The following is a 72,089-nucleotide window of genomic DNA, read 5'->3' as shown; positions in this document are numbered from 1 at the left end:
GAAAACCAAATTAGGTCCACTTCCATGTCTACTGATTTCTTTTTAAGAAATTAATATGATGCTGGTAGGTTATACTGTAGCTTTGGAGTAGTATTGATCTTGATTTTCCATTCTGTAGCTTTCTTATTATTGTGTTTTCCAGCTGAGAATTTGTATAAATATGCTGCTATTCTTTCCATTTCCAAAGCGACCTTCAGAAAACTCATATCCCCTTTTTATTTTCATTCCCAAAAGGAGGATTCATAATTACTATATCAAATAACTCGGACATTCTGTTAGATAACGGGCACACCTACACTGCACCATGTCAGCATGTGTTAACACAAACTCTGACTCCCCTGTTGAAGATTTCCAGTGCATCTTCATCTATGTCACATCCAGCACTCAACCTGCAGCTCATGGCCTAGTCAGATACTGTTCTGGAAGTAGGGTGGGCTTTTTGAATCCGCCCACTTGTTGCAGGCAGTGCTCTGGTTCCTTAAGCCTTAGGTTTCTCTTTCATTCTTTCTCTCTTTTCTGTCTTTCTTTCTGTATGGGTTCACAGAGTTTAGGGCACTGGACCTCGGGAGGCTGGAAGCACCATCCTCTGTGTGTCATCTTCTTTAAATTTAAGTTTTTGTTTTTATCAGAGTAATATCCACCATTTAAAACATCATATAATTATCTGTCAAGTAATCTGTCAGTTCATTTTTTTCATGAAGACATCCTTTGTTAAGCCCCCATTCACCATCATCCTGAGAATTCCTTTCACCTTTCTCAAATATGGATCTTCTGATTCCTGTATCCAATGTCTTCTCATTCTCTACCTTCATTTCAGTGGAATGCTTCCTTCAGAAACTCCTAAAAAGGCATGCTTGGGAGGTACATGAAAGGCTTGTGTTAATTGTCTTCATTCTCACCTCATACTTAATATTTTGGCTGGGTATAGAAATCTAAATGGGAAGGAATTTTTTCTCATAATTTTTATTCTTGCTTCCATGTTCCCACTGACAAACTGGATGCTCTGATTCTTAGCCCTTTGTATGTGAACTGTCTGTTTTTATTCCCCCACTGGAAACATTTATGTTGTGAAATTTCATCATGATATGCGTTGGTGAGGGTCTTTTGTTGTTTAAGGACCTGGGTACCCTGTGGGCCCTTTTGATCTGGAGGCTCGGATTCCTCAGTTCTTGGAATTTCTTGTATTATTTCTTCAATAATTTTTTCACATACTTTTTCACTTTTCTTTCTCTCTGGAATATCTGTTGTTTGAATGTTGAATCTTTTCCTCCCATTTTTTCATCTTTTTGTCAATTTCTTCTTGGCAGATTTCCTCAAATCTGGGACATTTCTTCAATTTTCATTTCTATCATTTAAAAAAATTTCTAAGAACATTTTCTTATTCTCTTAATGTGGATTTTTATTATTTCTCATGTCTCTTTCATGAGTGTAATATTTTTCTAATATCTATGAAAATTAACTATGATGTATTGTTTTCTTCCTTTGCATTGCTCCTGTTTCTTCCAAATTCCCCCTTTTCTCACCTTTCATTGAGTCTCTGTAATTCAGTCAAGTTAGAAACTTTTCTTAATTCTCTGATAATCCCTGACTGTCTATTCACATTTAAGACTGAGGCACTAAAACACTGGAAGCTCTCTATGCATCAGTGGAGCTCGTTGACCAGTAGGGGGCTGGTGCTTCACTGGGGGAGATCCACATGTGTGTCGGGTAATTTCCTGAGGGATAAATCCCCAGTAGCCTGAGGAGTAGCATTATGGCTGCCTCTGTTCTGAGAGCTGAGTGGAAGAAGAAGAAGCCTGAATAAATCTCACATTTACCATGTAGTCTTTCACTTAAGCTTCTTGTATTCAGTATGAACCAAAAGTTCAGAACCTCTCTAGTTCAACCTCTTCAAGAGTAAATCTCACCTATCCTGATAGAATGGTGAATACTTGCTTTCAAAGAATGGGGAAAGAGATCTAACTATTCCTTATGGAAAATGCAGCCAAGCCTCCTGTGTTGACTTCCTCCTACACTACCACTTTTAGAGGAACTGGGCACCACGAACTCCTGGATATAACCAAGATTCTGTATTCTAAATTGTATTGCCTTTGGGTCACTTCCTTCACTGCAGGCTTCATCAATTAGGCTAAGTAAATTACCACTTGTCCACCCTTTTCAAGCTCTAGAAATCTGCTGATACCTCATGTATGCCCCTGTTGCCCTCAGCCTTATGGATTTATGCCTTTTTGATTTCTTTACTCTCACGTCGGTGAGATTTCATGTGTTTTATTTGCCACGTTTAAATGGAAGTCCATGACACAGGTTTTAAGGGCACACTTAAAAGGAAATAAAGATGTAAAATACTGTTACATACATCAGCAATAATTGTAGTGAGAGAATTACTATGCAGTACGGACCTCATATTGCCTGTGTAAACTCGCACAACTGCCATACTTGTTTTGCTTACTCCTCTTGTCTCCTAACGCACAGTAAAATTTAATACTCTCTTAACCTACTCATACCATCTTCTTAGCAAAATATTCCACCTAACACATACTACTATAAATAATACGTACTCCCCCCTAAAAAGAGAGAGAGAGAATTTCACGTAATCACTGATCAGAATCTTGTCACACATCCATGATGAGTCCGTGATACTGGCCGATGGCTTAGGAAGCCTTGCCTAAGAGGGTGGTCTGGTTTAGTCTGACATGGCTGAAACGTATTTTTGTTTGAGACAGCTCAGAGCTTCTGTGCTGACTTCGGGAAGGCCCTAGGCCCCATGTGTGAGATCTACTAGATTTTCTACTCCTGGAGGGCAAAGTCTGTGTGCTGTTTATTTTGTGTCTCTTAGTGCCTACAAAGAACTGAGCATAATAAGTAAACATGTTTATTGACTAGAAATAGGAGCTGAGGTCTTTTCCTACCAACTGGTTGTCTGGCCTTGGACAAGTCATCTGTTGGATCTGATTGAGGCCAAAAGAGCAGGTCACTTAGAAGAGGTGAAGGGGAAGAAAAGGGTCGGGAGTGGGACGCCAGGGGACACACTTAGGCTTAAAGGGTAGGCAGAAGGAGAACGTGAAATAGATGGAAGCAGGAGAACAAGGGTCACGGAAGCCAAAAGAGGCCCTCAGAGAAGCAGCATCACATGAAATCATATCAACTAAGGACAAGAAAACGGAGCTTGGATTAGACCGTGCTCTGTCTTCAACCAAGCGTTTCCATACTCACTCATTCAGTCTGTGTAGATAAGGCATGCTCTTCACTCCTGAGATGGTTATGGTGAGAGCCTAAGACGGGAGCACAAGGGAGTAGTGCTGAGCCCCGTGTATGTGTGAGAACATCGTGTGTGTGATTTGTGTACGCTGTGTGTATACTGGAGGGACTGTGACGTGGAAGAGAACCAGACCCTAGAGACTGTGCAGTAAGGGGTTGGGAGGATCTCCAGTGAGGTAAGAAGGACATGAGTTGCTCGTATGTCATCAGCCTGTGACGTACCATGGAGTTTACTCAGCCTGGTGTAACCTGAATAGAAAGGTTTGAGTCAGGGAACAAGAGTCCCCTACTGTGATTTGCTGCAGGCCATTACTGCTCTTGGTCACCAGCCAGTGGATTCTTCTGCAAAAACATCATAGCCTGGAATTTGGAGATAAGTAGTAGGCTTCAGTCCTACTCTATTTCATTGATTCTAAGATTTTTTTTTCCCCACACCACTGAAATTATGTTGTACCACAGTCTAATTAGCAGCATTTTATTGTTCCTTAAGGACACATGACATAATGGTATATTTTACCCTTGATGGCCCTGATGAAATACCATTGGAGAGAATAAAATAATATTCACTCAGCAAACATTTATCATGTCATGCATATCAAGTCATAGCTCTAAAGTGAGTTTAAAACTTTTTTTTTCATTTGCTTTACAGTACGAATTGTTACAGAAGCCTAACCTAAAAGATCTACTTGTCCTCAGTGAATGTTATTATCTCATCTGTGTGCTGTGGGTTTGCCGCCAGCTCCCTGGAAACGCTCCAGTTGGCTTCCCTGTCCAGTGTTTCTAGCAGATGCCCTCACTCTGTTTCATTATATGAAAGAGAAAATTTTACAAAAAGTATCAGTTTAGATTGGCAAAATCATAATCCATTTAATTTTTATGCAGACATAAGTGTACCATTCTTTGATTATGATTTTATTTAGAAATTTAACTTTGAAAACTCAAATATATGATTGAGAATGTATAAAATCTACATTGAGTATTTTTGTGTTAAAATGGATTAATACTTAGATTTTGAAATTTCCTTTTTTTTTTTTTAAAGATTTTATTTATTTGACAGAGAGAGATATGGGACAGCGAGAGAGGGAACACAAGCAGGGGGAGTGGGAGAGGGAGAAGCAGGCTTCCTGGCAAGCAGGGAGCCCGATGCGGGGCTCGATCCCAGGACCCTGGGATCATGACCTGAGCCGAAGGCAGATTCTTAACAACTGAGTCACCAAGGTGCCCCGAAATTTCCTTACTCTTTTAAAGATGAAAGACAAATCTGATCAATTCTGCTTTCCCTACCCTTCACTCCCTCCATGAAAACAGTACAGACATGTAGGCAACCACAGTGAGAGCCAGAAAATCACTGCACCTTTAAAGCAGATCATAAATACATCTGCAGGCAGCACTGAATTCTGTGGCTGGCATGGGCCCCCATTGCTATAAATCACAAAAATAAACCCTGGATGAGTGTTTTATTCCCGAAGAAGGGGAAAAAAACCTTCTTAGTTGTCGTATTAGTGAGTGTCAGCAGAGCATTTTTCAGGCTAATCGCCAGAGGAGGAAAGTTCTGGAATGTGGCCTCAGGGAGAATGTTATACATGAACATTATACTCTAATGTGGTATGCAGGCCAGCATGTTTTACATTGAAATGCATAATCGGAAAGATTTTTCATTTCTCCAGGATGGTGAATTTTCATATTGCTTGCTCTCTCCGTCATCTGCATACCTGTAATAAAGTCAAAAGTGGCATTGTATACATGTTTCAAATGCTCAAAAATAGCCTTAGAAATGTTTCTTTCTCTTCTCTTTCCTCCCCTGCTCTGCCCACCCCTCCCTTCTTATCTCACGTGGTGAGTGACTGGGTTATATCCTTTGAAGACTGAGTCCGTCATTTGTCTAGGGCTCCCTGACACAGTGCTTCTTAGGACTTGACAAAATAGAAAGCATGATGCAAGCTTAGCTATTCCCTAAACTTGCTAATCTGGACCTATTTGTTCACCTAATTTGAGTCTGATGCTTGGCCCACCGGATTTAAAAGACTGACCTCCACCTTCTTGTGTTGCTTTGCCGGTCGGTCCAGCCAGAGCCCAGCCCCTCACATGGCAGGTGGCTTACCAGCCACTCCTCAGCCACATCCATCTGTACCCCTGCCTCTGTTCCCACAGACACGTGCTCGTTTGGGAGCGATTCTCAAGTAATCACATCCTAAAACGATCTTCGCTTCAAACATCTGTAAGGTTTGGCCTTTATCAGAATAGCTGCCTTTCTCTCTGTTTTACCTCCCCCTCCCCCCAGCCATATAGCTATGGCTGAAGAAAGGGTGGGAAAGAGGAGCCTGTATCTGTTTCTGCAAGAGTCCCAAATCTCTCCTTGACTGATGCAGGGATGTCACCACTGTGACTTCACTGGACGCTAGCAGGACACTAGGAACACCCTCTGAGACTATTCCAGAGGGAAACTGAAATTGCCCCACAGGTAAAGGTCATTTACTTGGGTTTATTATTGTCTCAAATACTTTTAAGAAATATTTAAAGTGACAGAGTATAATAAAGACAGAGAATAAATGGAATTGAACCAAATTAGCCATAGGCTTTCTTCTGATACCCAAAGCAGCTTTTGATCAAATGTATTTTTAGGGGAGAAAGCTATAAAAGTTATTATTTCTGGACCTTATGGTTCATTGCTTTCTTCTTTCAAGTGAAATGAGAAGAAAAGCTCAAAGTGAGGAAATTAAATCAGTGGCAAATCATTTGCTACTGCTGACCTTGACTTTATCACCTGCAGAGTTAAGCTGTAGGTGTGCCCCCAACCCAACTGCTAAGTGGACGTTTTTTTCACAACTGCTAAAAACTGTTGCCCAAACTTTTGTCTTTTGAATCCAGATTCAGGGGAGGGGGAGTGCAATGTGTTTTCATCTCCAGATTATAATCACACATTTTGAGATTGACCCGTTTGATTTTTTTCTCCTTAGTTGTGCTGTAGCGTGAAAAGAAAACAACAGAAGCAGTTAGGGAAATCTAAAGAATGGAACTTATTTTGCTTTTCAGTGACTTCAAGAAAACTCATTCAAGTTAATATATTTCCTAGGTAGATGTGGAATATTTTACCAGCCATTATATACAGTTTATGTACAGTAAAAAAAAAAAAGGTAAATATTTTCATTTGCAAAGGGAAAGGTGTAGTGTATTATGAAAACAAAAACACACAGAGGTGGACTGAAACCAAACCCAGAGAAAATGCTGATTTGAAGACCCTGTCACACTGATCAATGACTCAAAGAATAATTTGGTAAGAATGCAATCACCACACAAACAGCACTATGAACCTAGAGCTTGGATTTCACTGGATTTCCCCCAAGGGAGCACTAGATTTACATTGAGGGGAAGGGAACTTTTACTAGTAGTTACTTCAGAATTATACTACCGAGGATTCATATGTCCTTGGAAATGTGGCCTCAAGAGAGGATATAAAACCCACCCGTTGGGGCTCTGTTGTGTAAGTCCCCATAAAATGTTCTTGTTTGGAAACTTTCAGATCTGCAGTGCATTTGCTTCAGGAAAGGAAAGAGGTTAATTTTTAGTGGAAGAGTAACCCTTATTATGCAAGAGTCCCCTAGCTAGCTCCCAGAGGAACACGAAGTTTTCAAGTGCAGATGTACATCCAGGCCTTGATTATCCCCAGCTCTGCAGTTTAGTTTGAATTGAATACACTATTCATTTCTTTCACTCTTTTGTCAGTCCAGAATTTTACTTCAGTGGTTTCCAAAGGCAGCACAGGAGAGTGATTAATAGCAATGCCTCAGGAGCCAGGCTGCAAGGCTCTGAATCCCAGCTCTGCTCTGCCAGCAGTAGCTGTGTAACCATGGGAAGGTTGCTTTACCTCTCTGTGCCTCAATTTTCCCAGCTGTAAAATGGAGATAATAATAATTATTCACTTCATAGGATGACTGTTAAGTAAGTTACTATAAACAAAGCTCATAGAATATGGCATATGGTAAGCGCTTTGTAAATATCAGCTATTATTCACAAACCTTTAGGCTGAGACTAAATATGTAAATTAAATTTTATTTTTTAAATGTGTTCCATATAACTTTTTTTTATTTTTATTTTTTTTTCTTAAAGATTTTATTTATTTAATTGACAGAGAGAGAGACAGAGAGAGAGGGAACACAAGCAGGGGGAGTGGGAGAGGGAGAAGCAGGCTTCCCGCTGAGCAGGGAGCCCGATGTGGGGCTCGATCGCAGGACCCTGGGATCATGACCCGAGCCGAAGGCAGTCGCTTAACCAACTGAGCCACCCAGGCGCCCCTAACTTTTTTTTTAAACTAGGATAATCCCAAATTAGGCAAGTTGTGAGAGTAGAACACTGTTCACTTTGTAGACTGTCTTTTATTTACATATAAACATTATGAGTCCACAAGCATTTTGGTTGTTATAGGGGACTTAGCCAGAATTTGAAGGGCTACATACAACATCGATTTTTTAGTCTCACATAGGGGTTATGATTTTATTGAAAGGATTTCTCTTTCCTCTAGTTGAGTGTCTAATTCATTCCCTGGGATGCTCAATAGATAGATTGGTTTCTAAGAGGCAGGGTCACCCCGAGGGACTCTACAAAGAGCCTTAGGGGGTTCTCACTCAAAGGAGGCAGGGCAGGTTCCCTGATACCAGGTGAGAGGATGAGTTCTCAGAGGCGCAGACCACACCTGCTGCCCCTCTCTTCCCAGCTGGAAAAAAAAAAGTACAAAGGGGACATAACCCCACACACAGCACTGAAGTGTCAACTGATCTCGGAGGTGTTTGATGCATCAAACACAGTCATTTGATCCTTCCCTTTGGAACAGGTCCGGGTAGTGGACTCATACATGTGAAGAGGAATCACTGCAGATAAACTGGAAGGATCAGGAAACCCATGATTATGATCATATTCTTTATTTTGGTTTTAAAAAATCTACAGGGTTTTCTTTTTCTTCCAGCGGGGAGATTTTTCATTTGTTTTATTGGTGCTGTTACGGAATAGCGCTATTAAAGAAGTGCATTGCTGTAGAAGGGTGCTGAGTTCACTCCAACAAATCCATTCTGAGCCCCCAATGTGCCTGGCATCGTATAGGCCCTGGGGCTTCCCTGGTGCTCTAAAAGAGCATGTAGTCCAGAGGGGAAAGAAACAGGAAGCACATCACTTCAGGACAACAGGAGAGATTTAAAACAACAGGGAATTCTGATGTCTGCCTGGTTAAAAACCCCTCCAGCAAGGAAGTTACAGGGAAGAGATGGCACAAGAGTGGTTCCCACATTGTCCTTGCATGCTGCAAAGCAGGGGGGCATTAGAGTTCGTGTCTGACCAAAAGAGGGTGAACTTTATATAAATAATACCTGAATAAATCTGAATTAAACAAGAAGTTCATATCAGTGTTTTTCATGTAGTGAGACAGATACAAACAAGGCCAAGTGACTTAACTGAGTTAAGGTCAACAGGCTGCTGTGTAAAATACTTGAGAATCTACCCAGCCTACCCTTTTGTTAAAATGCTGTGCAGACCAGAAGCAGCTGCAAATTCTCCCTAAACCCTGGCCCTGCCCAGCACTTGAAAAATGCTGCTTTGGCCACAAAGGCATAGATTAACTCAGCACCACTCAGGGGAAAAGCAACTCAAAAGACATTTTTTTAAATCATAGTGGCTTGGAGTATCATACTTTCACACTATTTGTTGCATGTTCCTACCTTTACACAGATTGTCTAGTTAATAGCAACTAGGACGTTGACAAATGTGCCTCCTTTAAAACAAAGCCAGATTTAAAAAACTTTAAATTTTAAAAAATCAGTAATTTTTTTCTTATAGAAAACATTTAAAGAAGCTATTTTTTAAAATATTTTATTTATTTATTTGAGAGAGAGAATGAGATAGAGCATGAGAGGGGGGAGGGTCAGAGGGAGAAGCAGACTCCCTTCCCAGCAGGGAACCCAATGCGAGACTCGATCCCGGGACTCCAGGATCATGACCTGAGCCAAAGGCAGTCGCTTAACCAACTGAGCCACCCAGGCGCCCTTAAAGAAGCTATTGAATGAATACCCAGTGAGCACTGAGTTAAACAGCATTTACATAGGCTTTCCACCCAAAGCCATTTTTGGTGTCTCCTCTTTGGGGGACAGATAATTAGAACTAATTGCTGTCTTTGTTTCCTGTTTGGGGGACAGATAATTGGAACTAATTATTATTTTCCATCCCTTCACTTTTCCCATCCAACCAGTAAGTCCAGTTGATGCTACCTTCTCAGTATTTTCCATGTCTGTTCACTTCTCTCCACCACCACTGTCAGTGTCCCAGTTCAGGTCACAACTTTCCAGGATTTATCTAAACTATCTCCTCAGTGATTCTTCACTTGACAAAATGACCTTTCATTTTAGAAGAGTCTTTAATAAGAATGATAAAATACTTGTAATAACGAGTACCAACTCATTTAGTGCATATTGTACACCTACCACTATGCTAAGCACCTTACATGCTTTAGTTCATTCAATCCTTAGTACAATCCTACAAGGCAGTTTTAATTTCTTTCCCCATCTACCAGGGAGAAAACTAAACCCTAGAGAAGTTAAACACCTTGTCTAAAGCCACTTGGCAAGTGGTAGATCCCAGATATGAACTCTGTCTCTAAAACTTATGCTCTTAACCACCATGCACACGCTGCCATGTTTGCTGAATTTTCCTTTAAATAGTAAAGCTCCCTTGCAGTATTAAGCTATGTTATATTACCCAGCATGATGCTAGCATATAAGAATTCAAAAAGTTTTTTTTTTAATGGATAGATTCAGGAATACTTATGTAGATGACAAGAAGCTGAAGTATTATAATATTTCACTTATCCCACATCATTATGAAAATTTTTTAGATAAACCAGTTTTCTAGATAACAAATTAAACCATTTAAGGATATAATTATGTTTATTTTGATAAAATCTCTCTGAAATGTATTTTTCTTTATTGCCTTAGTAGTACAATTCTAATTTATTACCCTAATAACAGAAAAACTATTGTTATGAGCAACAAGTGTTGTATACACTATTTAGTATTTCCTTCACCCACTGAGCCCCCAAGTGCCCCCAAGAATTTTTTTTAAGACTTTATTTATTTATTTGACAGAGAGAGACAGCAAGAGAGGGAACACAAGCAGGGGGAGTGGGAGAGGGAGAAGCAGGCTTCCCGCCGAGCAGGGAGCCCGATGCGGGGCTCCACCCCAGGACCCTGGGATCTTGACCTGAGCCGAAGGCAGACACTTAATGACTGAGCCACCCAGGCGCCCCTGCATTGTGATTTTAATTACCATCAATATGCTGAGGAAGCCCAGATCTTTGTCTCCAACCGGATTTCTCTCCTGACTTTCAGATCCATGTATATCCACACTACCACTTGACCTTGCAAGTTCAGAATGCCCCAAAGACCTCCAAATACACCTAGACCCTTAGATCTGCATCTCCAGAATTCCATTTCTTAGTGGAAGATTCTACTGTCTAGCCCTAGGGATAGGCATAATGTTTGACGACTCCTTTTCCTCCACTAATGTTCCCTAATCAGTAAATTAACAAAAGTCCACTTGATTTTACCTTCTAAGTATCTCTCAAATCCATCACACTTCTTTCTCTGTCCATCGCCCTCTCCAGCCACTAGTATCTCTGCCTGGATTGTTGTAACAATCTAAATGGTGCCCCTACGTACAATTCTAACACAATCTAACTTACTCTTCATACCACAATCAGAGTATATTTTTAAAACTAGAAGTCTGGTCATGTCACATCTCAGTTTGAAAACTTTCAGTAGTTCCCCATTGCTCAGGGTATGAGGTTCAAATGTCTTCAATATTACCTACAAAGCCTTCTGAGACTTCTTGCCTTTCCATACTTTGCCATCCCTTTTTACCTGTCCCTCTCACCGAACACAACTAGGTCATAGAGAACATTTCCCCTCTACACGCTGTGTATTCTCTTCCTTCTAGGATTTTGCATGTGCTGTCTGGGGAGCCCCTGACCCCTACATCTAAAGTATGCATCTCTCATGCTCACAATCACAGCGGCTGTTTCCACTTGTAATATTGTGGTTAAGTACCCATTTGTTTCTATTATCTTCTCTTCTCTCTCTCCCTCAAGGGGACGGACGGAACCCATGCCCACTTGTTCAACCTGTACCCCTAGCACCTAACTCTGTGTCTAGAGCAGAGTAGGCCCTAACATTTCTTTTAAATTTTAGTATAGTTTTAGATTTAGAGAAAAGTTACAAAGACAACACAAAGAGTTACCTTACACTGGCACCCAGTTTTCCCTATTGTTAACATCTTACATTAATGTGATACATTTGTCACAACTAATGGACCAATGTGAATACCTAATTATTAACTAAAGCCATGCTATTCAGATTTCCTTAGTTTTTTTCCTTAAGTTTACTTATTTTTTAGTAATCTCTACACCCATTGTGGGGCTTGAACTCATAATCTCCAAGATCAAGCGTCACATGCTCCTCCAACTTAGCCAGCCAGGTGCCCCCAGATTTCCTTAGTTTTTAACCTAATGTCCTTTTTCTGTTTCAAGATCCCATCCAGGATACCACATTCTATTTAGTATCCATGTCTCCTTAGGTACCTCTTGGCCTTGACAGTTTCTCAGACTTCCCTTCTTTTTGATGATCTTGAGAGTTATAAGGAGTACTGATTGGGTATTTTGTGGAGTATCCATCAATAAGAATTTATGTGATGTTTTTCTCATGATTAGACCAGGTTATGAGCTTGGAGGAGGAAGACTGCAGAGGTTAAGTACCATTTAGATCACCTCATATCAAGGGTACAGAGTGTCAACATGACTTACCACTGTGATGTTAACTTGATCACCTAGCTGAGGTAGTATTTGCCAGGTTTCTGTAGTGCAGGGTTACTAATTTCCCCCCTTTCCATTTTGCACTCAGGAGGTCACTACACTATGTCCAGTCTACATTCAAGGGGTTAGGAGTTAGGCTCCACCTCCTTGAGGGCAGAGTATCCACATAAATTATTTGGAATTCATTTGTACTAGAGACTTATATATTCTTTCTTTATTTATTTGTATCAGTATGCAATCATGGATATTTATTTTCTACTTTGGGCAATAATCCAATACTACTTTATTTATTTTGTTACTTAAATAGTTCCAGTTTTGTCCATTGGGAACTTTTTCTGTTGGCTCCTGTGTTTATTTGACATATCCTTGATTGTCTCTCTTTTAAGCACTCCCTTACTTTCTGGCACAAGACACTTCAGGTTCACCTTGTGTACTCCCTGCCCCTGCCCTAGAATCAGCTGTTTTTCCAAGGAGTCCTGGTTCCCTTAATTGTAAAACCACGATCTGGGCTCTGGGTAGGTATAACACTTTTTAATACAAAACCAGATTCATTTTTAAAAGCCACAAAAGCACAAATACTGATGTATCTTCCTACCACCCAAAATAAGCAGGTGTTTTTTTCCCTTTGTTTTGCTTCAGATATATGTTAAGAAATAAAACAAGAAATCGAAGGCCAGTTTTCCCCAGTCCTAACCCCTTCCCTCGCCTCCCAGAAGCAACCACAATCTTTTTTTTTTTTTAAAGATTTTATTTTATTTGTTTGACAGAGAGATAGAGAGAGAGCACAAGTAAGCAGAGAGGCAGGCAGAGAGAGAAAAGCAGGCTCTCTGCTGAGCAGGGAGCCCGATGCGGGGCTCCATCCCAGGACCCCAGGATCATGACCTGAGCCGAAGGCAGCCGCTTAACCGACTGAGCCACCCAGGTGCCCCAGCAACCACAATCTTAAGTTGAGGTGTAGATCTCTTTTTCAAGCATTCATGGAACAGTTACAGAAGCATATGTATTAAAGGAAAAACCTGGCTTTTATTTGGGCTGAGCTGCCCACCTTCCTGGGCTGTTCTGGTTGGTAGTGGTGTCTGTGCCCCGAGCCACGTGTCTGCACCCTCAGCTGTGGCCTTGCTCTTACATGCTGGGGCTCCGTTCGTCTCTTCTCTCAGCACCTCCAGCCACTCTCTCTTCTCTGGTCTGTACCTTTCTATCTTGCCCCAACTTGCTGCTTTGTAGGCAGCTTCTGGCAACCTCCCTGTCAGGAGGAAGAAGACCGGGCACCTGGGTGGCTCAGTTGGTTAAGCGACTGCCTTCGGCTCAGGTCATGATCCCGGAGTCCCGGGATCGAGTCCCGCATCGGGCTCCCGGCTCAGCGGGGAGCCTGCTTCTCCCTCTGACCTTCTCCCCTCTCATGCTGTCTCTCTCTCTCTCTCTCAAATAAATAAATAAAATCTTAAAAAAAAAAAAAAGGAAGAAGACCAATAGCCCGTAGACTTTGCGGAAGCCAACTATAAACCGGAAAGTGCTAGGCAAATGGAAAATTTTCCTGTTTTGTTCAAAGTGCCAAAAGGGGAGGGGGTGAGGGCATAACATTCATTTGTTTGAAGTACTTGGCTCTTTAACATCTAATTTTTAGCCTAAAGACATTACTAGTTGCTTCTAGTTACTTTTGAGTTGTACTTCTGGAAAGTTGAGGCTACCACATTTAAGGCCACCAGATATCTAGAAATTAGGATAGTTAATTTCATGATTCTTCATTTCTATTTTTCTTACAAATACTGTTCTTCAAAATATAGGAATAATACCCAAAACAGAGAAAACCCTTACTATTGAAGAGGTTGCTTATGAAACGAATTCCTTCTCCAGCAAGGGACTTACAATGAAAGACTAATTATGTAATTATAAAGTGAAAGCCTTTGGCTATAATCTCCATCCACTGAATTGCAATGCTATGTGAGCAGTTTAGTTGATCATGTTCTGGGTGCATAGCACATTATCTGCTTATTAAGGTAAGCAGTAATCTTGGGTTTGGGATTTCTAGCCCCATTAATAGTAAATATATTAAATTTCTTCCCACAGCTTACACTTACTCTGACAAAGGCAAGTTTGGAAGCAATTACTTGGAGACAGTTTGGATAACACCTAGATAATCAAAACGGGCACAATGAAGCACTTCCTGAGGTAAGTATTTTTGGCCTGCTTGAGCCCTCTAAAATGGAGAAACTTCCTTCCGAATTAGGAAAATAGTTCTCTGTTCACCATTTGTAATCCTATAACCAGATGTCTTAGGATTGCATAAAATAGCATTGTATTTTAGCTAAGAATAATTTGGTCACAAGTTTCCTCTGCTGCCCTATCTGAATACTGATGCTAAGAGAGCACTTACCAGTAGGAGATTACAAGAGATCATAAGAGAGCACAAGCACAAAAGCACAGGGCAGGTGTACTTTGGACAACCTGGATGCCATGTGTCTCTAAAGCCTTAAGGTCGAGGTTTGAGGAATCAGTAAGTAGTTAAGGAATCAGTATAATTTGTGTGGAATTATTTTCCTGAAAAAAGTAATTTTAAATATTCCTTAATTTACATTTTGGTTAGCTGGCCATTCATACAGGCATTTTCAAACATTCCTTTTTGGTAAAAAATATATATATATGCATATAAAACATATATATGTGCATATATATATATATATATATATATATATATATAATATATGCATTCTAAGCTTTTGCTGTTCCTGCCTCCTTGATGCCTCTGAACTCTGCATTGTTGGTTCCCTCAAGATTGTGCTATATAGAGTAACATATATGCTGGTGTGTTCTGTAGTGATATTGTATTGTTCTGAAAGCCATTTGGCTGGACCTATAATTATAATTATTTTTAAGAGTATTTAACAGCCATTCACAATCCATTAATGAAATTCCCAGAGAAATTTTACATCATATTAAAGTACGACAAATAGAGTTATTCTGGTCCCGAAAGTTAGAAAATAATACATACTTTCCAGAATATTAAGTTTCTTTTCCTCAAGATAGCCTACCTCTATTACACATTCCTGCGCCTTGCTCTGGCTGTTTTCTCTAAGCAAGTAATTAGTGGGCTCACTTCTTTGAGGAAATGATTTCATTCTTTTAGTGGCTTCCATTTAAGATTTTCTTTCCCTCACTGATTTTGATTGCGTCACTGTGTCCGGAACACCTAGATCAGTTTGTGTGGGATTCACTGTGTTTTGGTGGGGCTACTGGTCTTAGAATTACGGAAACCTCTCAGGAGGTCACTGTTAAACAGCTTATAGGCATTAGCTTTGGTGTTATTGTACAGAATACTCCTCAGCCTGTTTATCTTAGCTGTGTAAAAGGGTAGTATTTGAAAAATCACTAGGACATATGCCAGCAAAGTACTGACCTGACATGATTGTGGCTGCCATGGTACTTAACCCATCTACTTACACATTCATGAAAAATTGGTATTTATGAATCCCTCCTGAATGTAAACATGGCGTCTCTTAGTTGCAGAAGGTTTTAGTGTTAGATGAAGCTTAGGGGTCAGGAACTCCTTTTGAAAAGGGGGAGATGATAGTGGTGAAGTCTGGGGCAAGATTCGTCTACTGGATTTCTTCTTCAGAGTCTTCATTTAGAAAAACTTGAGCAGCCTTACAACCAGCCATTTTAGGAGAAATAGTAGCATTTGTTTCTGCTAGTCTTCTGTTAAGCTGAATAGCTACAACACTGTGTCTAGTAGAGACGAGAACATTTTTGTAATTAATTTGTATTTGGAACTGAGAACTAGTCTGGTAAAACCCTGCTGTGACTTCACAGCAGGCCAGCACCAAGAAGAACAGAACCAGCACACCCCAATCAGTTCCATGTTCTGATACAAATCCTTCTCTTTCAACTCGAGACACGTTTTATAAATATTACTTGACACTGATCATTTATATGAAACGGAAGCCAGGGTAACAGATTACATATCAAGAAAGAAACTTGAGGATTTTCATTGACCATTGGTTTTGAAATAATAAAAGGAAATTCAATCACTGCCCCAAGCTGACTATTGCTTTGGCCTTAGTTTGTGTTTTTAATGCTTTTTATTAAGTAATAACGTGCATATTCCCTATATGTTGGTGTTTATGGAATCGGAAGGGTAAGAGGGCAAGGAGAATTGCCCTGAATTACAAGCTCTATCAGGTCATTTAAGATTGCCTTTTTGGGCGCCTGGGTGGCTCAGTTGATTGGGCGACTGCCTTCGGCTCAGGTCATGATCCTGGAGTCCCGGGATCGAGTCCCACATCGGGCTTCCTGCTCGGCGGGGAGTCTGCTTCTCCCTCTGACCCTCTTCCCTCTCGTGCTTTCTATCTCTCTCGTTCTCTCTGTCTCTCAAATAAATAAATAAAATCTTTAAAAAAAAAAAAAAAGATTGCCTTTTTCCCCCTGTAGTCCCTTTGCACAGATGTGGGACAATTTCGGCAATCTTTTCATTTGAACCAAAGAGGAGGCTATGTAAACACAGCCTGAACAAATTAGGTGTTTATTCCTGAGCTCAGCAAATACATTATGCAGAATAAGGAGTTGATTCTGAGAAGAATTCAGTATTATTTAAAAGCCCACAGAGTGGTTAAAATCTGTCAGCCTCTGAGTTGCTCTAGAATGAAATGCTTCATTTATAGCTCCAGAAGAAATGAGGTTAATCTTAAACCAAGTTGGGTTAAAGAATGGATTTTAATCCACAGTTAAGTGACATGATACCCACACTCCGCTCTTTCTAGCTCACTGCTGCCATCAGTGTAACTGTCACCAAATGTATCGATGGTGTGACTGTTCAGAACATAGCAGAGTGCAGAAAGTATTTGATTAAAAAAACATTACATGAAATATTAGAAGTCATTGCCACAGGATTAGTACACCCAGCTGATGGGTATATTTGAAATTGAGAGCAGATATAGGATACTGGATAAGTAACCTGTAGTCATTCAGTGACTTTAGCCATGGTCTGCATGAAGGGACTACAAAGATAAAATGCAGAAGAAGTGAATTTATGCAGATGATCAGAAGAAGAGGGGGCACTTTTTGAGCCCCAAATAGAACTGAGGCTTAGGGTTTAGTTTATATATTTTATTAATTTTAATTAAGTTGATGTATATAATAGGGATGGCTTAAAAGTTGCACTAAGATCTTTTCCCATGCTAGGATTTTTTATTGAAATTGTATTGAACTGTAAAAAGTTATCAGAACATTATGAAATTTTCTAATAAAGGGAATCTTTTAAGTCACTCCATGTAAATAATTGCTTCCAACTGTGCTAGCCTCGGGATCTCACTTTCTTGGCCGTGGACTCCACTGCGTACCTGTTTCCCTTAGGCAGAAGAGCGGGAAGGAAAGCATCTGTCACACTCACACCTCCTTGGGAGAAATTTTGAGAAATAGAACAAACTTATACCCAAGTGCTGGCTATAAAGCAGTGAAGGGGGGGGAAGTATTTTACTGCTATCATTAGGTAAATAAAGGCTTCCAACTGACAAAAAGATCTGTAAATTGGTTTTTTAAATCCTTCACACTTGATTAATATCTCGGTCCACTGATTCATTTAGTAGGCACTTACTGCTAATAATTCTAGTAGAATCCCACATTTTTAATTTTTATTTTCTCTTTATAACAATTGTAACAAAGTGGGGATTACTATCCCTTTATACAGAGCAAGGCAAGAAGGCTCAGCAAAGTTAAATAACTCATCCAGGGGCACACAGATATTTGAAGGCAGGCCCGTCTGCCTTCAGAGATGTTTCTCATCATTTTTGCAGCATGTTACCTCCTCACTCTGGGCCTGTTGTGAGGTGTTGTAGGTGACACAAAAGCGAATATGTGGGGACCTCTGCTCCAAACCTACCACTTGCTACAGAGATGAGGCACACACATACAAAGCTCTGATAGAAGTAGCAATGTGCTCTCCGATGTGCCACAGGCATTTTGTGGCAGGAATGTTCAGGGAAGGCTTCACTGAGGGGAGGCTGAGGGAAAGGAAGGACTGGAAGTCAGTATTTTTAATTAAGGACAGAGAGTGTGGGAGGTGGAGAAGATGCTGGGAAGGAAAAGGGCTGAGAAAGTGTGACCAGCTGCCACAAGCAGCAAGTGGTCCAGGTTTATTGGCTGTAGACCCTTTTTAGGGTGAGTAGAAGAGAAGTGGCAAAGATAAACTTGGGGCAGTTCTCGGAGACCTTTGCAGGCCGGGCATGACACAGCCCAGGAGCATGGGAACCTTTTCAGCCAGATCTACAGTGGGACTTGAAGAGAAGGGAGAGTCCGATGAAAACTCTTTTTGCCTTGCGACACGTCTAGCCTTCTCTCAGAGCCAGAAAGCTAGTCCATTCCCTTCACCTGAAGAATGAGAGGGCAGAGACCCAGAGAAGCAAAGTGTCTTGTCCGAAGTCATAGTTCATAGCGGCAAATCGAGGCTAGAACGGAAGTCAGGCTTCCAGACACTTCCCTACTTAATCAAGCGGTGTTTCCACTCAGCACCAACCCATTTCCACTACTTTTACAGGGTAGAAGGTGCGTAGAGTCATGCATGTAGTTGTTCCAGAATTTGGTTAACATTGCTTGAAACGATGACTGAGCTTAGGAAATACAGAGGCGGAGTCCTGAAAAGGGGAAGGTTTATGGCCTGAGCATCCAAATACCTCTCTCACTGGAGACCGGTACTTTTAGCCATAGTTTTCTCTTTCTTAGGACACAAACACGCACACATGCACGTCGATCATATATGTATATACATACGTGTGCGCGCGCACACACATGAACACATGTATGTATATCTACACATACATATATTTTAAATTATTTTGTTCCCTGCGTTCAAATAAAACAACAAAAAACTGTTTCCGTATCCTTGTTGAAATATGTTAACCTGAAAAGTTTTCTAGGCAGTTTCCTGTGGGTGACCTCACCATCTAGCTGTGTTAGAGCTCCTCTGTTGGCAGCCCTCTCTCCTGCCCCTTTGCTTTCCCTCAGCTTTTCAAGACTGACTCTTGGCCACTTCACTGTTGGGGAAGCTCTTCCTCCAGAGCATGAGCAAGATAAATGAAAGCCAGGGACACTCAATAAGTGTTGGTTTGCATTTCATTCATTGAACTATTGAATGTTTCACTTTTGTTCTGAAGGGAGGAAGGCATGCTGATTTTCCATGTTGTTTCTGCCTCCTTGTCAGGAGAATCAGGTCGCCAAGAGCTGGCTTTCCTGTCCAATCTCGGAGGAAGGTGCTTTCTCTCCTCTGCCTCTCTCACACTCTGGGCCATTTCTTTTATAGAATTATCACACTGTTTCTGTTTTTACTGTCATTTTCTTTACTAGAGTAGAAGTTCTTTGTGGATAAGGGATGGGCATGGGATTTGCAGTGACATTAAGTTCTTCACTCCTATTCACCTCTTCCCTCTGCCACATCCTCACCCCCATGTTCTGTACTACACAGTTTCTCATTTTGTATTTGTTCAGTTCCGTGAAGGAACTTTCAATGATCATTTTTCATTTTTCTCCCCAAGTCATCTCAAATCTCTTTCCTTCAGCTACTCCAGGTCTTTAACTCAACAGAAATTAATGTATTCATAATACTGAGAACATCCTCTACGTAGTGAATCTCTAAGAGTAACAGGCCAACTCCTTATCCCTCTAGAAGATTCTGAGGCCTATTAAGGATGATGACTTTTTTTAATTTTTATTTTATATTATTTTATTTCATATTTATTTATTTATATTATATTTCAAAAAATATTTTTATTTATAATAAGACTTTATATTTGAGATTATGTTTAAATACTTTTTTAGTTATTTTTTTATTTTTTATTTTTATTTTTCACTTTTATTTTATTATGTTATGTTAGTCACCATACATCACCAGTTTTTGATGCAGTAATCCACGATTCATTGTGTTTGTACAACACCCAGTGCTCCATGCAGTACACGCCCTCCTTAGTACCCATCACCGGGCTAACCCATCCCCCCAGCCACCCCAAAACCCTCAGTTTGTTTCTCAGAGTCCATCGTCTCTCATGGTTCATCTCTCCCTCCGATTCCCCCCCCCCATTTTTCCCTTCCTTCTCCTAATGTCCTCCACGCTGTTCCTTATGTTCCACAAATAAGTGAAACCATATGATAATTGACTTTCTCTGCTTGACTTATTCCACTTAGCATCATCTCCTCCAGTCCCATCCATGTTGATGTAAAAGTTGGGTATTCATCCTTTCTGACGGCTGAGGAATATTCCATTGTGTATATGGACCACGTCTTCTTTATCCATTCATCTGTTGAAGGGCATCTCGGCTCTCTCCACAGTTTGGCTATTGCAGACATTGCTGCTATGAACATTGGGGTGCATATGGCCCTTCTTTTCACTACATCTGTGTCTTTGGGGTAAATACCCAGTAGTGCAATTGCTGAGTCATAGGGTAGCTCTATTTTTAATTTTTTGAGGCACCTCCACACCGTTTTCCAAAGTGGCTGTACCAACTTGCATTCCCACCAACAGTGTAGGAGGGTTCCCCTTTCTCCACAACCTTTCCAACATTTGTTGTTTCTTGCCTTGTCAATTTTTGCCATTCTAACTGGTGTAAGGTGGTATCTCAGTGTGGTTTTGATTTGAATTTTCCTGATGGCTAATGATGTTGAACATTTGTCTGTTAGCCACTTGTATGTCTTCTTTGGAGAAGTGTCTGTTCATGTCTTCTGCCCATTTTTTGACTGGATTATTTGTTTTTTGGGTGTTGAGTTTGAGAAGTTCTTTATAGATCTTGGATACCAGCCCTTTATCTGCAGTGTCATTTGCAAATATCTTCTCCCATTCTGTGGGTTGCCTCCTTGTTTTGTTGACTGTTTCCTTTACTGTGCAGAAGCTTTTTATCTTGATGAAGTCCCAAAAGTTCATTTTTGCTTTTGTTTCACTAGCCTTTGGAGATGTGTCTTGAAAGAAGTTGCTGTGGCCGATGTCGAAGAGGTTACTGCCTATGTTCTCCTCTAGGATTTTGATGGATTCCTGTCTCACATTGAGGTCTTTCATCCATTTTGAGTTTATCTTTGTGTATGGTGTTAGAGAATGGTCAAGTTTCATTCTTCTGTATATAGCTGTCCAATTTTCCCAGCACCATTTATTCATTGCATATTTTTTCCTGCTTTGTCGAAGATTATTTGACCATAGAGTTGAGGGTCCATATCTAGACCATAGATACGACCACAGAGTTCTAGATCCATATGCTCTAGACTGTAGAGTTGAGGGTCCATATCTAGTCTAGTCTATACTAGATAAACCATGAATTTATTTATTGTTTTAGTTATCCCTCTGTCAGCTATTGCTCTCTAAGCCCTCAGATAAAATTTCCCTGGAGTGTAAAAACAGTGCCCTTTGCTCTAGCAATAGAATTTGGAATGGTGTCAATCCAGGATAAATTTATATCACTACTTTTCAAAGGCAGTGTGATCTTCACGCCCAGGGCACTGGGCTCGATGGGGGGAAACGTTCTTGTTCTTCTAGAGGCCCAAAATGGTTCTTTGTGATTTCATAATATCAGTTCATGCATCAGGTCCTGTCCAGCCTCTCTTAGTAGTAACAAGCTCATTATAGAGAGGGGCCCATTGACTAGGCCAAACCCCTACTGACGAGTTAATTTTTATTGATTGCCAGTGCCCCTGATTAGGAACTCCAGTAGAACAACTAAAGTTTTTTAAATATCACTTGAGAAAATGCATGAAATGCTGGAAACGTTGAGCAGTTTGTTGTTCTTTATGGACACTTAGATGGAAAGTGTTTCATGTAGGAAACTGTGGTTTGACCAAGAAATGTGAATATTTTGTATGTATCCTTCCTCACCAGTAGTGTACCTCTTATTTATTACAGGATTTCTTCAAGCAAGAATTAACTTTCATTAGCAAACTCATTGAAACTGTTCAAAATAAGCCACTTTTCTCTTATTATTCCAAACGAAGACATAAGTCACAAATTTAAGATGCTGGAGTAGTGTTGCACTACAGGTGCCCACACCTCCCACGCTGCAGGCAGGGGGCTGCATGGTTCCGGGTGATTCTCCCATTTCAGAGGCCTCATCCCTGCTGTGTGGGTTCCTCTAACAAAGCACAACAAGACAGGTGTTAGAGATATAATCCATTTTGAATAATTTACATTGGATGGCTATTCTGGTTCAAGCCAGAGAATGGATGTTAAATAATAGAAGTGTTCATAACTGCCTTATGGAAAAACACTGCTGTGAACTCCACCATAAACCTTACTCAGCAGCGTATTAATAAACAGTTGTAATAGAAAATGTTGGAAATAAAACATGCATAAGTAGTTCTTATTATTAAATCAGTTTCTCCCAATGCTTGTGCAAGGCATTCGTTGTTAGGAAGCCCCAATAAGTCCTTCTGGAACACCATCCCCAAATGCTGTGATTAAAAAAAGAAACAGAAACGAACACAAAAATTGCTGTCTATGCATACAATTATTAAAAACGGGATAGTGATCAGTATTTTCTCCTAGTACTCTTGAGAATGTTATTGTTGTTCCTACCAAATGTAGATCTTTTCAGTACTGAGTTGAGAATCTTCCATCAGAACTAAGAAAATGAGTCTAGTGTTATAAAGAAAAAAAGCAAAAGATTCCCCTAATTAAAAGTAAGCCTCTTGTTTTGGTGAGTTAGGCCAGGAGGAAAGACCAAGCAGAATTATAAAACCTCTGAATAGTGTTCAAATAGTGGAGAGGGTGTGGCTGTAATTCTTATTCTCAGAGTAGGAACTTCCTTCCTTCCTTCCTTCCTTCCTTCCCTCCCTCCCTTCCTTCCTTCCTTCCTTCCCTTTTCTCCTAAACCAACCACTGATCAACTTGAGAGCATTTGAAGATCCATTTCTTAAGTTCTTCCTTTTCAGGGTAAGCATGCCAAAATATTCTCTCAAATTTCTCCCAAAATATTTAATCATGTTTATTCTCCTCTGGACCTTCAACAGTTTTTTCTTAAACTTTACAATTTGGGGACTTAAATAGGTCCAAAAATTTAAAAAGTAAGCCCCTGGCAACACCCAATGGTGAAGAACAGCCATCCTGAGATGCTCATAGGGAGGCTTTGCTGATCTGGTCCTATCCAAGCAAGTTGGATATTGTTTTTGTCATCAAAGTAAGGCTTCCCAAGTAAAGGGCAGCACTGGTGTTTCCATCTCTGACCATACCTTAGATTTATGATCTAAATGCAAAATAAATTATGTCTGTCAAAACACTGACCTGATGATCTGGCTTGAAAAAATACAAAGTACCTAGCAAAGCAAAAAACACAGTGCCTAGCACAGCGAGCTGGCATTTTAATGAAATATTTGTGGGTGTTTTGGCCCATTAGGAAAAAAATTAACATAATATCCTTCATAATTAATATTATCAGGACAACTGGCCCAGAAATTACAAAAGAGTAAAGAAGCAGTGTATAAATGTCACTTTGCAAGTGAATGGGCATTTTTTGTACACAGTTTGTGACTGTTTCTGTGACTTTTTTGAGAGGGATGCGGTACACCTCAGAGAGATGAGCCCAGAGGGATGATGCAGCATCTCGAACCCCTCACTGTACATTTCCACTGAGTTTTCCAGTCTTTGACAGTAGGAACCTCCTCAGGGGAGTTGAAAAAAAAGAAAAAAGAAAAGCAAACAGAACATGATGTCTTTTCTCTCCTTTTATGTAAGGCTGTCTTAATGCAACACAGCCCCCCAGGCATTTTCTTCTCGCGTGCAAGGAGGCCAGTGGGAGAAATTACAGATGGTCTAGAAGCCACTGTACACCTGGACACTCCCTGGCCCTAGGAAGACCCTTCTAGGCCTCAAGCCACATCTGTGTATGGATCTGATGGAGAAGTTGCATGGGGGAAACTTTCTAGTTTAATTTAAGCTATAAAATGGTGTGGTGGCTTGCACCCTAAGTGGAGTAAATACAAAGATACTCCTTGAACAATAATCAGAACCCTTTTGTCTAGGAAGATTTGGTACTACAAGAACCTGATTGTCCTAGGAGTCCTGACACATGAACTGAAGAGGCTTCGTTTGTGGAGTTGGCTCCTGTGCTAGGCAAATTACATGGGCACCATAAGAACAGATCATGTAAAGCTTTTATCCTCAACTTAGTAACAGGCAAAAAGCCAACCTGTAATATCATTACCACTTGGCTGGTGACCATTTAACAAAGATATTGCTCAGTTCTTTTCTTCTTTCCACCTATCTACTAGGTGGAAAAACAGAAAATTTTTTCCAAGAGAGAAAGTTGAAGTTTCATAACATTTCTCACTCATCGAATTAAAATGTTCCTCCAGCGGCCCCTGGGTGACTCAGCTGGTTAAGCGTCTGCCATCAGCTCAGGTCATGATCCCAGGTCCTGGGATGGAGTCCTGCATTGGGCTCCTCGCTCAGCGGGGGAGCCTGCTTCTCCCTCTGACCCTATCCCCCACTTGTGCGTGCTCAGGCTCTCTCAAACAAATAAATAAAATTAAAAAAAAAAAAAAGGCGTTCCTCTAAATTTATTTTTAGGTTACCTTTTTTGGGGGGAGGGAAGCTGATAACCTCAATCCTAATACATTTTAGGATGTATTTGACTAAAATAGTTGAATTTCAGATTTTATGAGATATTAAGTCCGTTTTTTATCTTGCAGCAGAATCTGACTTCACATAGATATTTTATATGCATTTTTGTAATGGCTTTTGGTGATCATTTTATACATTTTAACTGTTACAACCTTTTTTCTTAAATAAAATAAAATGTACAAAAGGAAAATATACTTAGCCAAAAATGAAAGTACTCATAATTCCTTTACCTAGAAATACCACTGTTAACATTTTTGTTGTATATCCTGCATCTTTTTCTTCTAGTTCATACATCACAATTTTTTTTTTTTCCGAGAGAGAGGGATGGGGAGGGACAGAGAGAGAGGGAGAGAGAATCTTAAGCAGGCTCCACGTGCAACGTGGAGCCTGGCACAGGGCTTGTTCTCAAGACCCTGAGATCGTGACCACAGCTGAAATCAAGAGTCAGATACTAAACCAACTGAACCACCCAGGCACCCAACCATTAAATTTTTTTTTAAAGAAAAAGTAGATCATTTCATATGTGTTTATTTCTAATTTTTTCTATTTGTTAAGCATATTATGACATTTTCTCATGTTACTAGATCTTCTAGAACATAATTTTGTTGCCTACAAAGGATTCCATTGTGTTATCTTAGCATAGCAGTTTCGTTACTTACTGTTTCCTTCGTTCCCTTTGCATTTACATGATATAGATCCCATGCCCTTGTACAAGTAAGCCTATTAGAATTTTTATTTTTAACACAGGCTGTCCAAGATATTAGAGCCAGAGCAATTAAGCAAAGGAACACAAAGTGTTGGTTCATATTCATAGATGGATCACATCACTAAGGCTGTTAGTTAACTATTATTAATCTGAGTGACCCTGGATCGCCTTATGTTAGAGTTGGAGGGAATTAGTGAACATTTGTGAAAAAGAAACATCTTTTAGAAATGACACCAATAGGAAGTTATATAAATAATTCTGCCTCCAAGGAATGCATGGTAGGAAGAGAAGATGGGTTGAATATAAGTTCCTGGATGAGAAGTCCTCTTTACTTGTGTAGCTTGAGTCATTTTGAGACTCTAAACAGTACCGTGAAGTGGAAGAAACTCACATATTAAAAATAAAAGTCCGCATAAAACACAAATCCCCGTGTGCCAAAGACATAAGTACATGGTTGGCGACTATACACTTGATAGTTTGTTGAGGAATTATTGGAGTGAGCTAGAGGATGCTGTAAAGAAAACTTTGTTAGCAAGAGCCAAGAACAAACTTGTCAAGAGGTAGAGTGTGGGGAAGGTTTAAATCAGAGAATGTTGGAGAACTAAAGGTCAACCCACTTGTTCAATGAACTGATGAGGAGCCTTCTGGCAAGTCCAAGAAGTGGTGGGACTGGGCAGCAGAGAAGACAGGTGCTACACAAGCAAGTCCTGTAGGGGGACAAGAGTGCCTAAAGGAGAGCAGACAGAGGGAGGAGAAGAATGAGAGCAAGAACCAAAGAGAGGAAGAATCAAAATAGTGGCCCCCTGGCCAAGAAAGGCACTAAGGAGGGGCTGGAAATTGACTGGGACGAGCTGAGAGGCTGTCTACAGAGGCAGAAGAAGAGAGCTGCCATAGCATGTTCTTCCCCAAGACTAAGGGAGTGCCAACTTCTCAAACACAAGGATACTGTTTTCAAGGTACTTATGTACTGATTTATTTTCAAAATGTTTCTAGGCAAAGGTAGAGTAAGAAAGGATTCTTGGCTGAGCCTCACCCTCAGTTTTTGGAATATCAAATTTACTAGAATAGAGCGTTCTGGAGTTGCTTGCAGTGATAGTGCATCGTCACAGACCCTGGGCTTCCCTCCCAATAATGGGTTTTATAGATATGTCAAATAAAAATAACATGGGATTAGAAAAATAAAATATGCTTGTAAGCCCAGAAGTCTAATGTTTGATTTTCTTCTGGGCTTTTCCTGCTGGTGGTGGCTGCTTTCTGTTCTCTTCCAGAGTTCTAGTGGAAGGGTGCTGTCTTTTGTCTTTGACAGAATGTTGTTCCAGGTGTGCCTGTATTTTTACTGTAAATTTTTGTGGCGCTGCCTAAAATTTGTAATGAGGAAGCTGACTGGAAGATGTGAATTGCAACGGATCTGTTACAATACCAAGCCTGGGGCTTCTAGAACCATGAAAATCGGTAAGCATGAAACAAAGAAGTAAGCAAAATGTAAGCTTGGTCCGATTGTGGAATAGTGTGTTATATTTGTGTATAGTAATTTTAAACCACTTGTAAAGGAAAATTTTTGAATGGCTTTTTTTAATTGTCACTTTTACAGAAACATCACTGAGGGATTCAAAAAGCAAGGTAAGTAAAATTGTTTCTATATTTTCCAGCAACTTTTCACTCGGCAGCTTACCTCCATTATCAAAAACTAAACATTTTAAGAAACAAAAATATACCAATGGCTGTGCAAACTGAGAAGAAAGAGTTATTTGCCCATCACAAGCCACTCCACTTTTGACATGAGAGCAGCTACTATATGTGAATTTTTAGGCAGATTTATGATGCACTTATGACTTCATGGTTGAAGTTGATTTTTTATACCTTCCAAATTATAGAATAAATATTCCTTGAAAATAAGAGCAATGTTAACTCTCTGGCATTTCTTAAATATCCAAATCACTTAACTTTATACTCAAGATTTCCCAAGAAAATCAGAGAAGCCACTATGCGAGCTTGTATAGCAGTTAAGCATCCACATAAGAGAGAAAATCTGGGGTGTTTTTCTTCAAGATTCTTGAATATTATTACTTAACTTTGGCATCCCCAAGACTATATCCTCCATGTACTTCACTTAGTCATCGGCATACTGCCCATTAACAATGGAAACCATGTATATTGGATAAGAAAAATAAAATAATATTTCAATATAAGTAGCTTGAAAAAGATGAAAATAGTAAAAAAAAATACTTATTTCTGTTTTATGTTAATTACCTTCATCAAGAAGACTGCACTACCCCCCTATTGTGAAAATGTCTAATTTACAAGAATTCAAATATGAAACCAATTTTTGCTTTTAGTTTAGTTTTAATTAAACTAAAAGCTCTAAGCAAATACTTGAAGTCCCATCTAAATAGATCCCTCTCAAGCCGCTGATGCTCTTGACGAGGGAGTTGCCTGAACCATGTCTTCCAGCTGCTGCAGACCTCAGTGAGTGTTCACCCTGACGCCATTGAGAAAACTATAGAGGACATCATGGAACTGAAGAAAATTAACCCTGACATAAATCCACAGTAAGAATGCATTTATGCTGTTGTAAACACAGAACACGTGGCACGTTCTTAGTATTTCTGTAGCGCTGAGCTCGCTAGCATGCTCTCCCTCTCTCCCTGCCACAATCATCTTCAATATGTCTGGTTTTCAGATGAAGAATAAAGAAAAAAAGGTGCCTTTTTCATATTTGTAAATAGCAGCAACTCTCTAGTTCTGTTATGATTTATGCTTATGCTTCTGAGCTGCAGTAAGAAATCTGATGGATGCCCTGATATCAGAAGATGAAATCAAAGGAGCCCATTTATCAGCAGTGGCTCCGTGCGACACCTGTTTTAATTACACTAACAGTAAATGTTCACATTGTAAATGTGCCTAAGCTGATTCTGCTCCATCAAAAATATTCCTTCAGTTTATGACAGGCTGATAATCTTGGAGATGGTTCCTACTTGCTTGTCAAGAAGACTGGCATGTGTGGGAGGGAGAGATGGTTTTTATATGAAGACTTCAGAACTTTGTAATTTAGTCATCTCATATTGGAAATATTAAAATGCATTTGGCAATGTACATGACGTTTAAAATTAGCTTTATGTTTTCCCTTGGGTAGAAGAGTTTTTCAGTAAAATTTTGGGCTAAGGACATTGGGTAGAATAAATTCCGCAGGCAGATATATTTAGAGACAGTTTAGGTAGGTAACAAACTGTCTTTTAGATGTGCATAGGGGAGAACTTCGCATTATCGCTGAGAAAGGCTTTTAATTGCCAAAGACATGGAGCTGTAGTTGAAGAGACTTTCAGAGAGTGCTGCGTATAGGTCTGTCTCTTGGAGGGAGGGATTCTGGGCACTAGCAATTGGGGCTCATCACAAAACTCCATTTCCACGTGGTCTCCACAGCATTCTTCTGCAGACACTTCAGCTAATTAGCTGTCTTTTCCTTATTCAGTCATTAAGGGTGATTTAATTATACAGCAAATGTCTTTTTGAAGCCTCTGACATATATTTTATTTCTTTGGGAAGATGATAAGAAGGCAATTCATTTTAAATTAAGTTAAACCAAAAATTTAAGACTGCAGTTGGGCATGAAGGATATATTAGACCCACAATCATATTTGGAGATTGGATTCGATTTAACAGTAAATCTTTTTTGTCTCTTCTATGAAAGTTATGTGTTTCATTCAGAAGCATTTCCTTGTCATCTATTCTTTTGATTTCCTTTAGGGCAGAAAAAACCCTTATAGGCAGTAGACTGTGTCTTTACATCTCAATGTGGATTTCAGTGCTTTTTTTCTAGACTGACATGACAAAATGTAATTTTTTAAAATGAAATAATTTTCTGGAAAAAAATCAGGAAACAGAGAAGGCTAGGTGAAATGTTTTATAATTTATCAAGCTATTACTACCATTAACCACACTGATTTTTTTTTAAATTCCAGTGTAGTTAACATACAATGTTATATTAGTTTCAGATGCACAATATAGTGATGCAACACTTACACACATCACCTGGTGCTCATCATAACAAGTGCCCTCCTTCATACCCATCACCTGTTTCCCCCATTCCCCCAACGCACCTCCCCTCTGGTGACCATCAGTGTGTTCTCTATAGCTCAGAGTCTGTTTCTTGGTTTGCCTCTTTTTTTCCCCCCTTTGTTTTTGTTTTGTTTCTTAGATTCCACATGAGTAAAATCATATGGTATCTGTCTTTCTCTGACTGACTTATTTCACTTAGCATAATACTCTCTGGATCCATCCATGTTGTTGCAAAAAACAAGATTTCATTCTTTTTTATGACTAATATTCCATTGTGTATATATACACACACACCACATCTTCTTTATCCATTCACCTATCGATGGACACTTGGGCTGCTTCCATAATTTTTAACAATTTGTTTTAATTACATTTTTTTCAAAGTGCTGTTTATGCACTTGAAAAATTACTACGGTAAAAATGGAAAAAAAAATGGAATTGGCTCCTCTTGTTCCCTCCTGTTTTATTTCTCTTGCTCTCTTCCTTAAAGTCAACTCTCTTCTCAGTCCAATATTGATTCCCTGGGTGACCAGTGCCACTCTGCCCTTTTCCTAAATTTAAATATCTCATTTGTTTTTTTTAAGATTTTATTTATTTATTTGAGAGAGAGAATGAGAGATAGAGAGCATGAGAGGGAAGAGGGTCAGAGGGAGAAGCAGACTCCCTGCTGAGCAGGGAGCCCGATGTGGGACTCGATCCCGGGACTCCAGGATCATGACCTGAGCTGAAGGCAGTCGCCCAACCAACTGAGCCACCCAGGCGCCCTCTCATTTTGTTTTTTGGTAACAGTTAACTATAAGGACCATTTAACTGAACATTCAAGTTTTATTTAAGTTTAGTATTTGGGCTATCTGACCCTGTGCTCGATGTGTGGAATAGGTATACAATCCTAAAATGTATAATTCTCTATTACTCCCAGCGTTAGACTTAACCTCTAAATATCTCATTTTCTCCTTCAAAAAAAAAAAAAGATAGTCATGATTATAATAACCACCACAACAAAAATCCTCAAATGTAGTGTGAATTGGGAGTAGGAGCATATTGGACAGTACCTCTGAATGGAATCATATGAAATTGCCAATGTTCAACTATCTTGGAGAGCTACAAAAGTGAATGGCTATAAAGAAAGAACCGGAATACATAAATGTGAAATACTACCTTTATATTTAAAAATGCCATCAAACAAGTCCAGGAAAATAATTTACATGACAGTAGCTTGATAAAGTTGTTATGTGACTACTTGAAAAGACCCTATTTTATCTGCTATGTTGTAGGAGAGAAAAACAACACTGAAGTCACAGGAAGTAGTGATCCTCTGTATATCATGCTTGCTAAACTGTTTTCTGTTCTGGTGATCTGTTTTAAGGGGGCTGTTATTCAAACAGAATACATTCAGAGAAGACTGAGCGAGAGAGTAAAACATGTGAAACCCATGTCCCATGGAAGGGAACTGAAGAAATCCAGGATTTTTTTTTTTTTTTAACCCTGGAGATCAGACTAGAAGAAAGAATCACTATCTTAAAATAAGTAGTCATGACAGGGGAAAGTTGGAAATAAATTTGCTCAGAGAACAAAATTTGAACCACTTGGTAATAAGGAAAGCAAATTTTGTTTCAACACAAGAAAAAGCATTCAGACAAATAGAGCAGTCAGAATGGAATGAGAAACTTTATAAAGTGGTGAGTTCTTTCTCTTGGCTTTGCCTCATCTGTCAGGGATGCTCCCGAGCACAGATGTTTTTGTATTTGTTTTGTTATTGTTGTTTTGAAATTTTCCTTCCACTGTGCCCCTGAGAGCTAGCTGTCTCTCTCACACACATTATCACCTATATTTTCTACATCTTACTTAAGTCACCGGCAAAAAGAGCTTCCTTATTTTTTAAGCCGTATTGTTGCAACTTGGTTTAAGAAAAGGCCAGAACAAAAGGTAAATTTTAGCCAAGTTCTACAACTGTCCATATGGAGCTTCAGTAAAGAAACTGTACTTCCTCCACTCAAGTCAGAAGAGATTGTGAAACCAATGCAGGAAATGTTACATTCCTTTATTTTTCTCAGTAAACTAAATATGGTTCTTTGTCCACAAAAAGAAAAGAAAAACTGGGCTTCGATCAAATACATCCCGTACGAGCAATTTCCTCAACATTAAATAGATATGGAAATCCTATTGTGCACACATCAAGTGAACAAATGCCAAAATATATGCTCTGTTTTTCCTCATGTGTGTGTCTTCTGTTTTTGAACACCTTAGGTTGGGAATCTCTCTTCAGGCTTGCCTTCTGCAAATTGTTGGCTACAGAAACCTTATCGCAGATGTGGAAAAACTGCGCAGAGAACCCTATGATTCTGATAACCCCCAACATGAAGAAATGCTTTTGAAGGTTAGACCTCGAACACATTTCAGTGCTTTTCTTAGGGCAGCTAACCTCTGCCAAGCACCTGCTACATGCTAGACACTGCTCTGATGGGGAGGGTATAAAGCTGAATAAGACACAAGCGTGTAACTGGTTGGTAAAGCCTACTTTGCTTGCTGGTTCAGATGTACGAGGTAAATTCTTCTTTAGAAAATTCATGTGGGAAGCTAAATGTAAAGCCTTTTTTTTTTTAAAATCTGAGAGAGCATCAGAGGTGATTTCCATGAGTGCTCAGATTCTGGCTCAGGTTTAGGCTGCTTACCTGTATTGGAAGCCAGTAGGAGAAAAAGCATTTGTCAAAGAGTGACCTGGGATTTCCATTTATGACTTTTAATAGACATCAAAGATGATGAAGTTGGTTTCTGCTTCAGCAATAGCCCTCTTGGGAAATTACCTAAGATCTTATTGCTGATTATTTATTCATGTAACTTGGAGAGTATCAGAAGAGGAAGTTAAAGTTTATATCTGGTTTATTAAAACTGTTAGAAGAACAATATGCACTGGTAAATACTTCTTCTGGCTGTCAAAGCAAAACCTTAAAGATCTTACATGATCTGATGTGCATTATTAAACACCAATAAAACTTGACCCTCAAAACACTGAATTTGGAGTTTAAGAAATTAAGACCCAACCGTTAGAACTATTCATCTGGAATGTTTTTTAAATTCACTTCTGAAAATAAATGCTTTTGAGGATGAAGTGCTTCCTTGTCCTTTGCTGGAATACAAAGACACTAACAAAATTGGAAGGAAACATTTGTTTAGCTGCCTTAACTTTATCTTATTGAAAACTGTCAATAGGAGCTGTAATTTTGTGTGAAGGAGTGCTGTATTTTTGTGTAAAGGAGTGCATGCTTTTGTGTATGTAAATACTTACGCAGATGACTTGTCTCTGCTAATTAGTGCTATATCTGATATGAATCCCTAAAAATGAAAGAAGGCTCATTCTTAGCAGTAGTTTTTCTTCTTCCCTTTCTGCTCTGCTTAAATTTAGCTAACCTACTGGCTGAGCTTCCTTTCCTATTATTGCCTTTTTTTATCATATTTTCTGATAGAAGTAGTCAAGCTTAATTAAAATGACTTAAGGTGAGAACTAAGAGGTGAATGAAAGAGAAGTGGAAAAATTAACAGAGTGGCCACAGGCAGCTGAAGAATTCGTTAGAATGGCCATGACGCCTTCAGAATCAGTGACATCCAGGTGCCTGCTGTGCACCGTCTTAGCTGATCTTGTTGTATGGATGCTGCATATAGTGGGTTTTCAACAAATACAGGGAAAAGCATGAATTACTGTGGTTCATTAGATACTAGAAGTCAAGAACTTTTATGATATGCCTTTTATCTGTGGTTGTGATTTGAGTTTGTATGTGTTATTTTTTACTGGCACAGCTGTAAGAGGTAAGCAAGGTGATGGTTGGTATCTACAGCGAACTACAAGCATTTCAGTCCAGATTCTGATTCATAGAGCTAATAAATTATAAAGCCAGGACTGTCCATTACTGCCTTAAGCACTTTGAGGAAAGGCATCTTTTCTACCCTCAAGTGTCTTGCAATCTAATTGGGGAGATACTATGCATCTACAAAAATCACTAAATCTTATCCATAGACCGCCCTCAAAATAGCTCCTGAATGTTTCCCATGCCCACCACCTTATTCTAGCATTATCTCCAGCTTGGGCCATTATAATAGCCTTTTAATTCTGCCACTAAGTATTAGCTTCCTCCCTTCCATCTTCTAAAATACTGCTGGAGGGATTATCTAGTCATGTTATTCCTTAGGTTAAAAACTTTAGGTTCCCTGAATCTGACAGAAGAAATCCCATGCATGGCATTTTGGACCCTTTGCAATCTATTTTTCCAAGCTGTATCTCCTGTGTCCTCTATGCTCTGTCATTGACCCAGAATAGGCCGTGCCATCCCTTATGCCCAGGTATTTGCTCATGTGGTTCCCTCTATTACCTATTATTCTCACAGCAAAAGCCAGCACTTTTTTAAATCCTTACTCATTTGATTTTGAAATCTTCTCTAGTCTCCCCAAGAATACTTAGGAATGGGATCTCTTCTCTTCTTTAGTTTATTCAAATCCCAAGTATGATAATGAAATCAATAATAATAAAACATTGAGTATTTAGCACATGTTAATCATTACAGTAAATGTTTTACAGCATTATTTCATTTAACGGTCACAACCTTGTGGTGAGATTTTCGGGTGAGGAAAACGAGGCTGAGCAGTTAAGTACTGCCCAAGCTCACATAGTTAGAAAGGGCTCCACGCTACTGCACTACACCACTTCCCAGGGGAGAAATGCGTCTTGTTCCCATTTGTATTTCAAGAGGCTGGCCTGTGGTTTGTGCTTAACTGCCTGATCTTAGGCTGCTTCATCTTTAAAGTGGGTAGTAATACCCTTGCTACCCACTTCATAAATTGTTTAGAGCAAGAGCCAGCAAACTAAGGCCTGCGGGCCAAATCTGGCCTGCCACCCGTTTTCGTAAGTAAAGTTTTAGTGGAATATGTCCATTCATTGATGTATGTAAATACATGTGTATACCACCGTCTGTGGCTTCTTTTGTATTACAGTGGCAAAATTAAGTAATTGCAGCAGTGACCATTTGGCCACCAAAGCCTAAAATATTTACTATCTGGCCCTTTACAGGCAAACTTGGCCAATCCTTGATTTACAGACTTAGGTATTATATTGCCATTTTGTTTAAGTGCTTTCATTTATAAACATGGGAGATCATTATCAGTGCTTAGTCTTAAAATATAAAAAAATCTGGATTTTATGATCATTCAAGTATAGGGTGAGATGAAACTGAATAACATTACTTTATGTTCATATAGCACTGTCCATATGTTATTCATCAATATGTTATTCTACTAAACATTTGCTAACCACATTAATAATAAGGTGAAAATTTTAGGTGAAGTCATGTACTTAATAGAAAAAAATAGGAGCTCCTGGATGGCTCAGTCACTTGAGCATCCAACTCTTGATTTCGGCTTAGGTCATGATCTCAGGGTGATGGGATCGAGCCCCGCATTGGGCTCAGCACTGAGCGTGGAGCCTGCTGATGATTCTCTCTCTCCCTCTGTCCCTTCTTCCCCCCCCATCTAAAACAAAACAAAACCCAAAATTAAAAGATCCTCTCCTGATGGGAAGAGATAATTCCAAGGTGGCCTTGGTGTGAGGCTGCTTTTCCTTGAATGAATGGATAGACAAATGGCCTTGCCCTTGCTCTTCTGCAGCAGACCTGAGACAAGGGGAAATGTTGAAATAAGCTTGTGGTAAAGGCTCAGTGCAAAGAGCACAGTTAAACAGAGCGTAGGCCATGACGGATGACAGTCTGACACAGGGTACAGCTTCCACATCTGAAGCTTGTCATTTTCCACAGGAATCACCCTTTCTATCTCTGGTCTCCTGCCTGTAGCAGGTAACTCTGTAATAACTCCACCCCCACCAGCACAGTTTGGAGGGCTGAACTCCACAGAGCCCCCCATCAGAGGCCCGCCACCTTTGTTCAGGTTTCTGGTCAGCTCCATATATGCAACAAATGACCTCACCCTTCAGGGCCACCCTGCCTCCTCCCCTTACTTTTTCAGAGAAGAGCCTATCAGAGGAGAATCCAGTAGCTCATTCTTAAAGGAAATATACACATGGTAGCACTTCATAGAAGTACGTTAGCATAATCGACTTTCATTTTCTGAGAAAGTGGCCCTTATTAAAGCAGATAGGATTAAGCACTTAATTAAGAACACTTTTTAGCCATTGGTCTAGTCTGTCATGATACACAAAATTATTAAAATGGAATTTCTTTTTTAAGCATTATTCAAACTTTTACTCCCCTAAAGTATTCCCCTAATGAATGAGGTTTATAACCTAGCTATAGGAATGAAATGTTTGTTTTTGCCATTTCACTCCACTGTGTAAGGCCCTGAGATTCCTTTGAATTATTGACCAAATGAGTGTGATGAGCTTTACCAACTGTTTCCTTTCGTTCTTGTTTGTTTTTTTCATTGTGGCAGTAACCAAATCAGTTCCTAAAGAATTTTTATTTTTTATTTTTTAAATTTTATTTTATTATGTTATGTTAATCACCATACATTACATCATTAGTTTTTGATGTAGTGTTCCATGATTCATTGTTTGCATATAACACCCAGTTCTCCAATTACGTGCCTTCTTTAATACCCATCACCAGGCTAACCCATCCCCCCACCCCCCTCCCCTCTAGAACCCTCAGTTTGTTTCTCAGAGTCCATAGTCTCTCATGATTCCTTTCCCCCTCCAATTCCCCCCCCTTCATTTTTTCCCTTCCCTACTATCTTTTCTTTTTTTTTTTTTTTAAATATAATGTATTATTTGTTTTAGAGGCACAGGTCTGTGATTCAGCAGTCTCACACAATTCACAGCGCTCACCGTAGCACATACCCTCCCCAATGTCTATCACCCAGCCGCCCCATCCCTCCCACCCCCCAACACTCCAGCAACCCTCAGTTTGTTTCCTGAGATTAAGAATTCGTCATATCAGTGAGGTCATATGATACATGTCTTTCTCTGATTGACTTATTTCGCTCAGCATAACACCCTCCAGTTCTATCCACATCATTGCAAATGGCAAGATTTCATTCCTTTTGATGGCTGCAGAATATTCCATTGTGTGTGTGTGTGTGTGTGTGTGTGTGTGTGTGTGTGTGTGTGTGTATACACCCCACATCCTTATCCATTCATCTGTCGATGGACATCTGGGCTCTTTCCACAGTTTGGCTATTGTGGACATTGCTGCTATAAACATTGGGGTGCACATACCCCTTCGGATCACTATATTTGTATCTTTGGGGTAAATACCCAGTAGTGCAGTTGCTGGGTCGTAGGGTAGCTCTATTTTCAACTTTTTGAGGAACCTCCATACTGTTTTCCAGAGTGGTTGCACCAGCTTGCATTCCCACCAGCAGTGTAGGAGGGTTCCCATTTCTCTGCATCCCCGCCAACATCTGTCATTTCCTGACTGGTTAATTTTAGCCATTCTGACTGGTGTGAAGTGGTATCTCATTGAGGTGTTTTTTTTTTTTTTTTAAAGATTTTATTTATTTATTTGACAGAGAGAGAGAACACAAGTAGGCAGAGTGGCAGGCAGAGAGAGAGGGAAAAGCAGGCTCCCCACTGAGCAGGGAGCCTGATGCGGGGCTCGATCCCAGGACCCTGGGATCATGACCTGAGCCGAAGGCAGACACTTAACCGACTGAGCCACCCAGGTACCCCTCTCACTGAGGTTTTGATTTGGATTTCCCTGATGCTGAGTGATGTTGAGCACTTTTTCATGTGTCTGTTGGCCATTTGGATGTCTTCTTTGGAAAAATGTCTGTTCATGTCTTCTGCTCATTTCTTGATTGAGTTATTTGTTCTTTGGGTATTGAGTTTGATAAATTCTTTATAGATTTTGGATACTAGCCCTTTATCTGATAAAAGAGGCCTTTTTTCTCATTTTTTTATTGCTTCTCTGTTGAACTCAAACATTTTCTGTCCTAATGAATGTAGACCACTGGCAAATTCTCATATGCATAATAGAAAAAGAAATTTCTTATACTCATGTTTGCTATTTTGTTTTCAAGCATGACAGATTTACTTTCTTCCCTCTGAATTTTTTCTGTCACCCTTCAGATTGCATTTACTTGTTGAGCCACTAACATATTGCATCCTTTGAATTGTATCTTTTTTTTTTTTTTTGGTTAGTGTTTCCTGTCACTGAATGTTATGTTCTATATTGTGTCAGATGTGACAATTCACTATAAAGCAAGCTATTTCTGTATTACTATTCTCTGTAAGATTTAAAATCCATACATCATAGAATAAACAATTTAGAAGTTGAATTATGCCTGAAATAGTATTAAGAAAATTTTACATTTGTATTTGTCCCTGTCTGTAATAAAGATATATTATTAATAGTCTAAAAAATAAATTTGCTTATATGCCCATCTCTATTTGAAAGACTAGTTTGAGCATTATATATTTATGCAGCTGTGGGTCTCACTTTTTCTCAAGTAATAGTATGTGCTGAATCTGTCTTTCTATAGAAAACTCAGGATAATAGAACGAGCTCCTTAGGCAGTGAAGAGCATAGTGTTTGCAGTTTGTATTTGTCAATTAATATATACTGATTGGAATTAAAATTCTTTTAGGTAACTCTTAAAAATGATAATATATTTTGAGGTTTATTTATTCATGAACATCAATGATCCTCCTTTATCCAGCTATATGATGCTTGTTTATTCTCACCTCTGCTGCAGGTGAGAAATGAAACTCAAGTCAGTCCACTTTTCTTTTTGTTAATAATGCTGTAAAAATAATACATGGCCTCAAATTTTTCCTTGTTCACCCCTTACCTTCATTCTCTTACATATTTTTGAGGACCTTTTGTGGGAGATTATGCAGTTTTATTTTTATTAGAAATTAAAACAGAAAGATGTAAAACACTAAAATATACAAGTACACATTCCATAGCCTCCAGAGTAATGACATTATCACATGTCACGCAGCCTCTAGAAAATTCCACTATATACTCATGAGAAGATGAGAGGGAAAGGCAAATAACCTAGTTTTATTATGAAGTAGTTTTTACCTCCCAGGCCCTCTGAGAAGATCTTTGAGTTCCCTCCAGGGAGTCTTCAGACCATACTGTGAGAACTGCTGTCCAAATCATTGAAATATGATCAACTCTATATTCAGCTTTGTAAAACTCCTCCTAATAATGTAGTTTACAAAATCTACCATAGGAAAGAGTGTTTGTGTTTACACCAACATGCTAACTTTCTGTCTTGTCTTCCAGTTATGGAAATTCTTGAAGCCCAATACTCCATTGGAATCTCGGATTTCTAAGCAGTGGTGTGAAATTGGTTTCCAAGGTGATGATCCTAAAACAGATTTTCGAGGAATGGGACTTCTAGGCCTATACAATTTGCAGTAAGTAAAATGGAGAAGGGTCGAGTATTAAAAAGTGATGTCCTAGTCACATGGAAATGACAAAGTTGAGTTACTAGTTCCAAAAGCCACTTGGCAGAAAGCTCCAAGAAAACAGTGAAGTCCTCTGAAAGTCCTCTGAGAGATAACTCAGGTTCCTAAATTTTAAAAAGGTACTACCTCTCCCTTTTCTTTGGCAAACTTAATTGTGTTTTATAACCAGATCTCAAATGTTTTTATTTTTAATTCTGTATTATGAAAAAATTTAAGTAGATACAAAAACAAATAGAAAACTGTAAAGAACCCCCTTATACTGTCCAGGTTCAATAATTATCAAGATTTTGAAACACCTGCAACGCTTATTTTTTTTTTTTGGCATAAGTGTGTTAATGGAATCCTTTACTGTTTGTCATTTCGTCCTCACATTTCAGTATATAGCTCTAAAAACATCAACATTACCTTGTATTAACCACAGTGCCACTATCACATCTAACAAAATTACAGTGATTCCTTGGTGTCATCTGTATCCAGTCCGTATTAAAATTCCCCAGCTCTCTCAAAAATGTCTTCTTATGGCTGGTTTCTTCCAGTCCAGTTCCATACGAATATCTACACATTGCCCTTCGTTATTATGTCTCCCCCTCTCTGCCTTCCCCTTTTGCCCCCTCCCCAATGTCATAAACTTGTGCAAGACCCCAGGCCAGCTATCCTCTAAAATGTCCCATGGTCTGGATTTTCTGAAAATTGGAGGTATTCGGAAAGGCCCGAGTAGGTTCAGGTTGACATCTGAGGGTGGCCTGCAGTGTCCCCTTCTCAGTCCTGTGCTGAGAGGGATGGGAGGCGTCGCAGCCTGATGGCTCCATTGCCGAGTCCCCCATCAGCCATTTCATCCTTCAGTGATCTTTGCTGGACTTAATTAATTGCACAAAAAGGGCTTTTCCAATTCTGTGATTCCTCCCACAATTGTTGGCTGGAATTCTGTAAAGACTTGGTTTCCTTCATCAACTATGGTTATTTACTTTCTCTAACATACAGGCAGGACAGATGCTCGATTTTTCCATGTAGTTGCCAATTATCAAAGTGAGTTAGTGCCCCAAGGTCCCTCGTTAGTGACCAAAAAAATTTTTTTTTACTTTATTTTTTAAATAAACAATTAGGCCCTTACCTCTTTATTTATTTGTTTGAAAGAGAGAGAGAGAGAGCACACAAGCAGGGAGAGGAGCAGAGGGAGAGGGAGAAGCAGGCTCCCCACTGAGCAGGGAGCCCGATGTGGGACTTGATCCCAGGACCCTGGGATCATGACCTGAGCCGAAGGCAGATGCTTAACCAACTGAGCCACCCAGGCGCCCCTTAAATACCATTTTTAATTCATGGTTCTTATATGTTCATCATGATTCAAATAACTGTGTGCTCATTCTTTTTTTCATGTTTAAATTAATTCATATGGAGTCACTATTTTTCAAGCCAAAGGGAGTCCTTTTCAGTGGTTCTTTGCGATTTGACACCATCCTATTAGTTAGGATAGCTATGTATTTTAAAAAGAAATGAAGCCTGGGACGCCTGGGTGGCCAAGTCAGTTACGCGTCTGCCTTCAGCTCAGGTCATGATCGGGGTCCTGGGATCGAGCCCTGCTCAGGCTCCTTGCTCAGCAGAGAGCCTGCTTCTCCCTTGGCCTGCTGCTCCCCTTGTGTGCTCTCTCTCTCTCTCTCTCTCCCTGACAAATAAATAAATAAAATCTTCAAAAAAATAAAAATAAAAGAAACTAAGCCTTAGTCATTTTTGATATACCCCATTTTTCCTCTAGATGTTTGCCTTTATTTTAAATTTGGGACACTTAATAATCACCTATTCTTTTATGAAATGTTGTAAATACCACATTACATAACATGAATGAATGAAAAGTAAATTTTGAGGACAAAGATATTGTGACAAAGAAGTGGATAAAGGATGAGCTTTTGAATAAGTAGAGCTGAGAAAAAAAAATCTCTACCTCTGTCTCAATCTCAGTTTCACAAATGGAATGTCAAAAACAAGTCTTTACAACTTTTAGGAGAAAATCTTTCCGATATATAGGGAGGGATCCCTTAAAGACACAAAGAAAAAAAAGCACAAGTTATAAAACAAAAATCAATACATTTCACACATTAAAAATTTCTGTAAGATAATGGGTGCCTGGGTGGCTCAGTTGGTTGGACGACTGCCTTCGGCTCAGGTCATGGTCCTGGAGTCCCAGGATCAAGTCCCACATCGGGCTCCCTGCTCAGCGGGGACTCTGCTGCTCCCTCTGACCCTCCCCCCTCTCATGCTCTCTCTCAAATAAATAAATAAAAAATCTTTAAAAAAAATTTCTGTAAGATAAGCCACCATAAATAAAGTGAAAAGACAAGCCAAGTCTGACACTCACATAAATGATAAAGGATCCCTATCCGGTATATTATTCTCTATAAGGTTATTTGTCTTATTTGTTTGAAGACATTTTTAGATATGCTGGACCAAAAAATATGAACAGATAAGACACAAAAGACATCCAGGTTTTCTAGATGGCCAACAAAAGTATGAAGAGAGACTCAGTTTCATTAATAATCCTGGACATGTATATTAAAACTGCTGACTGTGGTTTGAAATTTTCTGAGAGAAAATTCAAGAGCTTGTTTCATGCTTCAGATTTATGTGGGAAATATATACATGTCAAATTAAATAACATATGCTAATGTTTTATTTTGTTACTATCTTTATGAAATACTTTTTGTGATGTATTTTATAAGGTATTTTTAAGGAATTTCATTGCCCTTTTTCCCTAGGGTAGAATTTTGCTTTTAGCACCGTATTTTCCATTCATCCAGAATTCAAATACCCGTGAATACTCTCCAAGAAAACTGCACTTGCAGTGCATCACCTCCCACCTCCTCTACTCTCTTCCTCTCTCTGTCCCTTGACTGTCACAGCCCTTCGGTATGTCCCTTCATCCAGGCTGCTTCTGCCTTCTGAGGGGCCTCATCCTGCCCCCTCGTCTATAACCCTTCTAACTACAAATATCCTTGGTTCCTTGGGGAATGGCAAAGTTCATAATTAAAATCTCAAACCGGGGCGCCTGGGTGGCTCAGTTGGTTAAGCGTCTGCCTTCGGCTCAGGTCATGATCCCGGGGTCCTGGGATCGAGTCCTGCATCGGGCTCCCTGCTCGGCGGGGAGTCTGCTTCTCCCTCTCACCCTCCCCCCCTCTCATGTGCTCTTCTCTCTCTCAAATAAAATAAAATCTTAAAAAAAAATAAATAAAATCCCAAACCTGTGGCACCTGGGAGGCTCAGTCGGTTAAGCGTCTGCCTTCAGCTCGGGTCATGATCCCGGGGTCCTGGGATCGAGCCCCACATGGGGCTCCCTGCTCAGCGGGGAGTCTCCCTCTTCTTCCTCTGCCTCTGCTGCTCCCCCCCACTTGTGCTCGCTCACTCTTCTCTTTCTGTCAAATAAATAAATAAAAATCTTTAAAAATAAAAAGATAAAATTTCAAACCCACTCGATACATTCCTAAATCTGTGTGGGTTTTACAACTACCCTATTACACTGTCATTATATTTGGAAAATCCTATCATGAAAAGCTGTCTGTTCTCTGGAAGAGCTGAACAAGTGGGAGTCTTCTGCTGGTGTCTACCTCTGAATGCAAAATGGCCTGAAACTGGATTAAAATGAATGCATCCAACAGGTATGGAGCTGTGGTTTTCTTTTCCCCCAACTGCAGGTATTTTGCAGAAAGGGACGCTGCAGCAGCTCAGCAGGTCCTCTCTGACTCTCTTCATCCAAAATGCAGGTAATTACTGAAAATAGAAGATGGCTTAGGTCAGAGGAACTTCTCCTCCACAGATATGTGAGAGATTCTCAGGAGCATCAACCCGCCAGAAGTGAGGCTTAAAGCTCTTTCACATGAGCACTTTGGACAGATACTGAATAGGAGGGTTAAAACTTCAGGTACTTATGACGGGATCCAGGATGTAAAGTGGCACCGTTCAAGTGAGATGAGTATTTAAAGGGACTGATAACATCGCTGGTGTCCAGAGGATTAAGGAGGTGGGCATATGGAAGGAGAAAGGCAGAGTCTGAAAGAAAGATTTCAGAGACAGAGGAGCACATGGAGGGGACAGAGGGGGGAATGGGAGCCATGAAGTCAGGGGCCAACTGAGAAAATCCAGACTGCTGAGGCTTTTTTATTTTCTTTGATAAAAATCTAGATTCTAAATATTTTGCATTTTCATTTAACTTCCTAATTTTTTTTTCTTTAACTGATTACATGAAGGGATATCACTAAAGAGGAAATAAGGTATTTCCTGTTTGCTTTTGTGTTTTGTTGCTTTTATTTCATTTTAGAATCAGTATGGGTAAGAATTTTTACAGAAATATAAATTCATGAAAATTTTTCAAAAAACATTTCCCAACTTTTTATCTATTATACTTCATTATATTTAGGTTGTGTTTTAGTGAAGGAAAACCAGATTAGACCAATCTAACAAAATATCAAAGAGCCCTTCTACAGCCACGGCTGTCCCTGATCAGAGAACCATGTTGAGCACTTCACCTGATGGCTGAACACGTCACCACACATGCTCTGACCTCATCTACTCCCCAGAGAGGGACATTTTATTTGGAAGTTTTGTTGCATAGAGCAGTTTTTCTCTTCTACTATATATTTCTAATTTCATTATTAAAAATAGTAGTTACTGTATATAAGGAGTTCTGCCATTTTGCAGTCATGCTTTTGTATCACTTTTTTCTCCTCAGCATGCCAAGTTCCTTGTTAGTGTTCATATTTAAAAAATCAACCCAAAATTTTATCATACCATTCTCAAAATTCAGAAACAGGTTAACTTTGCTCCCGCCACCTTACTATTATTCAAGCTTCATTTGGCTGAGGTTCATTAAATTACACTATACTTTCTAAATTTGTATTTATAATCTTTTATTTATAAGATTACATTTTCATTTTTTTACCTTTTCATTTGAGAAAAACAGTAAAATCATTTAGCTCTTTCTTGATTTTATATATATAAATATATAATAAATATATATAAACCTGGTTAAAATCAAGCTATTTTAATTTAATTTTTGACTGCATTTTCTGAATTGCATATTTCTGTAATGTAGAGACTCTGAACTTCCTCCAATTAAAATTATCTGGGGAGTCCATGTGTATAGTCCATACTATACTCATGATGTCTTCCTGGAAGAACATCAGAAAAACACATGAATCCTCCATGGTCATTGGGAAGTGAATATTTTTTTGATTAATCATTATAGGATGATAAATTTTAGCTGTGAGCCATTCTCAAAGCTAGGCTTTGTAGTTTTATTTCTTGTGTCAACCATCAGAGAGGATATATTTGATAGTTTATGTGTGAATACTCTTATTTAAGAAGAGACTACTGTGTGTGTGTGTGTGTGTGTGTGTGTGTGTGTGTAGGCTTATAGATAAAGCCACCATGCTTTGTTCCTCAAGCCACCATAAAATTGAGTAGTATTTGAACTTCAAATATTAATCACTTCATATTGATGGTAAATGTTAGTAAACACAAATGAGAATGTTTTGAAAATGCTACTATCCTTCACCAATGTCTAAAGTAAGTATATATTGACCACTTGTGTTAGCAGCGTAGGTTCTGTCAGGCCCTGAATACCTCAGGTGCTGAGCAGCAATGTATACTAAGGAAGCTCTCTCCTGTCTACCCAACAGCAAGCATGAAACACATTGCTGTATTGCTCTTGTAAACCTCCATCTCTTAAGTCCTAGAGTAGCCTGAGGGACATAAGTACGTTCGAGTTTAAGAGAATTTTGCAACAAGTTTGTTGTTGTCACTGTTGTTGTGTGTTTCTTGAAAAAAGGGATTCGTTCTCTTTGGTCCAGGATATCCTGTAAGTGATTAAATGAGTGGAGGTCATTTGGCCTTTTCTTTTATTTCCAATGCAGAAAAAGACTTCACTTAACAAGTACTGAGACACTATGTATTTTTAAAGCTTTGTTAAGAGAAAATATATGCTTATAAATCTGTTTATTTGAAGTTTCTTAAATTTCATCCCTAACTCAGTTTAGTTCAGATATGAGTCTTCTAAGTAAAAATCTAATGCCTTTTTGGCTGGTTAGTCGGCTGGTTTGTGGGCAGTTACACTTTAAAAAGAGGTGGCATATTTTAACATGAATGAAAGGCAGGGCTCTAAATAATCCCATTCCTGAGCTCCACGTCAATTTTACTGTGGATTTTTAATTGATAAGATTTAAATTGATTAGTGTTTGAGAACTGAGTTACAGACATCTCTGCATCTAGTCAATAGTTTTAATATACACATTAAAAGAGAAAAGTACCAATTAGAGATTAAATTTTTTTTCTTTATTCATTCATTCAGCAAATTCAGCAAAGCGGAATGGGAGAGGAAAAGGACGGATAAAGCAATTGGGTGAGTGTGGGATTTCCTACATAAAGGCTGTCAACCAGAACCAGGACCAGGGAAAAAATGCCCTAGGAGCACGGTAAAGGATGACAAAGATGAAGAATGTCCTGCTGGAAATACATAATCCAGCTGAACTTTTAAAAGAATCTGTTTACATGTTTTTGGATCTATTTGGGTGATTCTATGGTGCTGCTTTGCTTTGACCAGCTGACAATCTTTACAAAGTTATAACTATATGGAAACGATTTTCAGAAATCATCATTTAGAGTTACATTTGGTAGAGGGTAGGGTGGCTCCGTTGGTGAGGCATCCGACTCTTGATCTCAGCTCCGCTCTGGATCTCAGGGTTACGAGTTCAGGCCCTGCATTGTGCTCCATGCTGGGTGTGGAGCCTATTTAAAAAAGATAATAGTAAGTGTAGGGGCGCCTGGGTGGCCCTTACCTGAGGAGACAGATCCATAAATATGTCGCTAAGGCTGATGTCTAAGAGTCGACTGCCTATGTTTTCTTCTAGGTTTATGGTATCAGGTCTCACATTTGAGTCTTAAATTCATTTTGAGTTTATTTTTGTGTAGGGTGTAAGAAAGTGGTCTAGGGGGGCGCCTGGGTGGCTCAGTCGTTAAGCGTCTGCCTTCGGCTCAGGTCATGGTCCCAGGGTCCTGGGATCGAGCCCCGCGTCGGGCTCCCTGCTCCGTGGGAAGCCCGCTTCTCCCTCTCCCACTCCCCCTGCTTGTGTTCCCTCTCTCACTGTGTCTCTCTCTGTCAAATAAATAAATAAAATCTTTAAAAAATAATAATATAAATAAATAAATAATAAGTGTATCTGGTAGGGTTTTTTTTAAGGATTTTTATCAAGTATCAGACTACTAGATTATAAATTTACTTTATTAGTTCTTTTAATGCCCCATTTCATTCAAAAATATTTCTGAATGGAGAACTCCTTTTCTTTATGTGCTGGATTTATATTACCCACAGACTTAAGACCTCAATTCCATTTAATTTTTGGTAGCCAGGTAGAAAAGGAACTAGGAAATATACCGTGAGTGTCAAGATACTTAAATTTTGCCTCATTTTTTTTAAAAGTAATATGACTTATTATGGAAAATATACAAAATACAGGAAAGGAAACAAAAAAATCACCCCTATATTATTCCTCTAACGTAGCACAGTGATATTTGGTGGCACTTCATTCTTGCCCTCTTTTTGGGCACATGTGTGAGCATATAATAAAGCTTGTTTCATACATAATGTTTCTAACTTAAATAGTCTTTAGGAATACAGTATTTATTGGCTGTAATATGAGATTGCCATAATTTATTTCACCAGTCATCTTTTTTTAGAATATCTGAATAGTTCCCATGTCTTTGCCATTATAAATACTGCTATAATGAGTATCCTTGAGTATAAAGCTCTTTGTTTCTGATTTTTTTCTCTCATATATTTGGGAATGGAATTACCAAATCAAAGCATATGGACTCTTAATTCCCTTGGTTACATTCCTGGCATTTTCTAGTAAGTTACAACATTCAGGGTAAAGATTGGGTAGAAAGGGAACGGCAACCTGCCAGTCTGATAATTTAACAGCAATTTAAAAATTAGGTTATTTTTAAATGCTTATGTGACATGCAGTTGGCTTTGTGGTTTGCACTTTGCAGGTACTCATTTGCAATTGTGGGCATCAATATAACTGATCTGGCATATAATCTACTGGTGAGCGGAGCTCTAAAAACCCACTTCTACAACATCGCCCCAGAAGCTCCAACACTGTCTCATTTCCAGCAAACATTCTGTAAGTGTCCTATTGCTGAATTATCAATACAGTTACCATGGAACATTCTATGCAAGGGGCAAAGCTGAGAGATCTTTGCAATTTGGCTGCTTTGGGATCTTTGAACTTCCCCTTTGGTTTTGATTTTGTTGTTGTTTTCTCATTCAGAAACCTCGAGTAATATTTTCATGCATTGTGGATTTTTCTCTTTCCCAGCTCTTGCATAATATCCACTGTATCAACTTCTGGTCTGGGTATCTCTCTCCCTCTGACGCAGCATGGTATAGCACTTGAGAGTGCAGGTTCGGAAGACAGCCCGAGTTGATTCCCAGATCTATGTTTACCAACCCCTCTAAGCCTTGGTTATGTCAGATATAAGATGAGTCCTTTCATCATAGAGTTGCTATGAAGATAAAGTGAGATCATGGATAAAAAGTTCTAACTAGCTCGCTCCCTAGTTAGTGTTCAGTGAACATTAGAAAGAGGAGATGTCGGTTTAGTGGGTGGTGCTGATGGCAGTGGAGTTCAATGGCATTATCTCCCTGCCACCAGTAGTACTGCTACAGAAGGAAGTACTAATGAGGGGCATCCTTTGGGTTTGCAGTTATACTGAGGTTTCAGAAGATAAAAACCAAGACTATTTGACAGAGTCCTGGGACAGTATTTTCTATTCTTAGAGATAGAATCCTAAAATCTGAATGTCATTGTGACCCTTGTGGGCCAGACACAAACTGGTTTGGAGGAACATGGAAAGATGTTCCAAGTCACTAAGTACTCCAGGCAATTTAAAGGAGAAATGTCATTTAAACCATTTAAACCATGCTTACTGCTCTGAGGGCCTTGTACCCAGGCTTTCTTAGAAATTTTCTAAGAAAATTTCAAAGTTTTTCTTCTCTTTTAAACTTTTTTTCAGCTCTTCCCTTCTGTTAATTTGCTGAGCAGGTCTGCCACTCTAACTATGGTTAAGACACAGCTGTTCATCCCAAATCCACTCTGGGGAATACTGTTCCCCCCTTCATTTTTACAATGTGACAGAGTTAACAGCAATCTCTTTTATTTAAACTCCTAAGTTAATAGTGATTATGTCATCTAGGATTTTGTCTTTTTTAGTGTCTGCCTAATCAGGACTTCTGGTTAGAGGTGGCATAATTAAGGCATGCATTATGCTCCTTTTGAAACTTCACTCAAGTTAACATAAAAGGATTTCTCCAAGAAAGCATAAACCCACAAGGACAGGAAAAATCAGGAACGAGGCAGGAAAGACCTCATTTTGGAAGCTGTAAAACAGGTGACGTAATAACTGATTTAGTAAGTCCTGAGGAAGCAAATCCCAAATAGGTAGTGTGGAAAAGTAAGAAGCAACCTGATTTATTCCACGGGACCTCCCAGAAGGTTCAGGAATTGGCAGCATTAGGTGTCTCTGGAAATAGGGGTGAAGGCAGGATCAAAAACAGCAAGACTGCTTGAAAATATGTTAAGAAACTCTTAGAGGCCCAAATCCCCTTCCCTAGGACACAGCTTCTGTCCTTCCCTGCCCCCCAGGAGAGGCTGGTGGATTATTCTCTAGAGAGTTAAAAATAAAGTGTCTCTGGTCTGATGAGAATCGGGTACAGCTGCTGGCAAACCACACTAACAGTGATGATGGGGACTGAGTCATGCAGGCGGCTTCTCCTTCCTCTCCTTCCATTCCTCTAACCTTGGCAGCCAGTCACGAGATTGACAGGGCCTTCTCTGGGTTACCAAAACAGCCCGACAGAAAACTGCTGGAGATGCTGACCTCTGGGCTTCCCCAGTGAAACAACCCAGCCATAGCACTCTACAGTCATGCTCACTCTCAAAAAGCCCTACTTAATGCCCAGAGCTTCCAATAAGCTTTTAGTCCCTGGCTTTTTATTTAGAAAAAATATTAAGACAGCCAAGGATTATCAGATGTCTTAGCGTTAAAAACATGTCCTCAAATTCTTTGACACTCCTTCCGTTAAGAGCTAGGGTTTATTTGTTCCTCTTACCCCTTGAATCTGGGCTGACCAGTTGGTTGGCCAGTAGAATATAGCAGAATTGACACTATGTGACTTCCAAAACTATACTAGAAGAGGTTTTTGCCTGGTTCTCAGGGACCGAGCTGCTTTTGAAGGCATGAGCCCCATGTAACGGATCTGATCTCTACATGCTGTGAGGAAGTCTAGGATATATAGCGTAGCCATATGTAGGTGATCTCACTGACAGCTCCAGATGAGGTCCCAGCTGATAGCTAGTGTCCCCACAAACATGTGAATGAAGATACCTCCAAGTGATTCATACCAGCAGCTATCAAGTCACCACACCCCTCAGGTCTTCAGACATTGAGTGGGGACTCCAGTTGAGACTCTAGACATTGTGGAACAATCCCTCCTATGCCCTTTCTGAATTCCTAATCCACTGAATTCATGAGTGTATTAAAATGGTTGTTTTAAGCCACTGGATTTTGGAATAATTTCATTAGCAGTACTAGATAACAAGAACAGTAATGAAAGCCTCAAGCATGAAACAGAATCCAAACAAGCAGAAATAAAGCCACTAGAAGGAAATAGAAACTATGCAGGGAGAGAAAAACTTTAAAGCTATGTATCATTAGTATCCCCAAGGAATTAAGACAATTGTAATTATAAAACAAGAACAAGGTGCTACAGAAAGAACATTCAGAAGACAAAAGAGTGCTCTTAGAAATTAAAAATCAAATAGCAAAAATGAAACACCGAAAAGGATTAGAAGATAAAGCTGAAAACACTCCCATAAAGTAGAACAAGAAGTATAGATGAAAAATAGAAAATAAAAGTCAAGATATTAAAGGACCATTTTAGAAGTCATATATGAAAATGGAATTTCCAGAAAAAGAACAATGACACTAAAGGGAGGGAATCAAAGAAGTAAATCAAGAAAAATTTCCAGAACTAAAGGAAGAGTTTTCATATTTAAGCTAGTAAGCACCAGCATAATAGATTAAAATAGATTCACACCAAGGTCTATATCACTATGAAATTTTATGACATCAGAAGGAGATGATTCTAAAAGTTTCCAAAGCTGCCACATGAAGAATTGGGAATCAAGATGACACTGGAATTCTCACCAGCAATACTGTATTCTAGAAGACAGTGGAATAATGTATTCAAAAATTTAAGAGAATATTTTTTAAAATCTAAGGGCATATGATTTCAATTTAGATTTCTATACCCAGGCTAACTTCCCAATTAAGTGTGAGAGAACAATAAAGATATTTTTTAAATGCAAGGTCTTAAACATTTTACCTCCTTGTACCATTATTAGGAAGATCCTGAAGGGTATGTTTTCATAAAGAGAGTAATCCTGAAAGGAATAAGCAGGGTCCAGAGAGCAGGAAATCTATCACAGGAACAAAGTGAAGAGAATGTTCAAGGATGAAGGTGAAGGGAAAGCCCAAGGTGCTATCTGTGCAGCAGGATGAGAATAATAAATCTAGATTTTAGTAGGTTGGAAGGCTCTGGTAGAGACTCTTTGAAGAATATGAAATTGATGGAATATCACTGTGTTTGAATACACTGCAAAGATGCTGGAATAGCTTAGAGTCCAGTGGGTGAAAACTAAGCAAATAAACAGAGAGGGCAGTTGGTAATACGGCACAAAGAAAATTGTTAGAAAATATGTGATAATGTGGTTGGAATGGGTGAAAGGGACCTAAATCTTCATCTTCTTATAAAGGAAATCCAAAAAATCAAGCAATGGCCAATCATGTTATATAGAGCTATGGAGGTCGATAATCAAAAGAATCAGCACAAGAATTGATATGTTCCTTTAAGGAAGCAATAATTAAGGCAGGAGGTGCTGCTGGTTTTTGTTTTTTTTTTTGTAACAAGACTTGTTAAACTATGAGACTCTAAACTATGTGCATGTATAACTTAAGATAAAAATGAAGAGCAAATTTAAGAATACATATACCTTATAACTTGTTAAAAATGGAAAATTAAAGTCCGTTACATATGTGATTATAGCTCCTACTTTGACAACTAGATGATTATATTCACTTTGACCACTTCTGACAGATATTGAAGTTTTACTACAGATCAGGTTCTGTGCATCTAAAAAAATAATTAAAACATAGTGGAAGAATTTTGTAATTGGGAAGTAAATGTACTGTTTTTAAAAATTGAAAAGTCTTATGACTGGCACAGCTTACTCAGTCTGGGAGTCGAGGAAAACTTCCCAAAGCAAATGCCACTTTCCATGAGACCTGAGGGATGAGTGGCAGGAAATCAAGAAATGGTGGCTGAGTAGTCCAGCCACAGGGGGTGGCACAGGCAAAGGCCACAAGACAAAGAACACGGTGGACTCAAGAAACAGAGCATAGGGTTTGAGGAGGCAGGTGACAGAGCTGACAATAATAAGAGCAGGGATGGGGGGGTGAGGGGCACTTATCTTGAAGAGCTTTGTAAACCATTTGAAAGAACATCAACGGTACGTGCACCCCGATGTTTATAGCAGCAGTGTCCACAATAGCCAAACTATGGAAAGAGCCACGATGTCCATCGACAGATGAATGGATAAAGAAGATGTGGTATATACACAATGGAATATTATACATCCACTAAAAGGAATGAGATCTTGCCATTTGCAACGACGTGGATGGAACTGGAGGGTGTTATGCTGAGCGAAATAAGTCAGTCAGAGAAAGACATGTATCATATGACCTCGCTGATATGAGGAATTCTTAATCTCAGGAAACAAAGAGAGGGTTGCTGGAGTGATGGGGGGTGGGAGGGATGGGGTGGCTGGGTGATAGACATTGGGGAGGGTATGTGCTATGGTGAGCGCTGTGAATTGTGTGAGACTGTTGAATCATAGACCCATACCTCTGAAACAAATAATACATTATATGTTAAAAAGAAGAAGAAGATAGCAGGAAGGGAAAAATGAAGGGGGGGAAATTGGAGGGGGAGAGGAACCATGAGAGACAATGGGCTCTGAGAAACAAACTGAGGGTTCTAGAGGGGAGGGGGTGGGGGGATGGGTTAGCCTGGTGATGGGTATTAAAGAGGGCACGTTCTGCGTGGAGCACTGGGTGTTATACGCAAACGATGAATCATGGAACACTACATCAAAAACTAATGATGTAATGTATGGTCATTAACATAATAAAAAAAAACATCAACAGTAGATAAATAAGGCCCCTTGCTTTGCTTCCCTACCCCTTGTACGTAGCCTACTCTATATTTACCATGCTTTTTAGGGGAGCCAGGGAAGCAGTTTTGAGGTAAAATAGAATGAGTTTTAGTTTCAGGCATACTGGGGGTGAGTTCCTTCTGGGAAATCCACATGTAGCTAAACAGTAGACATTCCAATGTAAGGCCCTGGAGCTCTGAGGAATTCCAAGGGCAGATTTGGGAATCATGAGCATTGAGGAGAAAATCAGAGCCACACAGTGTGGGAGCTCTGGCAGGAAAAAACCAAAATTAGAATCATAGGAATTGACATTTAAAGACAGGCATTTTGTTGTTTGTATTCATTACCTCAGTGTAGAGCCTGATAGAGTAGGTACTCAGTAAATATTTGTTGGATGATTGGATGGATGGATGGATGGATGGACGGATGGATGGACGGACGGACGGACGGACGGATGGATGGATGGATGGATGGGAAGCTAAAATATTGGATAATGTCTTTTGTGGAAGAAAGGAAGTCTAGTTCCTCATGGAAAATTTAGCCTTGGCCTGAATGGATAGGCTTTCAAGACAACCCTAGCCCAAGTGAGTAGCATGCAATGGGGTTATTTATTTCCCAAGGCCCTCACCAGGTTTTAGAAAGAGCAGCAATCCCCCAATGATTGGGGTGTAAGCAGAGGGACTCATGCCTCTCCAGAGGAAGCAAACCATGCCCTAAATTCACTGTTCCTCCATCAGACATGATCAGTTCTGCACGTTTCCTCTATAATATTCTTGCAATTACCTGTGTCCTTGTTTATGTCTCTGATGTCTACTAACTGAATGCAGTGAAGCAAAACAAAGATACATTGCAGCAACAACAAATACACTGCAGGCTTGGGTTGGAAAGCCAAATTAGTATTCTAAACAGGTATTTCATCTAGGTGAAAAAATGTGAGAAAATAATAGCTCTATCATTCTGACTTTATAGTATTACTCAGTGAATACTGCACTGCTAAGGCAGTATGCTACAAAAATTGCATTCAATCTAAAGCCCCACTGAACATACAGTTCCCCTGAAATGAAGTAAGGCAAGGTGTAGTGAGCACAAGGAAAGTGTAATGATCAGAAGAGGAAAAAGAATGATCTTTCCTTTGACCTTCAGAAGAAGGGACTATTCAGTAAGAATAAGAACCAGGGAAAGAGAATACACTAGGAAAGGCAGCAGGTACAGTGGTGAAAAGTCAGCTGATTTCGAGTTCTCGCTTCCAGCTTCCAGCTATATGGTGTAACTGTACACTATTCAAATATCGTTTCTAAGCCCTATGTTCTCATCTGTTAAATGAAGATATATCTGCACTACCCACTCCACAAACAATTAAGAGGCTATAAGCAATAGCCTGGCCTCTGTTTCCTCCCTCTACTTTCCATGCCATTTTGTTACCTTCCTTAGCTACTAAATCATTGGCTCGGCTGAAATTGTCTACCTGGGTGTCTCTCCCCAAGAGACAAGAGAATTGGGGGGCACAGGAACTCTACCTTTTTCTTGTATCTGCTGCATATTTGTTAACTGGCAGATGAGCCAACTGATCAATTGACCAAGTGGATAAATGAACACTCTGTAATGTTATAAAAATGAGTGGAGTATTATAATTATAAATGTACCCTGGAAGCCAAGCCACCATTTCTGCATTTTGATTAAAATCATGTTATACAATCTGTATTTTCCTAGTAGGATGGAGAGAATCTGCAAGCTTTACAGCTTCACTTTTGTACCCTTAAGAGGAAGGATCCTGAGAATAGTGTCAGATTGCTAGCCACCCCACCTCTAGTCTTATCCTTGCCTAACTTTTTTTTTTCTTGCCTACCTTTTAAACCTTTCAAGATGTTTTTCTGTAATTGCATGTAAGGTGGAAAAATGAGGAAACCAAATGGATCTGCATTCTTTTAACGTTAGATCACCATTAGAGTGAGTTGCCAGTATACACGCACACTGTAGAAGAGTGAATATTTTTATGCATATGATGGAAAAGTGAATTCTTCGTTAAAAGATAATTTTCACAGTGCCTGTTCATTATTGTCAATAAGGGTAAAGACCTTATCACTCATGAGATAATAATGAGAATCTTTTAACTCATCATGTATGATTTTAATTCATAGTATTAGAAGCCTGACTCTATATACAAAACAGCTCAGATGTGTTTATTTGAGCTGAGAGGCCAAGTCAGGAAAACTATGTATTGTATATAGCACAGGAAGAAGAAATTTTAAATAGTCATAGATTTCACTTAAAACCATAAAAATATAATATTTAGGAAAAAGCCAAGGGAACTTAAAAAGAGGGCATCTTTTAGAGCAATGGATCTCAAATTTTAGTGACCTGAGATTCATCTTACTGCACTGAAGCTAAATCTGAGATGGGAGGTCTGCATTTTTAAAAGTACCCCATAGCATTCGTGGGATACTTTAGGAGTTTGCCCAGTCACTGAAATAGACAGATGATTGAATTCTTTTGGTTGAATAAGGTACTGAGATTAGAGGCAACCACTTCCTCTTGGTGTGCAGTAAACCCAGCAGAATAGTAAACAGACTCCCAGTCATGGCACGTGAGAAATGGTGAGGAGAAACAGGGATGCTTAACCTGGAAAAGGAAGAGGCTCAGGGCATAAGAGACACTTCAATTACCTGAGTTGGAGAAGGACTGAATTTGTTCCAAGAAATACAGGGTAACAGATTTTGGCCCAGTGTGAGGAAAAATCCTTTAAGAATCAGGTTCTTCATCCATGGGACAGGCTAATGTTAGTGTTGTCACCAGAAGAGCTCAAGGCTGGATGCTGCCTCCGGGACTCCCAGCACGAGAGAGAGCAGAGATGGACTGGACAGCTCCTGGGGTCGCTGATACCTGTGACCTGGGGCTTCCCTGACGTTAGCAGGTGCCCATAACAGTAGCAGTGGGCCCTGGGTGTGGCCCAGAGGCATGCGAGTGAGGGCTGGTGTGTGTCCCCGTCAAGAGATATTAAAAACAGACACATCAGTTAATATGTGTGGAGGGCCCAAAGATAATCCAATCCTAAAACAATGCAATGGTCAAACCCCCCCAAAAAGTAAAATGTTTTCTCTCTCCTTACTACCTTTCTTCCTGTAGTTGTAGAGAGACCATATACTTAAAAATGTATAAGCATATTTAACAGTGTAATGAATGAGAAAACCAGGTGTGTTTGTGGAAGTGGACCAGGATCTGGAAGTGTGTTGGGGGTGGGAAGGAAGGTCACTTCTAATTTTGTATTACAGTGAGATATGGTAAAGATTTTAAAATGTGTATTTACAGAGCTATGGTAAAGGTTTTCTCATAAGTAGCTAGTTACTAGAAAACCAAACGGTATTAATTTTTTTTTTTTTTTACTATTAGCATTGAGAATGTTTGTTCTCAAATTCTCTCCCCATGCCCCTTATCATTTCTGCTGCTCACTCCTTCCTGTGGAGGTGGAAGAGCTAGGATTCAAACCAGGTTTCTAGCTTCAGAATCCTTGCTCCTATATTCTGCTCCTTCTAATGCTAACACCAAGAAAAGCTTCTGTAATGTTCGATTTTTTAAACTAGAATTATTTCCTTAAATGCTTTGCTTCTAATATATGAGACACTTGAGTTTGTAATAGGTTTACTACATACAAATATCTATTATTGTCTTTTTAAAAAACTATTCACATTTCAGTTCTGAATGTGGTGGGGGGAGGGTGCACAGTGGGGAGACAGAGCACAGTGAATAGATTCAAATACCTAACGTTTATTCCAAAAATGCTTCCAATCTAGATCATTCATAGATAACACTTTGGAGACAGAGAAGTATTTGAATATGACATTATGCTTCAGAGCAAGAAGGTCTTATTAACAATTTCATGTAGTTTAATGACCAGTATGTGTTGTTCAGAGTTGACTTACAATTTTTATTGTCTCATAATAGACTGTCAGAAGTCATTTGTTTGATTTGTCAGAGTAATTTAAAACTTTACTCAAATCAAATATCAAGAGAAAAAAAGCTGACTGATTTTGAAAAATCAGACCGTTATTTTGATTTAATCAGGAGGGGAAGGATGAGGTAGTCACCATCGGCCTTTCGGATTATGTTCCAGATGTGATTCATATTCAAGAGATGGCGGAACTGATTTGTCTTCCTCCTTGGGAAGAGTGAGAATAATTCCAGAACCAATTGCAAAAATCTTGCAGATTGGTGGCTTCTACTGCACTAGTTTTAAAGAATAATCTTTAACAGTAATATTTGCTGCATTTTGATCTCTTCTTTGAGCTCCGTGGTTGCTGTCATTTGGTCTGACATCTCTTTCAGCATTCAGTGATTTTGAATGAAATTAAGGACTTTTTTTTCTCCTGCATTCTTATCACTGTCTTATCTCTAACAGGCTATTTGATGCATGAGTTTCATAAGTTTTGGATTGAAGAGGACCCCATGGACATAATGGAATTCAATCGTGTGCGGGAGAAATTCCGCAAGCGGATCATAAGACAGCTGCAAAACCCAGACATGGCGTTGTGCCCACACTTTGCTGCCTCAGAAGGTTTAATCAACATGTAGTCACCCACGCTGGTTTTAACGGATACCCTAGAACACTGCCTCATTGTCATGTTAGATCCCTGCTTAGGTCCCAGCTCACACACTGAATGCACAGTGATTGTATGCATGCCTTTTGGTACAGTATTTTCATCTCTTGGTCATAATTACCAGATTCCCAGATACCACTATTCCTGGAGTATCTGTCATCCAGTGACTGTTCATATTGTGGCATTATGCAGTGTTACATTTGCCTTGACACCCAGGTATGGAGAGAGTTTTCTATTTTTTTAGATTGTTTTCCTCCCCCTCGTAATTCAGCATTGAAGAACTGTATTTCTCTAGCTGTATTTTGTATGTAAGAGATTTAGCTGAATCTTGTTCTGTGAAAGCCTTTTAATTTATTGATATGTTTCATGACTACTGCTGCTAGCTCTTCAGGCCAGGTTCACGCTTGGATCTCACTCCACTAAAGTATATGACTTTCAAATAATACAGACAGACAGACACATGATAAGCCAAACCATTCCTGCAAACACAGCCGCGCTTCATGAAAATGTAACGAGGCTTACAAGAAGCAGATTTAGGTAGGTGCTGTTTTTGTTTGAAGAACCGCAAAATTATATTGTAACTTCCCCCGGCTGCAACTGTGTCATAGTCATATGGATACAAAATTATTTTATTCCCATAATTTTACTGGCTTGGATGCCTAAATATGTTTATGATGCTTGGAGCCTCAGAAAAGAAGTATGCATACTTCAAAAGCTGCAAAAGGTTTTTCACTGCCTGCCTCTTGCTGAACTCAGAGTTACACCCTGGCACTGTTCTGATCCAACTATCTTTGCTTGGGGAACTGAGAGCTGACTGGTTTGTTTTCAATGTCAAGAGGTTATATCAAAAAACAATTTGCAAGAAAATGTGTTGCAAGAGAGGGACCTAAGCTGTGTCCTTCTGTAGTATTTCTTGAAAATAATGACCTTGTCTTGTATCAGTGAAAAAAGTAAATTGCTTGGAAGGGAAAAAACATCAAATCATTCCAAAACTGCTAAAAATCATTTTAAACCATGATTTAGTTTGGAATTATGATTGTAGTCTGTTGAATAGTATTTACCATGGCATTTCATACCCATGGTATTTTATACCTTCTATCAATTTTAGTATTATTAGACATTTGTGTAATCACTTGCTTATTTAAATGAAGTCTGAGTACTGCCTAACTGTCAGTTATATGAATAAATTACATGTCATTCTACTGTAACGTATAGTGGATTTCATTTTAATATTTTTGTGCTTGTACAGCTTCTGAATATGCAAATATGTGAGTGGGTAGAATGTCAAAGACAGACAACCTGGAGCTGAATATAAATCACGCCATCATTCAGAGTAACCACGTGTAAATTAGAGCGTGTCATGTCTGAGAGACTTCTTTTATTTAATGTTGATGCCTGATGGTGCTTTAATGAAAGAGCAAGATCCAGCTTCTTCTTTGTAACTTCCTATAAAGCCTGGTTTATCTACAGCTAGACGATGATAAAGGCAACATTAAGCTGCCTATTGTTTCCTTGTCCCTTCTAGCTCCTCGGGGACTGTGCTATACTTTCTCTCTCAGCTGCGTACCAGGTGGCAGCATTTTGCACTGCATCTATTACAGCCCTGTGCCCTTCGGCAGAATGGAGAAGGGAAGGAGTTGATGAACGCGTGATGTGTATCATGAGGAATGACAAGAATACAGATTCCTCTCCAGGGTGAGAATGTGTGAACCTGCTAAATGGCCTGTCCTGGGAGCCGTGAGTGTGCACCGCAGCTGCAAGCTGCTGAGCGTGCAGACAGCTCTCCACTTCAGTATATATAGCCTTTGTCAGCCACATGTGCGTCCCGTCTGCTGCTCCCCACCAGGGCCCCGCGTCGCTGCCGCGGCTTGACAGTATGTGGCATTTACACCAGCTCACGTCTCTTCTGCTCAGGTAGAGACAGTTGACGGTAACAAAGCGGGGAGTTTCCCCTCCCAGCTCCTTGCATCTCTCTCTGTTGTACCCTAACATGGCTGCACAATTTTAGGATGAGCCAACTGCCAGCTCCTTCCAGTTCCGAGTATTATTAGACTTCTCGTTAACACCTCTTCGTGAAAGATGCGTTCTACCCAGTAACCGGAAGTGAGGTGAGAAAAAGAGGAGGAGGTTTCAAAAGCATAAAAAAATGTGTGATGTGTACGCGTTTTCCCCTTGAGCGTTCTCAGCTTGCGTATCGTCGTTGCACCGAACAAGGGTTGACCGCTTAAAATGTAAATTATGTAGCAAGCCTCTCACAAGTTTTCCAAAACACTGCTTGCTATGATAAACACATTCCGGTTTGTACCACAGAAAGAAAACTCTTTGAAGCACTATTTTTGAAAAGTATGACTTCCACTTGACGTTCCTTATCACAGTTCTTATTATTGTAACTGAAAAAATAGTTTTTGCCTGATAACCCACCACCTTTTCCACTTGAAACAAAACTTAAATACATACCTATCCCAAAATGTAGGGTGACCTTACAATATATCTTCCAAAGCTCATGACATTTGTGAGAGAAAAAGAGGATGCTGTTAATAATTTCTTCAGGACAACGGCGTGAACTGGGACAGTATAAGGAAACTGAGATGTCAGACATTAAGTAGGGACCGTCTACCCACAGCTCAGACGAATGCAACCTGATTTTTTCACGTTCAAGCCTCTGGCAGAAGTATATCACAGGCAGACAGACATTTTGATATCTAGGATATTATCCAACATCTTAAAGACCCATCAAGAGGCACAAGCTTCATCTGAGAAGCTCACATGAATAGGCTAGGCTTATTTATAGAAGGCGGTAGGGAAACAAAACCCAGCAATCAAACTCCATGGCCCTAAATTAGCTTGATTTGTAAACAGCTGGGGCCAGATCCAAACTGAAGAAATATCAGGAGCAGACCAAAGTTGGTAAAGTGTGGGGATCAGGCATGAGAAATAGAAGGAAAAGGGGACAGAAAAAAAAAGTGTCAGCTAGGTCCATAGCCATACCTAGGAAACTTTGAGCCACGGTGACATAGTCTATCAAAGCAATGCTTCTAATTCTTCAGGGAGCTTGAAGTAACTGCTCTAATCTGGAAACAAAATGGCAGAAAAGCAGAATCAAGTATAACATCAAGTCCTAGAATGACAGAGATTCCGTTACGGTTTCCATTTCAAGAGTGAACATTTAGTGAGTGCTGATGCTATGTGCCAGGACCATGCTAGCCTTTACTTGGATTAGTTCATCTCCTCAACAACATACAAAGTAAAATTGCTTCCTTCTTTTTCTAGACAAACAGGCTTAGAGAATCAAATATATTGCCACGGGTCTCAAGAAAACAAAATATCACCTCACACAGCAAAATGTTGGTGAAGATGTGGAGAAAAGGGAACCCAGGTGCACTGTGGGTGGGAATGCAAACTGGGGCAGCCACTCTGGAAAACAGTGTGGAGGTTCCTCAAAAAATTAAAAACAGAACTACTCTGTGATCCAGCAATTCCATTTCTGGGTATTTATTCAAAGGAAATGAAAGCACTAACTCAAAAAGATATCTGCAAACCCAAGTTCACTAGAGCATTACTTACGATAGCCAAGACATGAAAACAAGTGTCCATCGAACCATGAATATATATATATATATATGCCAAGTTTTCTTTACTCATATATTCTACACACACACACACACACACACACACACACACACACACACACTGGAATTATTATTCAGCCAATAAAAGAAGGAAATTCTGACATTTGTGACAACATGGATGGAACCTGAGGGCATTACGCTAAGTGAAATAAGTCAGACAGAAAGGCAAATACCTTATGATCTCACTTATATGTGGAATCTAAAAAAAAAGGCCTGAACTCACAGATACATATTGTGGTTGCCAGAGCAGGTGGTAAGGTAAAGGTGGTCAAGAGGTACAAAAAAGAAGCAGTAGTAAATGGCACAGCTAGATCTTGAACCCAGGGCCTTAAGCCCTGATTTGTAATCATGTTGTCTCCCTAACTGGAATTATTCTCTATTGCCCAGGGTAGATTATAAGCTTAAGTACACAACGTACCCCCCAAGTGATAATATATATGTAAAAAGTTTTTGCCAGGTGTCTTTAGGATGAATTCATACGCTGCAGATCACAAATGCTGCCACACTGTCCCTCAGGACTTCCCCCATTTTGGGTTAGAATTCCTTTCTTGATACACAAAGAACAATTTTGATGGGACTGTGAGCTCTCTCTCCTGATCTCTGTCTCCCCCAAGAGTCATGGGAGCCTGCACACCACCTCCAGGCTCCCCTGTGGGAAACTTCAGTGAGGCTCCTCCATGGGCCTGCAGAGCCTGGGCTGCAATATGCTCACACAGATGCTTAGGAGAGAGGTCAGGGCAGGATTACAAAAAATAAAACGTTGACTTAGTACCTTCCTATTATTTTATCTATTGTGTACCTGGCACTGTGGTCTCCTTTGCAAAAGAGGCCATAGATGAAAAGTTTGTGGTGGGGCACCTGGCTGGCTCTGTTGGGTAAGCGTCCAACTCTTGGTTTCTGTTCAGGTCATGATCTCAGGGTCATAAGATCAAGCCCCGCATCACGCTCTGCACTCAGCATGGAGTCCGCTTGAGAGTCTCTTTTCCTCTGCCACTCCCCCTACTCATGTAAGTGGGCTCTCTCTCTCTCTCTCTCTCTCTCTCAAATAAATAAATAAATAAATAAATGTATGTGGCAAAGAGAAGAGAAAGCTGAGCTTCAGCTTGTAAAGCAACAGTTGAACCCCCTCCATCATGCAAGGCGGGTTAAAGGAGGTCCCTTTAAGACTGCCACCTACCATAACAATAGCTCAGATGCATTCCACAGCATCACAAGGCATGGGTCTTGGAATAGACTTTATTAGGAACATTTCTAAATCAAGGATTAGCAAGAAGAAACCAGATACGAATGCGTCCCATGTCCCAAGGCATACCAGGGCCCGTGTGCTGTGCTAGACACACGGTAGGTCTGAGTTTGGGTGAAGAATCCCGATACCCCTGTTGTCCTCCCTTCTTTTAGGGCAAGCTTGAGAGCAACCATGGGGGAGGTGGTGATCTGACAGGATCACTTTGTACCCAGGCACTCTGGATCTGGCTGCCAGCCACCCTGCCCCTGCAGACCATGGGATGTGCGGGATGTTGCCCTGGGGAAGGAAATCTCTGGTCCTAATGAAAGGTAAGCAGACGCAACCCCTTCCGAAGGGAGAGAAAAGAGCCTTCAGGCACAGATAGTTTGGTCAAGCAGCCCAAAGAGAGTTTGTGAGTTCTTTTTTGACAAATCTCATCATATCACACCCATACACTTATATTTTAGATATATTAGCTCTTCTCTGCCAAGTGTGTAACAACAAGGAATAGGGACATCAGCAGCCTCTCGGTATATGATACTAAAAGTTAAATAATCTGCTTTTGGTCAAGTTTTTACTATTTCTGCAAAGTACAGCAGGGAAAACTGGCAGTCAGAAGACCAACATTGCAGCCTACCTGCTGCTAGCCTTCATTAGGCCAGTGACTTGCCCTCTGTGACTTCACTTTTATCATCCGTAACAGAAAAATAATAATGACAGCTCCTCTTCAGATGATTATTGTTAAGAGTAAAAATCAAATAAGCTCTCATTAATTAAAGTGCTTGGGAAACTCCAAAGTACTGGTTAAACACATGTTTAATTACAGTTGGTATTTTATCCATTTGGTTTTTGGCTATGAGCTTACTCTAACAGAAAAGCTATAAAATTTGTCCTTGTAGCCAGTGTCCCCCATTAATTCAATTCAGCAAATATTTATTGAGCACTCACTTTGTGCCAGGCATCATGCCAAGACTGGGGATAAAATGGGAAACAAGACAGTGTCCTTGGTCTCACAGACCTCATCGTCTAAACAGCGCCTTCTTGTCAGATGTGGTCCTTGGGCCAGGGGCAGGAGCACTGCTAGAAATGAATTGTCGCGGGGCGCCTGGCTGGCTCGGTTGGTTGGGCGTCTGCCTTCGGCTCAGGTCATGATCCCAGGGTCCTGGGATCGAGCTCCGCGTCGGGCTCCCTGCTCAGCGGGGAGGCTGCTTCTCTCTCTCTCTCTCCGCCTCTGCCTTTCTCCTGCTCGTTCTCTCTCTAATCAATAAAATCTTTAAAAAAAAAAAAAAGAAATGAATCACTGCAACCCCTCTCCAGACCTACTGAAAAGAATCATGTAACACTCTCCTCAGCCGGTTCATGTGCACTTCTAAGTTTGACAAACACTGCTCTAGAGGGTATTGATCCGGTCACTCTCCACTGAAACCTGACAAAGACTACACCTCAACTGTTAATGGTTTAGAAATCAATCAAACATCCCCTTTGTTTTCCCACAGCTTACTCTGGAGCAAAGAAGGACTACATGTTCTGTTGTCATCCACTTCCAAGTGCAGACAGGAGTCCACGTGGAAGAGCAGGAGGGCTGTGAGGGACTGGATTCTGTGTCCCTCAGTACACTGTGTCCCCTTCATATGCTGAAACCCTAACCCCCACTGTGATGGTCTTAGGAGGTGAGGCCTTTGGGGTGATTAGGTCATGAGGCTTCGTGGATAGGAAGAGACATGAGAATCTCTCTTCTCTTTCTCTCTCTCTCTTCCTCTCTCTCCCTGATGGAACAATAAGAGGGTGGCCATCAGCAGACCAAGAAGAGTGCCCTCACCAGACACTGGATCTGCTGGTACCTCAATCATGGACTTCCCAGCTTCCAGAACTATGAGAAATAAATTGTTGTTTAAGCCACTCAGCCTATGGGATATTTGTTACAGCAGCCCAAACCGACTAAGACATCAACTTGGACACGGGAGGACGGCCTGCCTTTCCACCCAATGCTTCTTGAGACGTCAAAGCTGCTGCTGCCCCAGATGCATACTCTCACTGAAGGCCATTCTCAGAGTTTTGTTCTCAGAGTTATCTGTCAGAGTGGCCAGCCTCTTACATGCTGGAGAAAGCAAACAGAGTCTTCATATAGTAGCCAAAGTCTTCCCCTCACTGAACAGAAATTATCCAGTTGCAGCTTAGCAACTATCCAGAGAAGTCATTTGAATTCTGAGGCATGTGCTTCCGAGACCAAACCCGGAAGCTTGGAAGCAGCAAGAGGGTAAGAATCAGAATAATGCAACTCTGCCACCCCAGTGTTCTGACCCTATTCTAGGAGAGAACCAAGGAGTGCACTTGTGATAAGCACCAGGTGATGTATGAAGTGGTGAATCACTATATTGTACACCTGAAACTAATATCACCCTGTATGTTAACTGAAATTTAAATAAAAATTATTTAAAATAAATATAAAAATAAATTTTTAAAAAGTTTTTAAAAAGGGATGTGGGGTAGCTCAGTCAGTTAAGTGTCCAACTCTTGATTTCGGCTTAGGTCATGATCTCACAGTCACGAGACAGAGCCCTGCCTCGGGCTTTGCACTGGGCGTGCAGCCGGCTTAAGATTCTCTCTCTCTCTCTCTCTCTCTCCCTCTGCCTGTTCCCACTCCTGTCTCTCTAAACAAACAAAAACTTCAAGAAATTTTTTGAAAAAGAGAGAGAACCAAACATTTACAGAACAAGGTGGAGCCAGTCTTAAATAAACTATAATCTCACCTAACTTATAACAATCTAATCTTTTCTCATGACCTAGAATAAAAATGGCAAGTTTAAACCAATTTAAAATACTAGTCAATTGTAAGAAAGCTATTTAAATGTCCTTATGAAACTGCTACTTTTGGGGTTACGCCTATCCTTACCATAAGCCCCATAGCTAATTTCCTGGCTTTCGGTCTTTTCCTTGCTTATACTTGGGTTCCTGACTCTATTTAAGTATAAAATGAATTAACATGTATGAATATGCTACACAAATGTGACGGTTTCTCTTTTGTAAAAATTATTACTATTTGCAGCAGGATACATGGATCATCTAAACAGGATTCATCTAAAATGCCATTAACTTGCTGTGGGTTTATTTTTTTATGGATTAATATGTTTTAATTACATTAATTTTGTTTACTTTCCCAGCTTCTGAAAGCATTTCTTAATCAAACTTTTTAAGATAACTGTACGTCTTACCACATGCAGTTGTAAGGAATGATATGGGAAGATCCCATACACTCTACATCCATTTCCCCCCAACAGTAGCATCCTGCATAACTATAGCACAATATCACAACCAGGAAGCCGACACTGACACAATCCACCTCAGATTTCATCAGTGTCATATGTACTCATTTGTGAGAGTTCTGTTCTCTGCACTTTGATCCTGTGTGTACACTTCTGTAACTGACACCACAATCAATGTTCAGAACATTTCAATCACCATAAGGATGCCTTAGGCAGCCCTTCTATAAGCACACCCACCTTCTTCCCCCACCCCAGTCTGTAAGCACTGACAACCACTAATCTGTTTTCCATCTCTATCATCTGGTCATTTCAATCATGTTTTATAAATGGAATAATATGGTATGTAACCTTTTCTGATTAGCTTTTTCACTCAGCATAATTCCTTAAGATCCATCCACGTTTTTCCCTTTAGCAATAGTTTATTCCTTTTTATTGCTGAGTAGTATTCTGTCGACGAACCATACCAGTTTCTTTAACCATTCATCTGTTGAAGCATATTTGAATTGTTTCAAGTTTTTGGCTCTTACAAATAAAAGTTGCTCTGAATATTACTGTGCCTATTTTTATGTGAAAATAATCTCCATCACTTATTTCACCCATCCTCCCAGCAACCTCCCCTCTGGTAACCAGCAGTTAGTTCTCTCTAGTTAAGAATCTGTTTCTTGGGCGCCTGGGTGGCTCCGTCGTCAAGCGTCTGCCTTCGGCTCAGGTCATGACCCCAGGGTCCTGGGATCGAGCCCCGCATCGGGCTCCCTGCTCAGCGGGGAGCCTGCTTCTCCCTCTCCCACTCCCCCTGCTTGTGTTCCTGCTCTCGCTGTGTCTCTCTCTGTCAAATAAATAAATAAAATCTTTAAAAAAAAAAAAAGAATCTGTTTCTTGCTTTGTGTATGTCTGTCTGTTTTCCTTTGTTCATTTGTTTTGTTTCTCAAATTCCACATATAAGTGAAATCATACAGTATTTGTCTTTTTCTGACTAACTTACCTCATTTAGCATTATACTCTCCATCCATGTCATTGCAAATGTTAAGATTTCATTCCTTTTTTTTTTTAAGATTTTATTTATTTATTTGACAGAGAGACACAGCGAGAGCAGGAACACAAGCAGGGGGAGTGGGAGAGGGAGAAGCAGGCTTCCCGCCGAGCAGGGAGCCCGAGGTAGGACTCGATCCCAGGACCCTGGGACCATGACCTGAGCCGAAGGCAGACACAACGACTGAGCCACCCAGGCGCCCAAGATTTCATCCCTTTTCATGGCTAACATTCCATTATATATATATGTACACCATACCTTCCTTATCCATTCATCTATCAATGGACACATGGGCTGCAATGCACATTTAATTTCATAAGAAACAGCCAAGTTATTTTCCAGAGGAGCTGAACCATTGTACACAAAAGATGAGTAGGAATTTCTAGATACAGCAGAGACTGCCAGTAATTCCCCAATTATCTGAGTGACCCATCTCTCATAGTGATTGAAACCCCTAATTTTGGCTACCCCGAAGTAAAGACTTATATTCTCTGTCTTCCCTCACAGCTAGGTATGATCACTTGATTAATTCTGGCTACTGTTTTGTAAGTAGGAGTCTTGCGGGAAGCTTCTAAGAATATTCCATGAAAGAAATGCAGATTGTACCCTCTGCCCCTTTACTTATTTCTTGGTTCGTCCTGCTGCTATAAACTAAATGTGATATTTGCCATCCTGGATCATAAATACAAGTGCTGCATCCTAGGGATGTCAGGGTGGTAAGCTGGAAGTAGCCTAAGTCCCTGAAGACCCCGGCAGACCTATTAGCCCTAGACTGTCTTGCCCAGACTTTTATGTGAAAGAAAAATAAACTATGTGATTTAGGCTGTTCTTTAATTCCCTGTTATTCATAGCCGGGACTGAATCCTGACCAGGTACCAAAGCACGGAGACATAAGTGATCCACCCAGGAAACACCATTAGCTCAGAACAGTGTGAGCACGGAGTACTCCTTGGTACCTAACTAGAAAGGAAGCAGAAGCCAAAGACAAAAGCAAGGCCCAGTCGCGAAGGGTGTGGCATACCAGGGCTGCTCATCTACAGGAACAGAGAGCGCTCTTTCAAAAGCTTGCCTAAAAGGTCTAGGAGTACCCATGCGTCCAGATGGGTTTTCCCACAAACCACTGAGAGGGAGGCTTGGCCTTGGCAGTAGGCTGGAGCCCTCCCTGAGGCCGCTGCCTCCCCAGGATCTGCTGGGCAGCTCAGCCTCCTGGCTTCACTGCTGCTTTGGCAGCGGACACTGCAGCTGTGGTGCACACATTATGAGACATCATTCAGAGCCCCCTCGTCACCAGATCTCTCCAACGGCCCTGCTTGTAGCTACAGTATCACCAAAGATGCTCAAGAAGACAGCGCCTTCAGACTCTGGCCCAAACTCCCCTCCCCCATCAGAGGCGTCTCAAGAGCAGAAGGGATTTCAGACACCTTTCTACCCTCTCCACACTTCTTCTGGAGCTAAAGCACAAAACTCCTTCCCTCTCCCGCAGAATACACACGCACACACACACGCACACATACACTTTCTCACTCTCCATGAACCACACACACACACACACACACACACGTAAACATGGCAACCCTGTGACTATGGCAGGGCTGTGATATGGTCAGATTTACACTTAAGACTTCTGTCTGCTTTTGCTGCATGGAAAATGGTTTCGAAGACAGCAGGAAAAGAAGCAAATACAACTGTGATGCCCAAGCAAGAAATTCTGAGGGCCTGAACCAAAGCAGAGATTGGGGGGTATATTTGAGGATCTCCTCCCCGCAGAGAGGAGGGGACATATTTGAGTAGCACGAAACAAGTAAAATCAACAGCGTTTGGTGACCGGTAGACAGAGGGTGAGGGTAGGGAGGGACACGGGGAGACTCTTCCGGGACAACGTTGACACTAAAGCTACTAGAAACAGCCGCCAATCACTGGCCACTGACTCCATGCTGCTCCTTGAGTCTGGTGCTTCATATTCATCACCTCTTAATTCTTAGACTCACTCTGTGGAATACAGTTTTAACCCACACTTGACAAATAAGGAAACTGAGGCAAGGAAAAGTTGAGTGACCTACTCAGAACTTCCCAGGTAGAAACCAACAAGGATATGCCTCCAACCCTGTCCTCTGGCTCAGTGCAGGTCTCTATGACACAAGCCTACGTGTCTACATAGTCCCCCAGTTCAGCATTCAGATTCTGTTTTTCAGAAAAGGAACTGAAAGAAAATATACCAAAATGGTTACCTTCGGATGGCAGAAGCTGTTTTTATTTTATACACATCTATGTCTTCCAGATTTTCTTCCATGCATTCAAACGGTATCTATAATCTAAAGGAAGCGATAAATGTTTCTATTTAGACAATAATATAACACTCTGAGAAAGAAAAGCTTCGGAAATCTAAACATATGTACGTATTCTTGGGCAGGAAAGAGGGGAGGGTCTTAAATCACAGGCCCAGGTTGCCGAAGAAGTGAGAGCCAAGCCTAATAAATACTCCCAGTAAAAGCCGTGTCAGATGGCAGGCCCCTTGGCTGGTGCTGGCCAGGAAGGCCCCTCCTTTCACAAAGACATTACCTTGAGAAATTCTCATTATCTCACTGGCTCTGAGACAACTAGTTTGTTGGTTTTTCCTCTTTAAAAAAATTTTTGTCAGTAATAATTTCAGGCACTGAAACAAAAATTCCAGACAGCACATCCTCTGCCAACACTTCATAAGTGTCTGAATAATGGCACCATGAATATTTATGTCTGGTTATTATCATGGCTACAAGGAACGACAGTTTCAGCACAAGTGACCATATTCGTTTTCATCTCGCTGTTTGACCCTGAATATTCTTTATTTCTCCCGCTCAGCAGCACCACATACCCCGCTGCAGATTTGCGTATGGTCCTGTTACACAGGGGGAATACTCCTTGAAGAAATGTTCAGTTTTCCTTTCCTGTGCAACCAGAGAGCTAGGGAATCCTGCATTCGTCCATCCATCCATTGGCAAATGCTCACTGAGGACCCTGTGCTGGGCTCCAGGACACAAAGCTGACATGTTCCTTGCCCGCAAGTCGGGTCAGGAGACAGACACATCAACAGCCCGTTACACTACACTGAGGTGAGTGCAATGAATGGCTGGCACTAGGTCGCAGGTGCTGTGGCAGATACTACTAATGGGGACAACATGAACAAAGGCACCAAGCTGAAAAGAGCACAGTCTGGGCAGAGCATGACAAGCAGTTCAATGTTGTCAGAGAGCAGCGAGACGGAATAAGAATGGCCTCAAAGGCTTCAAGAAAGACCTGGGACTTGAGGGTGAATTTAAGGGATCAAAATTAAGGCAGCAAGATTGATGGGAGATTGGTAGTACAGGCCAGGAAACAAAATTATGGGGGCCCAAACTGGAACTGTGGGGGTGGGTATATGGAAGAGGAAACAGATTCAGAAACTACTGGAAAGATTAAAGCAGAAAACACTGGTCCCTGATTACAGGAGGAGGGTGGTATGCATTTGGACGAGTTGGGAGAGGAGCATCAGGGTGTAGGAGTGGGAGGAACCAATACATAGAAAAATCTGCAGATTATTTTATGGAAATTTCATCTATTTAAAACACAGTGTCTTCCAACCCAGGTTCTTATTGTCTCTTTTCAAATATTCAAATCTTATTCTAGTCCCTCAATAACATTTCATCATTTTCCTCACTTAGGTCTCACTTATTTCTTTCTAGATGGATACAGATGGATTTTTTATTTCCCTGTTGCTATTGTAAATGGGCTCTCTTTTTCATCATATTTTCTCATTAGTTGCATCAGTTAAGATTCACTTGGTTACAAATGACAGAAAATCCAACTCAAATTGATATAAACAAATAATAGTAACACACACTGAGCGCTTATTATTGCTAGATATTGATCCAAGCACTTTACATGTATTAATCTTCTGACTCAGTTAAATATAAGGAGAAGATTTAAATGAAAAAAATGAGTCATGTCTGTCTTCAAATATAGATGGATCCAGCAGCTCAAAAACCCTCACCAGGCCTGAGTATGTCTCCATCTCTTGGCTCCACAGTGGCAGTGACGGAAGCAGCTTCCACACTGTCTACTTTTAGGTGCAGGCCTGGCGAGGATTTAGGTGGAAGAACCTGCTCCAGATAAAGACCTCACACTGAGTCTCTCACTAGCCCAACTTGAGATGTGTGCCCATCACTGCTACTAGAGGGAAGTGGTGCTTTGACTGACTAGATGTGGTCACGTGCCACTCTCCCAAAACCGAATACACTGAGAGTAGGGGAGGAGTCACTCAGTCTTAAACAAATCCTTTGCAAGAAGTAGGGACGTGGGGGGAGATGGCAAAAAGATAACCAACGTCCACTCCACTGGTTACTAGTCCATCGATTACTATTATTACTTTGGATTAAAAGTACACAAACACACACACACATGCCGAAATATTACATGTGTAGTGTACATATAACAAGCAACCAGCCTGGATAATTTCAAGGTTACTTTAATTGGGTGTTGTACTAGATTGATTGTACTGGTAACCCCAATCTTCACACTTCCCTGAATCTGATCTCTCTGCTCTCCACACTGACTCTGGGCTCAGCCTGGTGCCTCGCTTTTACCGATGGGACAATCTCAAACCTGATACAAACAGTCCTGAAAAAGAAACTTTAGGTTTCCTCCTCCTCTCTTTGAACTTGGCCACCACCAGGAAGACAAGCTTGGGTTAGCCTGCTAGAGGATCAAAAACCATGTGGAAGAATGTCAAGATACCCTAGCTAACGCTATCCTAGACCCAACCAGCCCCAGCCGACCTGCCAGCTGACTGCAGATGCATGAGCAAGCCCAGCCAAGATTAGCCAAGCTCAGCCCGGATCAGCAGAACCACCCCACCATAGACTCGTGAGAAATAAAAAATGGTTGTTGTTTTAAGCCACTAAGTTGTATAGTGACTTATAATGCAGCAATAGGTATCTGAAATAGACATTCTCCATTTATGCCTAATAACGTGATTATCAAAATTAACAAAGGCAACAAAGCCCAATATACTAATGGGCTAGTGCTGGTGCTCAGGAAGATAGCAGGAAAGAGATGGACACAGGGCTGCAACCTGAATAGGTTGCTACATTAGGCACACTAGCAGCCTGACATCCTGGAGAGCAGGGCCAAGCATACTGAAAGGCAGAAGTAAGTTATTAACAAAGGTAATTTGCAAATCGAACCAATCAACATACAAGTTTCAATTCACACATTTTTGTGATATACTATTAAGTGATGCAGAGGTCTAGGCCTTGAGGCAAAGATAAAGGAGCTGCGGAGAGGAGACGCCAGCTCATGAAATGAGAGCATAATGATCCCTGTGATACGACCAAGTACACATAGGCGAGACGGAGGAGCAGAGCAACATACAACAGGAGAAGGGAGACGGCTAGCCCTGGGGTGCAGGAAACTTGAAGGAAAGAAACCAAGCCAGATTTTCCATGAAATGGGAAGAATATAATCCCAGGAAATTTGAAAGCTTGAAGAGTATACTAAAGGATGTGAATCATGTTGCAAACCACAGAAAAATCTGGAAAATTTTATTTCATTGTTTTTGTGCTAGAATAGAAAAAGCAGAGTTGACGTCAGGAGATGCGAGTTTTGTTTCTGCTTGACCTTGGGTAAGCCAGAGAATGTCTTTGTGTTTTGTTCTTTGCTTTTTAAGATTGATTGATTGATTGATTGATTGATTGATTTTTAAGTATCTCTACACCTAACCCAGAGCTCAAGCCCACAACCCCAAGATCAAGAGTTGCACCCTACACCAACTGAGCCAGCCAGCCACCCCAGAACATCTTTGGATCTTACTTTTCTCATCTATAAAATAAAGAAATTCAATAATCTCTAACCTTTCCTCCATGTCTAAAAATTCTCCATTTCTTTCCTTCTATCTCTCCCCCCCGACCACCTCCCTCTCTTCCTTCTCTCTCCTCCCCTTCTATATATAGCAAAAAATATAATTTCTGGAATATTTCATCCACCTTACCTTTGGTCCAAGAATCAGCTCTTCTCCAGAGAGCTGGAAGAGGAGCGAAGAAATGAGCCAACTGTCAAAGCTGAGGATGAGGGAGATATACATATTTGTCTCCAAACATATGATGAAAAAGAATAATCTTTTGGCTATTACCATTTTCCAGAAATGTTTCAAATCTTCCAACAGTA

At 40.2% G+C, this 72,089-nt stretch overlaps 1 protein-coding gene and 1 pseudogene across 1 annotated transcript; one reads left to right on the top strand and one right to left on the bottom strand.

The window, feature by feature from the left end:
• The window catches only part of LOC114211233 (rRNA N(6)-adenosine-methyltransferase METTL5 pseudogene), a 5,390-nt pseudogene extending 7 nt beyond the window's left edge, over positions 1–5,383 (bottom strand).
• A 21,310-nt stretch (positions 5,384–26,693) lies between these two features.
• On the top strand, positions 26,694–56,739 carry ELMOD1 (ELMO domain containing 1). Its single transcript, XM_028105920.2, has 10 exons — positions 26,694–26,838; positions 26,978–27,006; positions 27,838–27,935; positions 31,690–31,819; positions 38,673–38,806; positions 42,538–42,606; positions 43,090–43,113; positions 45,189–45,239; positions 46,889–47,022; positions 56,567–56,739. The coding sequence occupies exons 1-10, from the start codon at positions 26,694–26,696 to the stop codon at positions 56,737–56,739; spliced, it is 987 nt and encodes a 328-aa protein (XP_027961721.2).
• Positions 56,740–72,089: the final 15,350 nt, after the last annotated feature.

This window comes from Eumetopias jubatus, unplaced genomic scaffold (genome assembly GCF_037043125.1).
Source record: "Eumetopias jubatus isolate StellerSeaLion01/CBP00866 unplaced genomic scaffold, mEumJub1_p1.0 scaffold_13, whole genome shotgun sequence".
Classification (NCBI taxonomy): Eukaryota; Metazoa; Chordata; class Mammalia; order Carnivora; family Otariidae; genus Eumetopias; species Eumetopias jubatus.
Note: the sequence above shows the minus strand (reverse complement) of the source record. Positions and strands in the feature narration are given on the sequence as shown.

Bases quoted from the DNA above. Each gene is read 5' to 3' on its own strand.
- ELMOD1 (XM_028105920.2), top strand. From the start codon at position 26,694: ATGTTGTTCCAGGTGTGCCTGTATTTTTACTGTAAATTTTTGTGGCGC. The intron at 38,807-42,537 runs GTAAGTAAAATG...CCCCAACTGCAG, and splicing joins CTAGGCCTATACAATTTGCA to GTATTTTGCAGAAAGGGACG. The intron at 42,607-43,089 runs GTAATTACTGAA...GATTACATGAAG, and splicing joins TCTCTTCATCCAAAATGCAG to GGATATCACTAAAGAGGAAA.